The sequence below is a fragment of the Lygodium microphyllum genome, chromosome 6 (assembly GCF_053477565.2).
Source record: "Lygodium microphyllum isolate KBCC chromosome 6, Lygodium_microphyllum_v1.1.10, whole genome shotgun sequence".
In the NCBI taxonomy this organism is placed as follows: Eukaryota; Viridiplantae; Streptophyta; class Polypodiopsida; order Schizaeales; family Lygodiaceae; genus Lygodium; species Lygodium microphyllum.
The window spans coordinates 51608809-51680897 of NC_141140.1; positions in this window are offsets into that span (position 1 = coordinate 51608809).

A 72089-nucleotide genomic window follows, 5' to 3' on the forward strand; every position below is an offset into this window, starting at 1 on the left:
CCGGTGGGCAACTATATAGTAGATTCCTGAGGCACCCGTCCATCTTCGTTCCATGTACAAAGGCGATGGATTATAGATTTGCTCTAGGATGTTTATCATCTCAACCCTTTGTCGATAATCAAGGGAATCCTTTGGATTTGAGCTTGATTTTGACATGTTGAGCTTCAGCCCTTAATTGTGGAAACATGGCAGACTAGGACAGCATGTTTTGTTATGCCTAGGGCTTGTATTATGCTATGGGGATGCTATCATTGTGCCTGGACTTTATGTTGATGCTTTGGAGCACTTGTGGAATGCTTTGAGCCATTGATAGCTCATTTTTCACAGGATTTATGGCTATATATAGTTCTGGACAGCAAGCATTTACAAGGGAGTTTATGGCTAATGCCTACGGATATTGTTTGGAAGCTTTATGATGTACCCATGTATGTGGAGTATGCCACATATTGCCTTTGACTTGGATATTTATTTGAGCTTGGATTGAGCATTGTTTAGCTCAGTTTTGGACAATGATTTCAAGATGTTTACAGTAGGGATAATCATACTTCTCTGTGGATATTTAATGCCTATTGGATTTGGACTATGTCTTGGCTGTCTACATTGAAGTAGTGACTCTCAGGAATCGATATAGAGCTTGTATTTGCTCTTAGATAATTGATTGAGATTGAGATTGCTTTGCATAGATTTTGGATCTCCATCTTTGATGTAATTATGGCATGTACTTTACTTATGTTTGACCATCCTTAACATGCTTGGCCTATGCCACTAGTACATGACCGTTACATTGTTTGAAGTTGGATGCCACTTAGCCTTGCTTTGGCTTGACATTTGATTAACTAGAGCTTACTTTGGCTATTTATTGGATTTCCAGAGTTATAGTGTGGATATACTTGATGTCTATGGATGCTATGTACGGATGCTATATGGTCTATATGATCATGAGGTCTTATTGATGCTTGATCTTGGATCTTCTGGCACTGGTGCTCTCATATGCCCTTGTTGAGATTCTTTCCTTGATATTTATGGATTTTGTGCCAGTGGGAGCATCTTGATATGCTTGAGAGACATAGAATAGGTGGTTTTATGCTACTTGAGCATTCAAATACTTGAGACTGGGATCTTCACTTGGATGTTGCATGGTTGATATGCAATGGTCATCACAGATGTATTTGGGATGATTTGGGCTTTGCACTTATTGAGCATACACCTATTTGTGTTAGGCCTTGCTAGTGTTGTGTACACTCTGCCCTATTACACAGGGAGTGTGCCGGCTTAGTGACTGATTCATTTGACATGCTTGGGTGTTTGCTTGATGTCCATATGACTATCACATACTGATTTATGCCCGCTTGATATTGGTTATGCTTTGATAGTCATGGTTGACTTGGTGCATTCATTTTGCCTACAGTTTGCTCTCATTGGACCTGGCTGTAATTTGTTACAGCTAGTAGTTATGCATGGACTGACATGGAATTTTCATGCTAAATCATCCTGATTTTATATACTTTTGATGATACTTGGTGGGGAGCATCATTAGCTATCAACTGATGGTCATTTTGCCTTGATTTTGGTGGTACTTTGGATGTTTACAGTAGAAAACAATAAGCAATTTTAAACTGTCTGCACTGTTTTGGACTGCAGTATGGCATCTTCTTCCATTGATAGTGCTATCTTCAACATCATTAAGCTTGATGGTACGAATTATGCCTATTGGAAGAGCCAAGTTTGGTAGGTATTGGTGGAGAAATCTCAGATCAAGCCACTAAGGATGCATGGCCAACAACCTAAAACTATGACTGATGACAAATGGGATGATCTTGATGAGTTATGCAAGTCCACCCTCATCTTGTCTCTCACTGAACAAGTGCATTACAATGTGGTTGAGGAAGCATAGAGTGCTTGGCAGCTTTGGGATAAAATTAAGAACCTCTATGACAAGAAAAGTCCAGTAAGTTAGATGTATTGACTGAAGCAACTTATGGACATGCACATGAAGGAGAATATGATAATGTTTGCTCATTTGAGCCAGTTCCATGCTATTCTTAAGAACTTGACTTCGCAAGGCATTACCTTCAATGATGAGGTTATTCCATTGTCTTTTCTTGGGACTTTGAGTGAGTCATGGGATGTATTCTACACTACCTTATGTGCTCTTGCTACTATTCTGAACTTACCTAATGTAGAGAGTGCTCTTCTACATGAAGAGATCAACCATAAGAACTTGGATGCCTCTCGTGTGTCACGTGCTTTAACTGTTAGAGGCAGAGATGGTAATTGAAAGAATGACCTTGGGAATGGCCATGGAAAAGACTCACAGAAGTCTAGGTCTAAGTCGCATGGTAAGTTGCATAACAAGTCTCATGAGAGAAATGCTAGTGTGACATGTTATCATTGTGGCAAGAAGGGTTACATATGCCCATAGTGTCTTGAGTTGTGCAAAGAGAAGGGGAAGACCAAGTACTAGAAAAGTCCTCTAATCGCAACATGGTACCTATGAAATCCAATGTGAAAATATAGGAAATCAATGTCATGCAGACTGACGACTCCGATGAGGAGTACATACTTGCAGCTAGTCTTGTGATGCTATGCCATTGACTGAGGTTCACTCATGTATGAGCAGTGCTGGATTTTGGATTCTGGTGCTTCATTTTATGTTACACCATGCCGTGAATAGTTTCACTCCTACCGCACTGTCTTTGGTTCAGTTCACTTGGGTGATGACAGGTCGGTCACTTTCTATTGTTGGCATTGGGGATGTATGACTGCAATTATCTACTGGAAGTACTTTCCTATTACGGGATATACGTCATGTACCTGCGGTTACACATAGTCTTATGTTTGCAGTGCCTTATGTCTTATGATGCTAGATTTCATGTTTCATTTGGGAATTCTACTTGGAAGATCACATGTGGCAGACTTGTGCTTTTGCTAGAGGTGCCAAGGCTAGTAGCCTCTATCCTCTTACAGTTGATGGGTCCTCTGTTGACCATGTTTTTTTAGTAAGTTTCATCCCACATGTATCTCTTTGGTATGCTCGTTTGGGCCATATGTCCTTGAAGGGAATGAAAATGCTTTCTGGTTTTGTAGTACTTACCACCCCTTGACTATGCACATTTTGATTTACGTGAGCATTGTCTTTATGGCAGACAAACTAGGAATTGCATAAGAAGTTTGGTAAGACACATATGAGTGAGCCCGTGGAATTGGTATATTCAGATGTTTGTGGGCCTGTTGAATGCTAAATTGACTAGGTTTTTTTGTTGATTTTTGTTGTTTTTGAAGATTGAATGTTTGATTTTTTATGGATTTTGAGTTATGGCTAGTTGTTTTGGAAGTGTTTGAAAGTGGTTTGGATGATATTGATTATGTTTTGGAAGCTCATGATGATTCTTAGTAGAAATTTGAGGCTCTGAGATGTTTTGATAGGTTCTGGTTTTGTTTAGCTTTTGTTTTGTTCTATTTCTCTTTTGTATGAAGCATGGATTGATGATTGCTCTTCTTAGTTGTGTAAGCCAAAAGAACTCTAGTACAAGGAAATAGAAGAACCCTATATATGGGTCTCAAACCAAACTCAACTAACTAAGGTGGCATACTAACTGAGCCACGAACTAGAGTAGATAAGGATAGCTATCATGTAGCTATTATTCATGGGCGGTGTACCAACCGCATCTGCAACTGACAAGTCGGTGACATAAATGCACAACGCTCACCCTGGCATATCACGAGTGGAGCTCGATATCTCAACACTCCCCCTCGAGCTCAATCCCAATTCCTGCACACCAAGCAGGTCTCTGAACTTGCGTAGCTTCTCTGCGTCCAATGCCTTCGTAAATATGTCAGCTCTACCTGATCCTCTGTGCTGACATAAACTAGATCAATAAGACCTAGTAAAACCCTCTCTCGCACATAGTGATAATGCACCTCAATGTGCTTTGTTCTAGCATGATAGACTGGGTTATTTGCCAAGTGTATACTACTCATGTTGTCACAATAAATGACAACTGGCCCATCTGTAGACTGATGCATATCATAAAGTAGCTTATGCAACCAAGCTACCTCACATGCAGCCATTGCTGCACCCCTGTACTCAGCCTCTGTGCTCGACAAGGCAACTGTAGGCTGTTTCTTGCTGCTCCAAGTGACTGCAGCACTCCCAAAAGAGAACACATATCCACTGGTAGATCGTCTATCAGAAATACTACCAGCCCAATCAGCATCAGTGTATCCATGCAGCTATATTTGAACCCCAGTCTCATAAAATAGTCCATACTGCAATGTGGACTTCACATACCTGAGTATGCGTCTAGCCGCATCCAAATGTGGTTTCCTTGGAGCCTGCATAAATTGACTTACCAATCCAACAACATAGCTCAAATCTGGCCTGGTAATAGTCATATAAATCAAGCTTCCTACTATGCGTCTGTACATAGTAGGGTCTTCGAGAAGCTCACCTGCATCTGCGCTCAGCTTCACATTCTGCTCCAAAGGAACTGAAATAGGCTTACAGCCTGTCATCCCATATTTGGACAGCATGTCCAATCCATACTGCCTCTGCAAGAGCTGTATCCCACTTGGTGATCTAATCACCTCAATGCCCAAGAAATAACGCAGCTCTCCCAAATCCTTCATCTCAAACTTCTGCTTCAATAGCATTTTCACATGAAGGATATCTTCATCACTGTCACCTGTCATAATCAAATCATCAACATAAATGACAAGTAGCATAATACCTTTCTCTGTTTTTCTCACATAAAGTGAGAAATCTGCCTTGGAAATCTGAAAGCCAATAGTGACAAGATACTGTCCTATCTTGTCAGACCATGCTCTAGGTGCTTGCTTCAAGCCATACAAGGCTTTCTTCAACCTGCAAACAAACTCAGGATGAACAGCATGCACATAACCTGGTGGCTGCTCCATATAGACCTCTTCTTGCAAATCACCATGCAAGAAGGCATTCTTTACATCCATCTGATGTAAAGACCATCCCTTTGATGCACCCATAGCAATGACTGCTCTTACAGTTGCCATCCTTGCAACCGGACTGAATGTTTCTTCATAGTCAATGCCATATGTTTGTGCATACCCCTTGACTACTAATCTTGCCTTGTATCTGTTCACAGAACCATCTGCATTGTGCTTCACCTTACAAACCCACTTACAGCCAATTGCATTCTTACCTTAGGCAAAGGTACTAACTCCCATATAGCATTTGCTTCCAAGGGATCCATTTCTTCATCCATGGCTTTCTCCCATTTTTCTTTTCCCATGTCTTGCTCAAAAGAAGTGGGTTCTGGTTCCTGTATCACTTTGACCATATATGCATAGTGAATGGCTGTAAATCCATCATATTTCAGCCTATCCACAGGATACCTAGCTCTCATAGACCTGCGCAAAATAGGTTCACTCCCAGGTGCTCTCAAAACATCCCTGGTCTTCCTTACTCCAGGTGTAACAATAGAAGGAATACCCAACTCATCATCAATGCTCTGTTCTGAGCCACTAGATTCACCATCCACATAAGAGTGACTTGCATTCACATCAAACATGGGCTGATCAACCTTCTCTTTTCCTTTTCGTGATACCTGCATACCACTATCTGCATTGCTTTGAGAAGATTATCCTGATCTCAATCTGCCTGTCCATGGCGAAGAATGTGAACCACTGCTAGAGGACGCTCTAGGTCCATTAATATTTTGTGACTGCTGCTGTGAATTCTGTGCAGCATTACCATTTTGTGCATCTACATCATCAATCACATTTACTGGTTTATATCAGCTAATCATCTCATCAAAAACAACATCTCTGCTCACTGTAAACTTACGAGTAGAAGGGTTATAACATCTATACCCTTTTTGCTGCAGAGAGTAATCAATAAAGATGCACTTCTCAGCTTTTGGATCCAACTTGGATCTCAACTCATCTGGCACATGTACATAGGCAATGCAACCAAAAATTTTCAAATGAGAAATATCTGGTTTCCTACCAGTATACCTCTCCTCTGGAGTCATCCCATGTATTGCTGCAATGGGAGTCTTGTTCATTATATAGACTGCTGTAGCAACTACTTCAGCCCAGTAAAAATCTGGCAAGTCTTTTTCGTTGAGCATGGCACGAGATACCTCTCCAATATGCCTGTTTTTCCTTTCTGCAATACCATTTTGTTGTGGGGTATGACTGCATGAATATTGTTGCTTTATGCCATGCTCCTGCAGGAACCTTGCAAACTCATTTAAGAGGTACTCTCCCCCTCCATCTGACCTTAGGCATTTTATTTGCAGGCCTGTTTCTTTTTCAACCATAGCTTTAAGAGTTTTGAAATGCCCAAAAGCTTCACTTTTCTTTTTCATAAAATACACCCAAACTTTTCTGCTATAGTCATCAATAAAAGTGACAAAATAATGACAGCCTCCAAGAGATGCAGCTTTAGTAGTCCACACATCAGAGTGGATTAATTCCAATGGCTTCTCACTCTCTTGAACATGTCTAGGAAATGGTTTCCTTGCCTGTTTTCCAAACTGACAGGCTTTACATACCTTATGCATTTCTACAACCTTGAATTTTGGCAATCCTACAACAATATTTTGGGCCTGCATTGATTTAAGTCGCTGTACATTAACATGACCAATGCGTTTATGCCAGATATCAATATCTGCATCTACACCGGCCCCATATGCAAACATTGCTGCACTCAATTCAGGCATGTCTGCATCCAACGTAAACATTCTGCCCTTCTTCTTTCCTTTTGCTATCGAGCGACCTTTATTTTTCATATCCTCAACAAAGCATCCATGAGGATTAAATCTGACCTGCAAGCCCTGCTCAACCATTTGACCAACAGAAACCAGATTCTTGGTGATATTCGAGACATGAAATACATCGGACAGGTATTTCTTTTTCCCATCCTGCATAGACAAAGGAAATTTTCCAATCTGCACAATAGGATGTGCAGTATCATCGCCAGTCTCCACAAATCCTGTTTTTTTCATTTTCCTTGCATCCTCCATCCATTCTGCATGACCTGTCATGTGGTTTGATGCACCTGAGTCAACATACCACACATCGTTGCTTTCTTCTGCACTTGTCACAGAATTGTTCATGTGCTGCACCATGAATAAATGCTCATTTCTGTCATCACCCTGTCTACTAGAAGATGCATAATTCCCTTGTTGTAATTTTCCATTCATGATGTCATTTTGCTTTTTATAGCAGTCTTTAGCCATATGACCCATTTTACCACAGTAGTAGCATTCAACATTGTTGTTTGCATTTTGGCCTCTTTGCCATCCACCACGACCTCTTTGGCTCCCCCTGCCTCTAGAGTTACCACGTCCTCCTCCATAGGACTCGTTTTCTTGAGTTTGCTGCATATTCTGATTTCTACCACAGCCTCCAGATCGTCCTCCTCTACCTCTGCCTCTACCTCTTCCAGCATTTGAGTAGAAGACAGCTTCTTTTGAAGTTCCTCCTGAAGAAGATGCACCACCATTTCTCTGCTCCTCAGAAATTAGAAGAGCAATTAACTCCTCAAAATCAGGAAATCTTTCATGAACTGAAATGGATGTCTGAAACTGTGCATAATCCTTTCCTAGACCATTCAAAGTCACAGAAACTAAATCATCATCTTCCACTGGCAACCCAATGGAAGCAAGTGCATCTGCAATCTTCTTCACTTTCATGTGGTAGTCATTGATGCTCATACTTTCTCTTTGCACATTATGCAACTCTTGCTTGAGCTGCATTTTCCTGGCTTGCGTATTTCTGCTATACATTTTTGACAAAGTATCCCATGCCTCCTTTGGCGTACTTACATCCTGAATATGCACAATCATAGAGTCCGAAATACTGATAGACAGCCAGTACATAACTTTCCTGGCTCTCTCATGCCATGCTTTAAATGCCTGCATTTGCTGTTGATTGGGAACATCAGGAAGAACTGGTTCTTCTTCATTTCCTGCAACAAATTCCCAATATCCTTTTCCCATAAGGAAATTCGTCATTCTAAACTTCCATGCCTGGAAGTTGTTCTTGTCAAGCTTTTCAGTTACAATCTATGAAAGAGAATTAGATGCCATTACAGAACACTGCAAAAAATTCTTTCACTGCAAAAAACTCAGCTTCACCCTCACAAGGGCAAATCTGCAAAACTGGCGAAAGTGGTATTTGACCACACAGTCACTTCCTAGTGACGATTTTGCATAAACAGGAACCAAGGATGATTCCGAAACTCCCAATGTCTCTGCGCACAAGCATACGATGCAATTTCTACAGTAACTTTTCACCGACGTGTAGAACAGTGGTCGCACAACATAAAATAGGACTTTTTCCTGAGTGCGTGCAGAAAACTTCCGCCTCCAAAACAGGCCCCGAAATGGCCTTAAATAAAAAAAATAGGGTCGTCTTGCTTCACCGCGAAGGGCATCTCAACCTGAGACAATGCACTCTTGCAATTTTTGGCTGTGCTGCCTGCAAAGATCTGCTCCCAAAACAGAAAATGAAAGCAACACTGCTCCTCTTACCAGAACATCACGAGCTTGGCTTGCTTTCTTGAGCTCCTTACCACGAACAAGGCTCTGATACCATATCAAGATTGTGGGAGAGAAGGAAGGAGTCTCACTTGTAGCTTTCTTGCTTGCACAATGGGGGAATACACACAAGGATGGAGGCTGAAAACAGTTTTCCTCTTCTTAGTTGTGTAAGCCAAAAGAACTCTAGTACAAGGAAATAGAAGAACCCTATATATGGGTCTCAAACCAAACTCAACTAACTAAGGTGGCATACTAACTGAGCCACGAACTAGAGTAGATAAGGATAGCTATCATGTAGCTATTATTCATGGGCGGTGTACCAACCGCATTTGCAAAACTGACAAGTCGGTGACATAAATGCACAACGATCACCTTGGCATATCACGAATGGAGCTCGATATCTCAACAAGAAGTAGCTGTTGAAGACTCAAGAGAAGACTGGAGTGAAGTGACAGTGGTGAGCTATGAAGAGACATTGTAGTGGCTCTAGTGACCTTTCATATCAAACACACCTTTTGGAAGGGGCATCCACGATCAAAGAATGATTATTATGAGTGATTATTGAGCATTTTAGTGAGGTTATGATGTACTATTGATTGAGAGAGAAAGAGAGAATCAGAGATAGCCAATTCTATGCCAAACAATGTATTTTTCTATAAAAGACTGTGAGAGAAAACTATGAAGACAATGAAGATGAATACTATGTGATGTTTTTCCATTCAAAGTGGTGTTTCTTTTGTATTCTCTTTGTTGGTTGATGAATTCTATGAATAATATGAATAGAATTAACAATTTTGTTGAAGATAAAACCATGGGAGTTTGTTTCTATGATGCTGTGTGAAGATTTCTTGCTAGTGGTATTCTTTTCCTTGTCGTGGTTCTCTAAAGAATGAAACAAAAGATTATTGATGTTACAAGATATATTTTCTTGTAGTAGAAATCCATTTTCCTCGGTGTCTCTCTTGGGGCTCCATGTTTTTGGTGCGCATGAGGGAAACTTGCCATCAACAAGCATCAAAAGAGGCTGAAAATGAAGGAAATGGTGTTGCCAAGAAGAGAAGAATTCAATGGATGCTTGCAAAGTTCCTTCTTCCACTGAAGAGTTGGAGATTCTCATTACCAAAGCCACTTTCCACAAAAAGTAAATCCCACAATTGTAGAAACAATATTACCATAATGATGCAGGCTCTATGTGGTGGACTATTTCCTCTTTCAGTTGAAGCAACAGAGACGTGCATCTTGGTGGCAAATTGTTTGGGAACAAACTGAAGTGCAGAAATAGAGAGAATGACCATCTATGGAAGATTTGGAATTCATTGAGAAGTTTCCAGACATCATCAAGTGGGAGATTGTGAAGAAGCTTCAAGAGTCGTGGTCAATGGAGGTTTACGAAAACAATAAATAAAAGAGTTGGAATTTGTTTGTGGATGCTCAACAGCAGGACACGTGAGATGCATGGTGCACTAACAATCTCCTGTTTGTCCAATTAGCAACCCACTGGAGGTTGGTAGATAGAGTGTTATTCACAACATACACTATTGAAACCATTAGAAGCTGGTATATTATGATGATGGCACAACAATGATCCTCAAAAGAAAGAGTTCTGATACCTTCAAAACAAAATATCTCCCTCTCTCTCTGTAGTGGTTTGAAAGTTAAATTTAGAGATGTAGAGAAGAAGGAAGTAGAAGAAATGTTGGCCATAGAGTCCTGCAGAGACTAAAGCCCCCTTTGATTCTATTCTGTTGAGTACAGACCGATTGGTTTGGATCCAACCCCCTGATGAATGACACAATCAAGAAGCAAGCATTAGAATGAGTCCAAAGGTACATGAGAAGAGAGAAGACAAAAATCAAGGCTGAGAATGAGCTTGTAGAGTAGAAGCCTCCTTTGACGCCTTAAAAGCACTCTTTACAGAAGTCCCCATGGTGAATGAAGGTCCCCTTACTAGTCAGATTCATCCTGGAAATATTGATGACATGCCAGTAAATGTAGTTCCATTGCCAATTTTTAAGGGGGAGTACAATGAAGACCTTGATCTTCATATAGTAGAGTTTATGGTAGCATGTGTGGCTAACAATGCCAATACCCCTGAGAATTGGTTAGAAATATTCCCTGCCACTTTCAAGAGCACGGCCTTTCAGTGGTATGAGAGACAAGCATCATGAACTTTTGGCACATGGGACGCCTTGAAGTTGGCCTTCCTCACTAAATTCAAGGGTGAAGGTTTTGAAGAGAGGATGTAAGAGGAGTTCATGAACCTAAGTCAGTTCTCTAGAGAAAGAGTAGAAGCTTATGTCTCACGAATGGAATCCATTCTGAAGAGATGGGCCAATCATCATTTGGATGAAGGCATCCAAAAATGAGTGTTCCTTAGAGGCCTACAACAAGACGTTCGCAAGTTCGTGGAATTGAGAAGACGAGTCAATCCGCAAGCTGCAATGGAAGGTGCAAGACTATATGATGAAGTTGAAGCAAGGTTGTCAATGACCTCAAGAAGAGGATTCTTACCTCCTCTCATGCTAGGAATGGTATACCCACCAAATGCAGTCCTAGGGATAGTTCCCTACCCTTACCCCTAGATGCAAACAGTGCCGCAGTACAACGCACCTAATCCATAGTGGCCGCAAATGACAATGCCTCAAATGGTGGTTCAACCACAACAACACTGGTCTCAAACAGTTCCTCCAATGGTGACTCAACAACAATGGAATCCTACCCACTAGAATCAACAACCCCAAGTTTCAATAGGAGCTCTGAATCAAAAATAGAATGGAGGACGCTCTTGATCAACCCAACCAGTGTATGCAGTAATCATAGAAGCTTTCTAAAACCCTACTACAAGTACTCTAGGAAGTGAAAATCTGAAGGACTACCTATCAAATTCAGTTGGCAAGTATCAAGAAAGAGCTTATGGATGTGATTACAGAGCACAGATGTTGAAGGTGAATACCACCAATATATCCACTTATGCGGGGAGGTGGGAGAAATGTGATGCATTCTAATACATGGTGTGGAAAGTGCCATCAAGTGGGACATTTAGCCACTAAATGTACCTTAAAACCAACCATTCCTAGAGCCTTCTATTTGTAGTACTGTTTGAGGAAGAACCATACAGAGGATATCTGCTCTTTGAAAGAGATGCACAAACAAAGAAAGAAAGATGAAGACACAAGATTCAACTTGTTAGAATCCAAAATGACAACACAAGACAGTGGACCAAAGCCTAGGGAGTTTGGTCCTAATTTCGGTCCAAGGAGATTTCTCTCTCAAAGTTATAAAGGACGACAATCTGGTGTGGCCAGAGATCAGAAGTGGAGTGTTATAGATGTAGAGAAAAGAGTCATATCTCACCAAATTGTCCAAACCCTAGAATATCTATGGATTACAAGCCCTTATGCAGTCGATGCAAAGGAAAAGGCAACACTACAAAAGATTGTCCAAGTCCAACCTATTGAGATATCGAGCTCCACTCGTGATATGCTAGGGTGACCATTGTGCATTTATGTCACCGACTTGTCAGTTGCTTGCAGATGAGGTTGGTACACCGCCCATGAATAATAGCTAGATGATAGCTATCCTTATCTACTCTAGTTTATGGCTCAGTTAGTATGCCACCTTAGTTAGTTGAGTTTGGTTTGAGACCCATATATAGGGTTCTTCTATTTCTATGTACTTGAGTTCTTTTGGCTTACACAACTAAGAAGAGGAAAACTGTTTTCAGCCTCCATCTTTGTGTGTATTCCCCCATTATGCAAGCAAGAAAGCTCCAAGTGAGACTCCTTCCTTCTCTCCCACAATCTTGACATGGTATCAGAGCCTTGTTCGTGGTAAGGAGCTCAAGAAAGCAAACCAAGTTCGCGGTGTTCTGGTAAGAGGACCAGTGTTGCTTTCATTTTTTTGTTTTGGAAGCAAGTCTCTGCAGGTAGCACAGCCGGAAAGTGCAGGAGTGCATTGTCTCAGATTGAGACGCCCTTCGTGGTGTAGCAAAAGGGCAGTATATGCTGCGAGCAAGGGCTTTAGCCCTTGGTTGCTCTATTTTTTTGATTTGAGGCCATTTCAGGGCCTGTTTTGAAGGCGGAAGTTTTCTGCACGCACTCAGGAAAAGGCCCAGTTTTATGCTGTGCGACCACTGTTCTACAGGTCGGTGAAAAGTTACTGTAGAAATTGCATCGTATGCCTATACGTGGAGACATTGGGAGTTATAGAACATCCTTATTGCCTGTTGATGCAAAATCGTCACTAGGGAGTGACTGTGTGGTCAAATACCACTTTCGTCAGTTTTGCAGATTTGCCCTTGTGAGGCTCAAGCTGCGTTCTTTGCAGTCACAGAATGTTTTGCAGTGATCTGTAATGGCGTCTGATTCTCTTTCATAGATTGTCACTGAAAAGCTTGACAAGAACAACTTCCAAGCATGGAAGTTTAGAATGACGAATTTCCTTATGGGAAAAGGATATTGGGAATTCGTTGCAGGAAATGAAGAAGAACCAGTTCTTCCTGATGTTCCCAATCAACAGCAAATGCAGGCATTTAAAGCATGGCATGAGAGAGCCAGGAAAGTTATGTAGTGGCTGTCTATCAGCATTTCAGACTCTATGATTGTGCATATTCAAGATGCAAGTATGCCAAAGGAGGCATGGGATACTTTGTCAAAAATGTATAGCACAAATACACAAGCCAGGAAAATGCAGCTCAAGCAAGAGTTGCACAATGTGCAAAGAGAAAGTATGAGCATCAATGACTACCACATGAAGGTGAAGAAGATTGCAGATGCACTTGCTCCCATTGGGTCACCAGTGGAAGATGATGATTTATGTGAGGTGCCCGCCCATCGGCTTTCCAGGCACTCTTTTAGCGGTCTATCGAGAAACGAATCTAAGCGTCGCTTTGCCCGGCACTCCCAAGGAATGTTCCGAGTTTTGTCGCCTAGGGTTTCCCGAATCCGCCTCGCAACGGAACGTTCACGACCGAACCCACTAGGATCGACCTGAAATTTGGGTTCCTAGTTGTCAAGGTCTCCTATTAGCATTCTAGCCTCGGGTATTGGACATCCTACTTTACGCAGAGATACCCAACCCGAAGCAGATCTATGCCGCACTTGGTTCAAAGAGAATGGGAAACGAGAGGGATGCGTTGCTCAACCTCTCTGCCCATAGGGCATAGTCCCATTCCGGTCCCCTAAAACAGCATGAATCGGGTTCTAACCTATCAATACCTAAAGGTCGAATGACGATAAAAACTTATGAGAAGCCTCCCAGTTCTCTGGGACCACCCTGCCATAGGACAGACCCGTCGGGGATTCCGTCCACCCGCTTCCCTTAATAGCTTTAGTTTTCTAATTAGGTCCTACCACACTCATGTGTGACACTTAAAATCAGCTTCATTAATTAAGCCTTTTAGGGAACAAGATTCGTTCGCCTAAATTATAACACAGACACGAAAACAGAGCAAAGCAGTCTATTGACAAACAAGTTCAAACAAGTTCCTTAACTTATCTTCAAGTTAATCTTTGTCTCCCGTCCATACAAGAGAAATTATGTTTCGCTTCTGTCCAACAGAAGTATCTCTTCTGCCACGCAGAAGTAACTGGTCCAATTCACATGGCACCAAAAACTCAATCCTTTATCTAGAATAGGATCTCCCAATATACCCAGATGTTGGGGGCCACGGAGGTCTTCAACTCCATTCTTGACCTAGCAAGGGGTGTCCAGAGCTCCAACTAACGTGCAAGCTGTCTAGGAGCGAAACATCATTCCCGTGGTTGGCCTTTTCACCACTCGACCTTCGGCCCGTGAATCGAGCACTGCCCTTTCGGGTTAATACGCGGTGCGACCATGGAGGTGATCCACCCGTACAATATATCCTTCCTTAATTAAATCCTTTAAGAATCAAGCACAAACAAGGCAATCAGCCTAATATCATTTTCCAAGAAAACATTCCTTTAATCCATGGCGACTTGTCATCACAGACCCTTGCCATGCATTTACCATAAATCACAAGCACTTGGAATAATCATCCAAACAATAACTAACAACCAATTGAATATAAAAACATTTAGGATGTTGTTCAATCAATCAACAAAACCAATTGCATTCTTTTCAAACAATGCAAGAATAGATGATATAACATTTCCATCGTATATTTGCTCTCTCCCTTGGGATCTAAGAGCAATACCATGCAAACATGTTCTTAACACTTCCTTCCTTCAGCTAGGGCATATGTTAAGGGTTCAAACACTATTCATGATGTAAGTTCTATAGGTCACTTACCTTGATTGATAACCCAACCCTGAATTTGGATTGGCAAAAGTCATCCTTATCCAACGGATCTCAAGATATCTTAGTTTTAACCCTTATGATTAATTTCTTGTACTAGCTCTTAGTCAAGTCATGAGGCAAATAGAAATTTATCCTCATATATCAAACATGTTTTAGGCATAACATATAAATACTTGATAAGATAAGTGTGAGATGATCTCAAGTAATTAGACTCCAATAGGCCTCGCATTGACCTAGAATCTAGTTTTTCTTAATATTTGGCCTGTTAGGCTAAGTACTTTTGAGGTATCTAAACTTTAAACTAGTACTTCTCCATTCATGATTCTTAATGTCATATTCTTTTAGCAATTATGCTATCTATAACCCTTGACTATACTTTAATCTAGCACTTATATGCCCAATCTTTTAATGTCGTTCTTTTGACGACTATGCTATTCATAACGCTTGACTAATTCTTCCTTGTAATTGCTCTACTAGCAAATAAGTCATATGTGACTAGGTGCAATTATCTCCCCTTGATATATGCACTTCACAAACTCCATCTTCCGAGTAGGCGAGATGAAATTTATCCTTTCCCATGACCTATTCTCGTGCAATAGTATGGGGCCTAACGTATCTCATACGAGAAGCAAAGCAAGCATCTATGAATTTGAAAATACATTACTTATGACCGAAACCGCAGTTGGATTGACGGTGATGCCTTTGCCTGAAGCCTTGTTGTTGGTTGCAGGATTGTCATCCACACGTGACATCCTTTGCTTGGAGGCCATCGTCCGCAAATAGACTCAAGAGATTAAGAAGGTGGAATAGATTCAAGATGGGAGAGCGTAAGAGAAGATGGTTAAGTCGAGGATCGAGATAGAGGGAATTGAGCCAATTCTCTTCCTTGCAGCCTCCCGGGGTGACTCTTCTCTCTCTCTCTCTCAAGCTCTCTTTCAAGCTCTTCCTCACAATCTCTTGGAGGAGTATCCTCCTCTCTACCTCTCTCTCGCAGCCTCTCGGGGTCTCCTTATGCTTCTTATGCCTCTCCCATGCCTCATATTTATAGTGAATTAGAGAAGAGGGTTTGTGGTTGAGAAGTGGAGCTCTTTGTGGAGGGGGATCTTGGAAAGATCAGTGTTCTGATGCTCAGATCATAAATCTGATGGTTCCATTGGCTCCGAAAGGGGGGTAAAACTCCAAGACTCTTGGTTAGAAAGCTCTCAGTTCACTCTTTCTTCTTTTCTCTGTTCGAAGTGCTGTCTACTGCCTGTAAACTGCGATCGCGGCGCGCGCGATTTTGCCAGTCACTTTTCTTTATTTTTCTTTTTATAAAATCTTCAAACTAACTAAAATATCTCTTGTCTTTTCTTTTAAATGAAATCTAGTTTCTAAAAATCTCCATATCTTTTTTTAAAAGGATAATATCTAAAATATCTAAAATATACTAGCTTTGCCCAAAATCTAATGTTTTTGGACCTTTCAAACTATACACATGAACTTAGTGATTAATATAACTCATAAGTCTCGTTCACGTTGTAATTTACGTGAAGGGTAGCTACTTCTTTGCCAATTCGAGAAAAACATCAAATTTACGACTCTTGATTTTTCTAAATAAAATATTTTTAATTAAATAAAAATTATCAATAATTAATGTTAGTTAGTTTTTACCTTAGTTAGTCTTTACTTAGTAATCTTACTAACTTATTAATTGACTAGCTAACTTACGAACCAACTAACTAACTTTTACTATGCAGAGATATTACATCCTCCTCCCCTTAGAGAAATCAAGATGTCCTCATGTCGAGAGAAACAGGGGGTATCATCTTGGAATATGTGGGTTATGGAACACCACGCTTCTACTGCGCTACTTTGATCTCTCACAGACATACGGTCTTTTGGAAAAAAAAAAACAACCTATTGTATTTGATATATCCGAGTCTTGATGACAAGAGAAAATTTATTGTAGTTACATCTCATGGATATCTTCTAGGTTTTTCCTAAGCACTTAGTATATTCTAGATCACTGGAGCCTATACAACTTATTTCTTGTAAGCTCAAGTTTTCTTCGAGTTCCATTGGACAATTGATATAGTTATGTCCAATGTTGTGGCACTCGGAGCATCGGTGTTTAGGGTGCTTTGGACATTCCCTTTTGAAATGACCTAACTCCCTGCAATAGAAACAGCGTAGAGCTTTATCACTTGTGGTTACAAGATTCTTGGTTGTCCTTGGCAGGATTTTCTTCTTTAGACCAAAGTGTCCTAGGATTCTTTTTGCAGATTGGAGTGGCCCTTTATCTTGGAAACTACATTCCCAGATTGTCCTGCCCTTAGTTCGGGACTGAGCTCCATGGACAATTGGCTTTGCTTGTAATACTAAAGAATACTTCCAACCTTCGACATTCTGGTAAGACCCAATCTATATTAGTTGAGAAGAAATGACTTAAGAGAAATTCATTGCACATTATGACTATCATTCCTTGCCAGAGTATCTCTAATCATTTGCAAGTTCTAGGCTCAAAATAGACGCAACTCATATTACTCAAGTTAACTGTAGTTACAAGAGTAAAGTTTATTCCAATACAAGTTGTATTTCATGTCGACAAAATTTCTAGGATTTCTAATAATCCTAAAGTGGTGTAGTAGGTTCTAAGTATTCGTCTTCATCTGATTCCTCTATATATCCGAAGACTGCACTCGTGTAACTTCGTTTTCTTGGAGACTCCGTATCTTTTGGACTTAAGTCAGGGCAGTCTACTTGGACATGTCCTAGCTCATTGCAATGGAAACATGGACGGTAGGGACATCTCCTACAGATGTGCCCTATCTCTCCACATGTATGGCATCTCTTACCCAGATCTCGGGAGTCATCTTTACTAAAATTTTCTGATTTAAATTCTTGGACGATTGGATTCGCTCGGAGTAATGCGTCTTGCAAGTCTGTTCGACACATTGCTTCAAGACGATGGTTCAAAGGAGTGTTTAGGCCATGGCAAAACTTGGATACTTGCTGCGCAATATCCATAGGTGGTGCGTATTTTAGCAGGGTTACAAACTTTGAGTAGTAAGCTTCCAAATTTAATTCTAGCTGCTGTAGCTTAAAGAATTCATTCATCTTCAAAGTCTGGTAGGTTGGCGGAAGGTATCGTCTGCGTACAGCATCTTTCAGTTGAACCCAAGTAACAACGGCTTCAGAAACACCTTCATCTTTGCACCATTGCTTCCGCCATAATCGAGCCTGGCCAACTAACTTAAGTTTGGCTATCATTGCTTGATTGGTAGAGGCAGTTCCCGAAGCAAAGAAATAGTCATCCATCGACTCAATCCATATCTCTGCCTCAGCTGCAATGTCTATCCCCTCTCCATCAAACTCGGGTACCTTAATTTGCTTGAGAAGGAATTTCTTCTCTTGCATGTCAACATTCGTAGGTGCAGAAGGTGCCTAACAATCAAGCCATACTGCTTAGATTATTTTGTTTAGGATATGTCTACAAACCATACATTAATCAATCACGTATCATTACAAAATTTCGGCTCTGATACCAACTGTGAGGTGCCCGCCCATCGGCTTTCCAGGCACTCTTTTAGCGGTCTATCGAGAAACGAATCTAAGCGTCGCTTTGCCCGGCACTCCCAAGGAATGTTCCGAGTTTTGTCGCCTAGGGTTTCCCGAATCCGCCTCGCAACGGAACGTTCACGACCGAACCCACTAGGATCGACCTGAAATTTGGGTTCCTAGTTGTCAAGGTCTCCTGTTAGCATTCTAGCCTCGGGTATTGGACATCCTACTTTACGCAGAGATACCCAACCCAAAGCAGATCTATGCCGCACTTGGTTCAAAGAGAATGGGAAATGAGAGGGATGCGTTGCTCAACCTCTCTGCCCATAGGGCATAGTCCCATTCCGGTCCCCTAAAACAGCATGAATCGGGTTCTAACCTATCAATATCTAAAGGTCGAATGACGATAAAAACTTGTGAGAATCCTCCCAGTTCTCTGGGACCACCCTTCCATAGGACGGACCCGTCGGGGATTCCGTCCACCCGCTTCCCTTAATAGCTTTAGTTTTCTAATTAGGTCCTACCACACTCATGTGTGACACTTAAAATCAGCTTCATTAATTAAGCCTTTTAGGGAACAAGGTTCATTCGCGTAAATTATAGCACAGACACAAAAACAGAGCAAAGCAGTCTATTGACAAACAAGTTCAAACAAGTTCCTTAACTTATCTTCAAGTTAATCTTTGTCTCCCGTCCATACAAGAGAAATTATGTTTCGCTTCTGTCCAACAGAAGTATCTCTTCTGCCACGCAGAAGTAACTGGTCCAATTCACATGGCACCAAAAACTCAATCCTTTATCTAGAATAGGATCTCCCAACATACCCAGATGTTGGGGGCCACGGAGGTCTTCAACTCCATTCTTGACCTAGCAAGGGGTGTCCAGAGCTCCAACTAACCCGCAAGCTGTCTAGGAGCGAAACATCATTCCCGTGGTTGGCCTTTTCACCACTCGACCTTGGGCCCGTGAATCGAGCAGTGCCCTTTCGGGTTAATACGCGGTGTGACCATGGAGGCGATCCACCCGTACAATATATCCTTCCTTAATTAAATCCTTTAAGAATCAAGCACAAACAAGGCAATCAGCCTAATATCATTTTCCAAGAAAACATTCCTTTAATCCATGGCGACTTGTCATCACAGACCCTTGCCATGCATTTACCATAAATCACAAGCACTTGGAATAATCATCCAAACAATAACTAACAACCAATTGAATATAAAAACATTTAGGATGTTGTTCGATCAATCAACAAAACCAATTGCATTCTTTTCAAACAATGCAAGAATAGATGATATAACATTTCCATCGTATATTTGCTCTCTCCCTTGGGATCTAAGAGCAATACCATGCAAACATGTTCTTAACACTTCCTTCCTTCAGCTAGGGCATATGTTAAGGGTTCAAACACTATTCATGATGTAAGTTCTATAGGTCACTTACATTGATTGATAACCCAACCCTGAATTTGGATTGGCAAAAGTCATCCTTATCCAACGGATCTCAAGATATCTTAGTTTTAACCCTTATGATTAATTTCTTGTACTAGCTCTTAGTCAAGTCATGAGGCAAATAGAAATTTATCCTCATATATCAAACATGTTTTAGGCATAACATATAAATACTTGATAAGATAAGTGCGAGATGATCTCAAGTAATTAGACTCCAATAGGCCTCGCATTGACCTAGAATCTAGTTTTTCTTAATATTTGGCCTGTTAGGCTAAGTACTTTTGAGGTATCTAAACTTTAAACTAGTACTTCTCCATTCATGATTCTTAATGTCATATTCTTTTAGCAATTATGCTATCTATAACCCTTGACTATACTTTAATCTAGCACTTATATGCCCAATCTTTTAATGTCGTTCTTTTGACGACTATGCTATTCATAACGCTTGACTAATTCTTCCTTGTAATTGCTCTACTAGCAAATAAGTCATATGTGACTAGGTGCAATTATCTCCCCTTGATATATGCACTTCACAAACTCCATCTTCCGAGTAGGCGAGATGAAATTTATCCTTTCCCATGACCTATTCTCGTGCAATAGTATGGGGCCTAACGTATCTCATACGAGAAGCAAAGCAAGCATCTATGAATTTGAAAATACATTACTTACGACCGAAACCGCAGTTGGATTGACGGTGATGCCTTTGCCTGAAGCCTTGTTGTTGGTTGCAGGATTGTCATCCACACGCGACATCCTTTGCTTGGAGGCCATCGTCCGCAAATAGACTCAAGAGATTAAGAAGGTGGAATAGATTCAAGATGGGAGAGCGTAAGAGAAGATGGTTAAGTCGAGGATCGAGATAGAGGGAATTGAGCCAATTCTCTTCCTTGCAGCCTCCCGGGGTGACTCTTCTCTCTCTCTCTCTCAAGCTCTCTTTCAAGCTCTTCCTCACAATCTCTTGGAGGAGTATCCTCCTCTCTACCTCTCTCTCGCAGCCTCTCGGGGTCTCCTTATGCTTCCTATGCCTCTCCCATGCCTCATATTTATAGTGAATTAGAGAAGAGGGTTTGTGGTTGAGAAGTGGAGCTCTTTGTGGAGGGGGATCTTGGAAAGATCAATGATCTGATGCTCAGATCATAAATCTGATGGTTCCATTGGCTCCGAAAGGGGGGTAAAACCCCAAGACTCTTGGTTAGAAAGCTCTCAGTTCACTCTTTCTTCTTTTCTCTGTTCGAAGTGCTGTCTACTGCCTGTAAACTGCGATTGCGGCGCGCGCGATTTCGCCAGTCACTTTTCTTTATTTTTCTTTTTATAAAATCTTCAAACTAACTAAAATATCTCTTGTCTTTTCTTTTAAATGACATCTAGTTTCTAAAAATCTCCATATCTTTTTTTAAAAGGATAATATCTAAAATATCTAAAATATACTAGCTTTGCCCAAAATCTAATGTTTTTGGACCTTTCAAACTATACACATGAACTTAGTGATTAATATAACTCATAAGTCTCGTTCACGTTGTAATTTACGTGAAGGGTAGCTACGTTCTTTGCCAATTCGAGAAAAACATCGAATTTACGACTCTTGATTTTTCTAAATAAAATATTTTTAATTAAATAAAAATGATCAATAATTAATGTTAGTTAGTTTTTACCTTAGTTAGTCTTTAGTTAGTAATCTTACTAACTTATTAATTGACTAGCTAACTTACGAACCAACTAACTAACTTTTACTATGCAGAGATATTACAATTTAGTTTCTGTGACCTTGAATGGTCTAGGAAAGGATTATGCACAGTTCCAAACATCCATTTCCGTCCATGAAAGATTTCCTGATTTTGAGGAGTTAATTTCTCTTCTAATTTTTGAGGAGCAGAGAAATGGTGGTGCATCTTCTTTAAGAGGAACTTCAAAAGAAGCTATCTTCTACTCAAATGCTGGAAGAGGTAGAGGCACAGGTAGAGGAGGCCGATTTGGAGACCGTGATAGAAATCAGAATATGCAGCAAACTCAAGAAAACGAGTCCTATGGAGGAGGACGTGGTAACTCTAGAGGCAGGGGGAGCCAAAGAGGTCATGGTGGATGGCAAAGAGGCCAAAATGCAAACAACAATGTTGAATGCTACTACTGTGGTAAAATGGGTCATATGGCTAAAGACTGCTATAAAAAGCAGAATGACATCATGAATGGAAAATTGCAACAAGGGAATTATGCATCTTCTAGTAGACAGGATGATGACAGAAATGAGCATTTGTTTATGGTGCAACACATGACCAATTCTATGACAAGTACAGAAGAAAGAAACGATTTGTGGTATGTTGACTTAGGTGCATCAAACCACATGACAGGTCATGCAGAATGGATGCAGGATGCAAGGAAAATGAAAAAACCAGGATTTGTGGAGACTGGTGATGATATTGCACATCCTATTATGCAGATTGGAAAAATTCCTTTGTCTATGCAGGATGGAAAAAAGAAATACCTGTTGGATGTATTTCATGTCCCGAATATCACCAAGACCTTGATTTCTATTGGTCAAATGGTTGAGCAGGGCTTGCAAGTCAGATTTAATTCTCATGCATACTTTGTTGAGGATATGAAAAATAAAGGTCGCTTGATAGCAAAAGGAAAGAAGAAGGGCAGAATGTTTATGTTGGATGCAGACATGCTTGAATTGAGTGCAACAATGTTTGCACATGGAACCGGTGTAGTTGCAGATATTGATATCTGGCATAAACGCATTGGTCATGTTAATGTACATCGACTTAAATCAATGCAAGCCCAAAATATTGTTGCAGGATTGCCTAAATTCAAGGTTGCAGAAATGCATAAGGTATGTGAAGCCTGTCAATTTGGAAAACAGACAAGGAAACCATTTCCTAGACATGTTCAAGAGAGTAAGAAGCCATTGGAATTAATCCACTCTGATGTGTGGACTACTAAAGCTGCGTCTCTTGGAGGCTGTCATTATTTTGTCACTTTTATTGATGACTATAGCAGAAAAGTTTGGGTGTATTTTATGAAAAAGAAAAGTGAAGTTTTTGGGCATTTTAAAACTTTTAAAGCTATGATTGAAAAAGAAACATACCTGCAAATAAAATGCCTAAGGTCAGATGGAGGGGGAGAGTACCTCTCAAATGAGTTTGCAAGGTTCCTGCAGGAGCATGGCATAAATCAGCAATATTCATGCAGTCATACCCCACAACAAAATGGAATTGCAGAAAGAAAAAACCAGGCATATTGGAGAGGTATCTCGTGCCATGCTCAACGAAAAAGACTTGCGAGATTTTTACTGGGTTGAAGCAGTTGCTACAGCAGTCTACATAATGAACAAGACTCCCACTGCAGCAATACATGGGATGACTCCAGAGGAGAGGTATACTAGTAGGAAACCAGATATTTCTCATTTGAAGATTTTTGGTTGCATTGCCTATGTTCATGTGCTAGATGAGTTGAGATCCAAGTTGGATCCAAAAGCTGAGAAGTGCATCTTTATTGGTTACTCTCTGCCCAACAGAAAGGGTATAGATGCTATAACCCTTCTACTTGTAAGTTTACAGTGAGTAGAGTTGTTGTTTTTGATGAGATGAGTAGATGGTATAAACCAATAAATGTGATTGATGATGTAGATGCACAAAATGGTAATGCTACACAGAATTCACAGCATCAGTCACAAAATATTAGTGGACCTGGAGTGTCCTCTAGCAGTGGTTCACATTCTTTACCATGGACAGGCAAATTGAGATCAGGAGAACCTTCTCAAAGAAATGCAGATAGTGGTATGCAGGTATCACGAAAAGGAAAAGAGAAGGTAGATCAGCCCATGTTTGATGTGAATGTAGGTCACTCTTATGTGGATGGTGAATCCAGTGGCTCAGAACAGAGCATTGATGATGAGTTGGGTATTCCTTCTATTGTTACACTTGGAGTAAGGAAGACCAGGGATGATTTGAGAGCACCTGGGAGTGAACCTACTCTGCGTAGGTCTACCAGAGCTAGGTATCCTGTGGATAGGCTGAAATATGATGGATTTATAGCCATTCACTATGTCTATATGGTCAAAGTGATACAGGAACCAGAACCCACTTCTTTTGAGCAAGCCATGGGAAAATAAAAATGGGAGAAAGCCATGGATGAAGAAATGGATGCCTTGGAAGCAAATGCTACATGGGAATTGGTACCTTTGCTCAAAGATAAGAATACAATTGGTTGTAAGTGGGTTTATAAGGTGAAACACAATGCAGATGGTTCTATGAATAGATACAAGGCAAGATTAGTAGTCAAGGGGTATGCACAAACATATGGCATTGATTATGAAGAAACATTCAGTCCGCAAGAATGGCAACCGTAAGAGCAGTCATTGCTATGGCTACATCAAAGGGATGGTCTTTACATCAGATGGATGTAAAGAATGCCTTCTTGCATGGTGATTTGCAAGAAGAGGTCTATATGGAGCAGCTACCAAGTTATGTGCATGATGTTCATCCTAAGTTTGTTTGCAGGTTGAAGAAAGCCTTGTATGGCTTGAAGCAAGCACCTAGAGCATGGTCTGACAAGATAGGACAGTATCTTGTCACTATTGGATTTTAGATTTCCAAGGCAGATTTTTCACTTTATGTGAGAAAAATAGAGAAAGGTATTATGCTACTTGTCATTTATGTTGATGATTTGATTATGACATGTGACAGTGATGAAGATATCCTTCATGTGAAAATGCTATTGAAGCAGAAGTTTGAGATGAAGGATTTGGGAGAGCTGCGTTATTTCTTGGGCATTGAGGGGATTAGATCACCAAGTGAGATACGACTCTTGCAGAGGCAGTATGGATTGGACATGCTGTCCAAATATGGGATGACAGGTTGTAAGCCTATTTCAGTTCCTTTGGAGCAGAATGTGAAGCTGAGCGCACAGATGCATGTGAGCTTCTGGAAGACCCTACTATGTACAGACGCATAGTAGGAAGTTTGATTTATATGACTATTACCAGGCCATATTTGAGCTATGCTGTTGGATTGGTAAGTCAGTTTATGCAGGCTCCAAGGAAACCGCATTTGGATACAGCTAGACGCATACTCAGGTATGAAGTCCACATTGCAGTATGGACTACTTTATGAGACTGGGGTTCAAATACAGTTGCATAGATACATTGATGCTGATTGGGCTGGTAGTATTTCTGATAAACGATCTACTAGTGGATATGTGTTCTTTTTTGGGAGTGTTGCAGTCACTTGGAGCAGCAAGAAACAACCTACAGTTGCCTTGTCGAGCACAGAGACTGAGTACAGGGGTGCAGCAATGGCTGCATGTGAGGTACTTGGTTGCATAAGCTCTTTTATGATATGCATCAGCCTACAGATGGGCCAGTTGTCATTTATTGTGACAACATGAGTAGTATACACTTGGCAAATAACCCAATCTATCATGCTAGAACAAAGCACATTGAGGTGCATTATCACTATGTGTGGGAGAGGGTTTTACTAGGTCTTATTGATCTAGTTTATGTCAGCACAGAGGATCAGGTAGCTGACATATTTACGAAGGCATTGGGCGCAGAGAAGCTGCGCAAGTTCAGAGACCTGCTTGGTGTGCAGGAATTGGGATTGAGCTCGAGGGGGAGTGTTGAGATATCGAGCTCCACTCGTGATATGCCAGGGTGACCATTGTGCATTTATGTCACCGACTTGTCAGCAGATGCGATTGGTACACCACCCATGAATAATAGCTAGATGACAGCTATCCTTATCTACTGTAGTTCATAGCTCATTTAGTATGACACCTTAGTTAGTTGAGTTTGGTTTGAGACCCATATATAGGGTTCTTCTATTTCTATGTACTTGAGTTCTTTTGGCTTACACAACTAAGAAGAGGAAAACTGTTTTCAGCCTCCACCTGTGTGTGTATTCCCCCATTGTGCAAGCAAGAAAGCTACAAGTGAGACTCCTTCCTTCTCTCCCGCAATCTTGACACAACCCCTGTGAAATCTACTTCTGATACCCAAGAGAAGACCCAAGAACCCGCTTCCAATTTGGTGGAATTAGATGTGGTTGCCATAACGCATGCAAAGAAAGGAGAACCTGTAATTCCAAAAGAGAATGTTCCTTGTGCCAAGACTATGAAGTTCAATCTTCCTCGGAAAAAGCAGAAGAATGCAGTCCAGAATAATGAAGTATAGAGCACCATAGAGCCACAGAGAGCTACAGAGACAACTGTAGAGACGGGACTAGAGGTCCAGGAAATAGAGGATGCAGAAGGACCCCCTCATGAAGAAGTGCAAATGTTTCTGCTCCTAGAAGAAAAAGGGAAGATAAAAGTGAATGTGGACCCCCTTCCCAACCGATTGGAAAAGCATGTGGATCCTATCAAAGAGTATGATTTGGTCAAAGACCTAGACACTTTTAAACCAAATTTAACATTCTAACAGTTGCTAATGTTGCCTCCTAACTGTTGAAAGAAATTCAAAAGCATACTGACTAGAAGAGGAGGCTTAAGAATTGTTCCCTCCCTAGTGACCACATCCAACAGAGCCTCAAAACCCGTGAAGGAACTGGATGTGGCTAACGCCTTCTTGGATCCTGGAACCCCAGAGATTGGCATATGGATTGAAGGGTTATTTATTCAGATGCATTGATTGATGGAGGCTTGTTAGTAAACATAATGACAGATGTGACAATGAAGGATCTAGGCTTGCAAGGAATGCAACCTATGCAGTGGATTATCAGATTGATAGACCAAAGTAGAATCAAATCGTTGGGCATTCTCCCATATGTAAAAACAACCCTCGCATGAAGACACTATTGGTTGACATATGTCGTGGTCAAACCAAATTCCTACGTGACCTCATACCCTCTATTGTTGGGAAGAACTTGGCTTTTTGAAGTAAGAGCAAGGAGGGATTGGTTCAAAGGGACCCTAACCCTAGGCTGAGGACCCAATAAAGTAGTATTGAAGTAATAAACTCCTCCAATGAAGTAACAAATGGTACATTTGGAGACGAAGAGGCCGTCAAACAGATCCTCCCCAAGAAAATAGAGGCACGGTCCCTAACAGTGGGCACATTGTAAGCCAACTCCCAAAAGATGTAAAGTCCTTGTCAATAGGTGAATACTTCTTGCCTGAGCCAAGAACAACTTCTGAAATCACTACTGATAGTGAGATAGAAGCATGGATGCATTGCTCTCCCTGTTACATGGCCATAGCAGAGCTAGAGACAGAGGTAGAAGGCAAAATAGAAAACATGTTTTTCTCTTATAGAGCTCCTACAGAGGTAGAGTCAGAGCCTGAAGAGGACGATGATGAACAAGAAGAAGGATATTATGAAAGCGAGATAGAAGAATATATTCCATCCGAAGAAGGCATGGATGAAGAGGGAGTCCCAAAAGCCTCAGAAGCAAAAGACTTCATGCTGTTGGATAGAATGACAATGGTACCCTTTGGACTGGTAAATGGATCTTCTCATATGCAAAGCTTTTATAAGAAATAGATTAAGAAAAATAAGCTATCTTTTATCAATGGTTCTTGCCATCCTCATCTACCCTTGCCAAGAAAGGATGATGATGACACCCCTTGTCAACAAGCACCAGCTCCAAGGGCCCAATAGAATTTCGAGAGTCCCTGTTATGTGACGTTCCTAGATGCATCCTCTGAACTTGGAGTCCTCGAGGTTTGAGGTAATTAATACCCAAACAAAATTTGAGACAACCCTGATACCATTTCAGCATCCCAAGGAACAACCCGAGTCCTCACTAAAACAAGAAGTCGGGTCTAGAGGGACATCAGAAGAAGACACCACCCCCTGAAGGAGTCAGATATATACCCAGAAGCAGTCTATGGGACCCTCATCTGTGAAGTGGAAGGTGAAAGGCAATTAGCCATTCTGGATGCAGATGGTACTAAAACTTGAAGGTGGGTAGCAGCCTGCTAGAAGGGGAGTTGTCGATCTTGTACAACTTATTGAAAGAGAATTTAGATGTGTTTGCATGGTCCTATAAAGACCAAAAAGGAATTGATCCCACAGTATGTTAGCATCACATTGATTTGGAGCCTGATGCTAAGCCAGCACGACAACGATGAAAAAGGCGCATGAATCCAAATTACTCCACCTTGGTGAAAGCAAAGCTGCTGAAGCTTTTGGAAGCTGAGTTCATCTATCCAGTGGCTAATAGTGAATGGCTTTCACCCATCATGGTTGTACCCAAGAAGAATGGGAAGCTTTGCATATGTGTGGATTTTCAAAAATTTAATTCCAAAACCAAAAAGGATCACTTTTCTATACCTTTTACAAACCAACTATTGGACACAATTGCAAGACATGAGCTTTACTCTTTGTTAGATGGCTTCAATGGATACAACCAAGTGTAGATAGCAGAAGAATATCAATCCAAAAAAACCTTCACCATAGAATGGGGGACCTATACTATGGGGTGATGCCGTTTGGGATCTACAATGCCCCTACTACCTTCCAAAGAGTCATGATGGCCGCATTCCAAAATCATCTACATGACTTTATTGAGGTATATCTAGATGACTTCTGTGTTCACTTTGATATTTAAACATTGGGGGCATTTGGAGCAATGATTTGATTGATGCCGGGAGTATGGGATCTCCCTCAACCTGATAAATGCATATTTGGAGTCTCTTCTGGAGTTTTGTTGGGCCACATTGTCTTTGCACAAGGGATATCAACAAACCGTGCAAAGATTGAGAAGATCGCAGCCTTAACAACACCAACCAACCTCAAATAGTTAAGGGGATTTCTAGGCCATGTGGGCTACTACAGAAGGAAGGTTCATAGCCCATTTCGTAACAAAGGAAGTCCCCCCTGCATAAGATTCTAAGGAAAGATGCAGAGTTTATTTGGACAGAAGAATGTGACAAAGCCTTCAACACTCTGAAGCAGTGTCTGATTGAGGTACCCATCATGCAACCTCCTTATTGGACAAAGGAGTTCCATGTACACATTGATGCATCGGTTGAAGGCTTAGGTGCATTCCTATGCTAGAAGGGATCCTCAAAGGTGGATCAACCTATTTATTATGCAAGCAGAAAGGTCACTGACAGAGAGTGGAACTATACAGTGATAGAGCTGGAGTGTTTGGCAATGGTGTTTGCCCTAGAGAAGTTTCGCCACTACCTGTTGTCAACTCATTTTCAATTTTATTTGGATCATGAGGGCTTGTCCGTCCTAATGAACAAAGTAGATGTGAAGGGAAGAATGATGAGATGGCTCCTTCTTGTAACCTTCCCGCCCCTCAAATTGCATGACACGTCTTAGCAACCCATCGAGATATCTATCTAGAGGACGTCGCCCCGCACTCCCAAGGAATGACATGGGTTTTATCAACTAGGGTCTCTTGAGTCTGCCTCGCAACGGAACTTATCCGGCCGTTCCCACTAGGATTGACCTGAAGTCCTGGTTCCTAGTCAACATTGTCTAAGGTCATAGATCGACCTTTTCCTAACATTACTTGTTAACATTTCCTTTGAGAAAATCTCTTGGCTAACCGAGACCACCCTTCCGTAGGATAGACCCATCGGTCACATCCACCATGCTTCCCTCGAGGGTTGTTTTAGTTATCTAATTACCTACCACGTTATGCTTGACACATAAAAGCATCTTCCTTAATTAACCCATCAGTCACAGGTTCCTTTACGTAATTTAGGCTAGAGACACAAAGACAAGATAAAACAAGATCAACCACTTCCTTAACTTATCTTCAGATTAATGTGTGTCTCCTGCCCATACAGGAGAATTAAGTGCTCCTTTCTTCCTCCACAGAGAAATCCTTCCGTCTTCCAGCAATAAAACCCGAAGGTTTATCCTTCCAAGATTCTTCCTTATAACTAGTATCAAGACCTCGAGATCCCATCTCGAGTCACGTAGAACACTTGTGTATGGCCTGGAGGCATTGGGATTTATGGCCAGAGTCCCCCACTGGTACCCAAGCGTCCTCCTACGCCAAGTGATTTCCATGGAGAGACCTCTCGCAGCGGGTTTGGTCCACATTCTTGGTGCCGATTAATAACCCCCTTGGTTAGGGTTTGGCGGCTCGCGGGGGGTAGCTAGTGCCATCCTTCCTTAATTAATCCTTTTATGAATTCATCACAACTAAGGCAAAACGAGCCTATCATTTCCAATCAAGAAAATATCATTTTCTACATCAAGAAAATCACTTTGCCTATAAACCACTTGTCCTTAGTAAGATCTCCTCTTACCAAGACAACCAGCCAATTCACTTAGAAATATCCTTTTCAAAACAACCAAGCATAAGCCTTGATCAACATTCCATTTAGAGTCAGCTTACTAGCCTAGCTTAAACTAGGAGGATATCCACTTCCAATAATCTAAGACAAGATCATTAAAAACAACTCACAAGCACGTGTGTTTAATCACTCAACTTCTTTTGAATCTCTCTTCCCCTTGGGTTTTATCCTAGGGTTCCAAGTTGTGAATCCTTGATTCTTTGCACGTCTTTTAACATACTTGGTAATCTTTAAAACACATTAAATATATTGCAAGACATGCCATACATTCTTTCCATCCTCTCTTAATGCGATGCTATGCAGAATTTTGCCATCAAACTCATCTCCCGTGCACAAGGGTCGTTTAATAAACTGACACAATCTACAATCCTTAACTCCCTTCACATTTAGTCGATGACTTTTTTATCCTAACATGCATGCATTTGTGTGGCTTAAGTACATGAAAGCCTAAATTTCCATGCATTTGTGCATTTGCATGCTATGAACGGGAGCTATCATTTCATGTGTTTATTGTAATCACGGGTGCAAATCATGAATCCTAGATAACTATTCATGTACTAGATTGGGTGGAAGCCTATTATTTTATGTGAAATATTGTAAAAAAACTATAATTTCATGTGTGTAAACCTATGTCGAAATCCATTTCTCATTATTTCATGCATGCAAGCTTATCAATATCCTATCATGTAAGTCTACTCTCATGTTTCCTTAAATGAATGTAAGATCTTAAATTAATTTTTTAAAGCTGAGAACCTGGGCTTGATTCGCGTGTGCTGCGTTGGTCATTCTACTCACCCCTCCACATTAACGGTGGCTTGGGTGCCTACGCTTCCCATGACTATCTTCTAGGTAGCCATTCGCCTTGCAAAGATTGGGCAGTCCGGACCTTGACGTGTTTTGGGTTGACAAGTTCGGAAGAAAAGACTGCTGGATGGGCCCTTTGCTAAGAGGGTGGTTTGGGTGTGGTTCCTTGCAGCTACCCACCAACTCCCACTTCCTCTCCTCCTTTCCCTCTCCCTCTCTCTTCCCCTTCTTTTCTACTATTTCTTTCTCTCTTCTTCTTCTTTTCTCTTATTCTCCTACTCTCTCTCTCTCTCCTCTTCTTGTCCTCTTGCTACCTCTTCTTCTCCTTCTTCTTCCTCTACTTCTCTCTCTTCTTTTTCTCCTCTTCTTCTTCTCCTCTCTCTCCCTCTTCCTTCTTCTCCTTCTTCTCTTTTCTTATCCTTCGCTTCTTCTCTCCCTCATCCCTCTTCTTCCTTCTTCTCTCTTCTTCTCTCCCTCTTCTCTCTCTTCCCTCTTCTTCCTTATTCTCTTCTCCTTCTTTTCTTCTCTCCCTCTTCTTCCTTCTTCTCTTCTCCTTCTTCTCTTCTCCTTCTCTTCTTCTCTCCCTCTCCTCTCTCTCCCCTCTTCTTCCTTCTTCTCTTCTCCTTCTTTTCTTCTCCTTCTCTACTTCTCTTCCTCTACTCTCTCTCTTCTTTTTCTCCCTTCCTCTTCTTCTTCTCCTCTCTCTCTTCTTTCTCCTTCTCCTTCCCTCTCTTCTACCTCCTGCTGACCATACGGGGGCTACTGATCGAATCTAAAGGGGGGGTAGCTCGCCAACAGGGGGTGGCTTGACTGGCGAGCCCAGGGGGCCGCTGATGCAACAGATCAGGGGGGGCTACACAGGCGATGGAGGGGGGGACTTCTACAGCAACCGGGGGGCGGGGGAGCTTCCATTGGACGACGAGAAGGAGGGTGGCCCTTTAAAGGGAGGGCGTAGCTAAACGCCGCCACCTAGGCGGCATGCCCCTCCCCTTTCTCCACGTCACTCCCTCTCCCTCTCTCCCCGACGTACTGTCAGGGGGGGAAAGGGAAATTTAGAAAAAATAGAAAAAAGTGGGGGGGGAGGGGGGTAAATGTTACATCCTCTCCCCCTTAGAGGAATCGAGATGTCCTCATCTCGAGAGAAACTAGGAAAGACAACACAATTGGGGCTTATGGCCTGTGGGTTAGGGTCCATCACGCTTTGGCTACGCAACCCTGATTACTTAAATTCTCATAACAACTTGCCATAACTCATAGGGTTCAATAGGATTCATTCCAAGTATAGGACTTATTATCTCGAGAGGATCTTCCTAGGACATCTAGTCATCCTCAAAGGTTACAACAGGCTCCAAGCCTTCATCATCATGTGGTTCATAATATGAGCCAAAAGTATAGTTTAGACGGCTTCGTTTGGCCACACGTTCCTGATTCCCAGGGTCCAACTCAGGACAATCTGTTTGGATGTGTCCTATCTCTCCGCACTTGTGGTACCTCTTGTCTTGATCCGGTGAGTCATCTTCATCATAGTTGCCTGATTTAAGTTCTTGGATGATTGGATTTTCTCGGAGTAATGCGTCTTGCAAGTCCATTGGGTGCATTGATTCCAATCGAGTGTTTATGGGTGGATTCAACCCAACATAGAACTTTGACACCTATTGTGTCATATCCATTGGGGATGCATACTTTAGGAGTGAAATAAACTTCAAATAGTATGCTTCAAGGGATAATCTTAGCTGCTTCAAGTTGTAGAATTCATTCATCTTTTGTGTGTGGTAGGCAAGTGGCAGATACCTCCCTCACACAGCTTCCTTAAGCTTATTCCAAGTGATTATCCCCTCCGAGATCGCTTGGTCTCTGCACCACTATTTCCACCAAAGTCTCACTTGGCGTGTAAGCTTAAGTTTGGCGAGCATGGCTTGGTTAGTAGGTGCAGTTCCTACTGCTTCAAAGTAGTCCTCCATGGACTCAATCCAGATCTCGGCGTTAGCTTGAATAGTCCTTTCCTTGCCCTCAAACTCAGGTGGCTTAATTTTCTTGAGAATGAACTTCTTCTCTTCCATGTCAACATTCATAGGTCCAGAAGGTGCCTGGTAATCAGGCCATACCACTTAGGTTATTTATGTTATGTCTATGATCCAAACATTAATCAATCATACATCATTAAGAATTTTTTCTCCGATACCAACTGTAACTTGCCCGCCCCTCAAATTGCGTGACACATCTTAGTGTAAAATATTACATGGTGCAGCGAACAGAATCTGAGAAAGAGATGAGAGTACACAACAGATAAGAGGAGAATCAGTAAATTCTTTAACTCCAAACAACTGATACAAATATGGCTTTTTCCACCTGTGCGCTTCCACTGTGTGAAGCTTAGATGGCGATCTAGATAGAAGAGCAAAGGTACCAATTCCCATGTAGCATTTGCTTCCAAGGCATCCATTTCTTCATCCATGGCTTTCTCCCATTTTTCTTTTCCCATGGCTTGCTCAAAAGAAGTGGGTTCTGGTTCCTGTATCACTTTGACCATATATCCATAGTGAATGGTTATAAATCCATTATATTTTAGCCTATCCATAGGATACCTAGCTTTGGTAGACCTATGCAAAATAGGTTCACTCCCAGGTTCTCTCAAAACATCCCTGGTCTTCCTTACTCTAGGTGTAACAATAGAAGGAATACCCAATTCATCATCAATGCTCTGTTCTGAGCCACTGGATTCACCATCCACATAAGAGTGACCTGCATTCACATCAAACATGGGCTGATCAACCTTCTCTTTTCCTTTTCGTGATACCTGCATACCACTATCTGCATTTCTTTGAGAAGATTCTCCTGATCTCAATCTGCCTGTCCATGGCGAAGAATGTGAACCACTACTAGAGGACCCTCCAGGTCCACTAATATTTTGTGACTGCTGCTGTGAATTCTGTGCAACATTACCATTTTGTGCATCTACATCATCAATCGCATTTACTGGTTTATACCAGCTAATCATCTCATCAAAAACAACATCTCTGCTCACTGTAAACTTACGAGTAGAAGGGTTATAACATCTATACCCTTTTTGCTGCAGAGAGTAACCAATAAAGATGCACTTCTCAGCTTTTGGATCCAACTTGGATCTCAACTCATCTGGCACATGTACATAGGCAATGCAACCAAAAATTTTCAAATGAGAAATATCTAGTTTCCTACCAGTATACCTCTCCTCTGGAGTCATCCCATGTATTGCTGCAGTGGGAGTCCTGTTCATTATATAGACTGCTGTAACAACTGCTTCAGCCCAGTAAAAATCTGGCAAGTCTTTTTCGTTGAGCATGGCACGAGATACCTCTCCAATATGCCTGTTTTTCCTTTCTGCAATTCCATTTTGTTGTGGGGTATGACTACATGAATATTGCTGCTTTATGCCATGCTCCTGCAGGAACCTTGCAAACTCATTTGAGAGGTACTCTCCCCCTCCATCTAACCTTAGGCATTTTATTTGCAGGCATGTTTCTTTTTCAACCAAAGCTTTAAGAGTTTTGAAATACCCAAAAACTTCACTTTTCTTTTTCATAAAATACACCCAAACTTTTCTTCTATAGTCATCAATAAAAGTGACAAAATAATGACAGCCTCCAAGAGATCCAGCTTTAGTAGTCCACACATCAAAGTGGATTAATTGCAATGGCTTCTCACTCTCTTGAACATGTCTAGGAAATGGTTTCCTTGCCTGTTTTCCAAATTGACAGGATTCACATACCTTATGCATTTCTGCAACCTTGAATTTTGGCAATCCTGCAATAATATTTTGGGCCTGCATTGATTTAAGTTGTTGTACATTAACATGACCAATGCGTTTATGCCAGATATCAATATCTGCAACTACACCGGTCCCATGTGCAAACATTGCTGCACTCAATTCAGGCATGTCTGCATCCAACGTAAACATTTTGCCCTTCTTCTTTCCTTTTGCTATCAAGCGACCTTTATTTTTCATATCCTCAACAAAGCATCCATGAGGATTAAATCTGACCTGCAAGCCCTGCTCAACCATTTGACCAACAGAAACTAGATTCTTGGTGATATTCGGGACATGAAATACATCGGACATGTATTTCTTTTTCCCATCCTGCATAGACAAAGGAATTTTTCCAATCTGCACAATAGGATGTGTAGTATCATCACCAGTCTCCACAAATCCTGCTTTTTCCATTTTCCTTGCATCCTCCATCCATTCTGCATGACTTGTCATGTGGTTTGATGCACCTGAGTCAACATACCACACATCGTTGCTTTCTTCTGCACTTGTCACAGAATTGTTCATATGCTGCACCATAAACAAGTGCTCATTTCTGTCATCACCCTATCTACTAGAAGAGGCATAATTCCCTTGTTGCAATTTCCCATTCATGATATCATTCTGCTTTTTATAGCAGTCTTTAGCCATATGACCCATTTTACCACAGTAGTAGCATTCAACATTGTTGTTTGCATTTTGGCCTCTTTGCCATCCACCACGACCTCTTTGGCTCCCCTTGCCTCTAGAGTTACCACGTCCTCCTCCATAGGACTAGTTTTCTTGAGTTTGCTGCATATTCTAATTTCTACCACGGTCTCCAAATCGGCCTCCTCTACCTCTGCCTCTACCTCTTCCAGCATTTGAGTAGAAGACAGCTTCTTTTGAAGTTCCTCCTGAAGAAGATGCACCACCATTTCTCTGCTCCTCAGAAATTAGAAGAGCAATCAACTCCTCAAAATCAAAAAATCTTTCACGGACGGAAATGGATGTTCGGAACTGTGCATAATCCTTTCCTAGACCATTCAAGGTCACATAAACTAAATCATCATCTTCCACTGGCGACCCAATGGAAGCAAGTGCATCTGCAATCTTCTTCACCTTCATGTGGTAGTCATTGATGCTCATATTTTCTCTTTGCACATTATGCAACTCTTGCTTGAGCTGCATTTTCCTGGCTTGCGTATTTGTGCTATACATTTTTGACAAAGTATCCCATACCTCCTTTGGCATACTTGCATCCTGAATATGCACAATCATAGAGTCTGAAATACTGATAGACAGCCAGTACATAACTTTCCTGGCTCTCTCATGCCATGCTTTGAATGCCTGCATTTACTGTTGATTGGGAACATCAGGAAGAACTGGTTCTTCTTCATTTCCTGCAACAAATTCCCAATATCCTTTTCCCATAAGGAAATTCGTCATTCTAAACTTCCATGCTTGGAAGTTGTTCTTGTCAAGCTTTTCAGTTACAATCTGTGAAAGAGAATCAGACGCCATTACAGAATACTGCAGAGAACACAGCTTCAGCTTCACAAGGGCAAATCTGCAAAACTGACAAAAGTGGTATTTAACCACACAGTCACTTCCTAGTGACGATTTTGCATCAACAAGCAACAAGGATGATCCTGTAACTCCCAATGTCTCTGTGCATAGGCATACGATACAATTTCTACAGTAACTTTTCACCGACCTGTAGAACAGTGGTCGCACAGCATAAAACTGGGCATTTTTCTGAGTGCGTGCAGAAAACTTCCACCTCCAAAACAGGCCCCGAAATGGACTCAAATAAAAAAAACAGGGTCGCCGAAAGGCTAAAGCCCTCATCCGCAGCATATACTGCCCTCTTGCTTCACCGTGAAGGGCGTCTCAACCTGAGACAATGCACTCTTGCAATTTCCAGATGTGCTGCCTGCAGAGATCTGCTCCCAAAACAGAAAATGAAAGCAACACTGCTCCTCTTACCAGAACACCGCGAGCTTGACTTGCTTTCTTGAGCTCCTTACCACGAACAAGGCTCTGATACCATGTCAAGATTGTGGGAGAGAAGGAAGGAGTCTCACTTGTAGCTTTCTTGCTTGCACAATGGGGGAATACACACACAGGTGGAGGCTGAAAACAGTTTTCCTCTTCTTAGTTGTGTAAGCCAAAAAAACTCTCATACAAAGAAATAGAGGAACCCTATATATGGGTCTCAAACCAAAGACAACTAACTAAGGTGGCATACTAACTGAGCCACGAACTAGAGTAGATAAGGATAGCTGTCATCTAGCTATTATTCATGGGCGGTGTACCAACCGCATCTGCAATTGACAAGTCGGTGACATAAATGCACAACGGTCACCCTGGCATATTACGAGTGGAGCTCGATATCTCAACAGTGCAATATATTGTTGGCTTTCTTATCCTAAGCTACATGCATAGACATACACTAGTGATGTAGTAAAAGAGGCTATAAGAGATAAGAGATTTGACCATGTGGACAAATCTAACCAAAACTAACATGACAAGATCATAACACAACACATATAAGAGTTTAATTGAAATAAGATCTAAAATAGACTTAAGTAAATTTTGCATAGATAGCTCAAACTTTTCATTATGATAAGTATTCTTACACACTAGATTACAATTAAATAGTTATCCTTACAAAGGATGATAAATTTTAATGAGCTCTTTAATACCGATTTGGTAAAATATTTACTTAAATAAAAATTTTAAACCAAACATGCTTGGTACCTTTTATAAAAAATTAAAAAACCAAAGACATAGTTTCTTTAATTAATATCATCAAAGAAAGAAAATATTGCAAATGCTAATGGAAGTAACTTCTCAAGAAAAAAATCAAAATTACATCAATGTGTCTTCCTTGATGAAAGGAGAAGGAACGGAGTTTAAACACCTGAAGTAGCCCTTAATTTCTCTTTCATAATTAGACTTGCTATATCTTGGCTTGATTCTTCTATGCCCTCGGGTGGTACTTCAAGAACTTGAACTTCAGTAGGAGGAACCTCTTGGGAGTTTGAATTTTGTTTGGCACTCTCATGGACCCTCCACAATTGTGCTTCAACCTCTCTTTGCTCTTGAGTATTGCAAATCACTGCAATAGTCTTCATATGATTTATCAATGCCATCTTAGATGCAAGTCCACTTGCATATACATCAAATACAACCTCATGAGCATCATTGAATGCTTTGATTGTAGTTTCCATAACTTTCATTTTCTTTCTCAAAACAGCCTTTGCAATCCTTTGTTCTTCTTCAAGATCTTCATCATTGCACTCCTTGTCCAAGCCTTCAAAGTCCAAAATGGAAGGCTTGTTGACATTGCTTATATATCTCTCAAAATTGATGAAGCTTTTCTCCATGGTCACTAATGTCAAAACCACAAAAGAATCTATAGATCCAAAAGCAAACGTTCTATCCATTGGTAGGAAGTCAACACTACCAACTAGCATGCAATACTTGCAAGAAATGCTTTCAAGAGAATTTTCCAAAGCTGCCATTTGCTTTCGATCAAGAAATGATAACAACATGAATTGTTTAGGTTCACATGTCATTTGTAGTAGAGTGGATACAACCTTTCCAAACTTTATAAAGTCCCATTTCATTCCCTCAACCCCATGTGCTGCATCTAGAACAACAACCCCAATGGTAATTGGATCTCTGTAAACATTATGTATAAGATCAAAGGTTTCTAGATTGCATCCGACAACATATACACGCCAAGGGGAAGTAGTGGAGGATTGAAGAGGATTTTGCTTTTTTCCAATTAGGAAGTTCACAATATCTTTTGCTCCATTTGGTAGGGACCCTGCATCAGCTCCACGTGTGAGCTTCTTTGATACCCAATCATTGCAAATGCCTAAAATCTTTGTGTAGACTTCATCATTGATATCATAATCATTAACAAGCTCTTTCCAAGTCTTCATCAGAGCGCTACTTTTTGGAACTGAAGCATTGAAAAGAGTGACTAATTCCTCCTTTAGGACCCTATCTTGCTTGATTTGCTTAGCCCTTGTTTCCATGTCAATCATATCTTCCTTATCCCATTTGTTTCTAAGAAAAAGGATATGACCTTCATTGATCTCCTCTTGTAGTGTAAGGATGTCTCCATCCTTTAAACCCATAAGGCAACGAAATGCAGTAGGAGAAGGTTGCCTTCCCTTTTTTCTCAAACTCTCCTCTTGGGATATAAGTTCACCTCTAGAGTATCTCTTCATGATTTTGATCCAACTATCAAATATTTCTTGGGAGCTAACAATCATATGGCAATCTCTAGATGCACAATTTTCTCCAATGTATGCCACAAATCTCTGCAAAAAAAAGATCAAAATAGTGAGCATAGAACAAAAGAAAGAGCATCACACTAATCTTCACAAAAAAATAAGGTAAGCTTATATATGATTACCTGCCATGGTACTCTTTGAGAGCTTGTCTTAGAAAGCCCTTGTTGGGGTTTTGGTGGAGAACTAAATGCTAGCCACTGATCTCTTAATTGTTGAAGTTGCTAAACATAAGGTGCATTCTTCATAACATTATGTGATTCCATATTTGTCATTCGTGAAAGCTCAATGCACATTTCCGCAGGACAATCAACTAATATTCTAGCATTTCTTGTGGTGTATAAATGCTTGGTTGCTAGACAACGTGTAGTATTACTCTGAATATATATCTTTGCTGCATGAATTGAGTGAAGCCCTGATATAATCCAATAACTATAAGTATCCAACTTATTAGCATCCACCTCATCACGATGCATGGGTCTCTTCTCATTGTTGTCTTGTACAAAAGGCATAAGATATGTTGTTGTTGCTGGGTTCATGGGAGTCTTTATGAAAGACGTGGTTAGCTTCTCTACATAATCCCAACATAGTGACCTATAAGCATACAAAGGAGGTGCCTCATAACACCTATCAATGAGAATAGGAAATTGTGTTGTTGGCCCAAATGGAAAGAATTTTTCAAACATGTGAAATCCTGAGTCTTCCTTCTTTCCCTTCTTCTTAACTATTTCCTTAGTAGTATTAGCAGCTATACTAACAACAAGAGCTTGTGACAAGGAACTTTGTTGAGGTGATTTTGACTTTGAGCTTGTGGGATTCCATGAATTATTTTCTTCTTGAGGAGAAGGTGAAGATCTCAAGTCTATTTGTTTATCTTGGAGCTTCATTCTTTTGTTGGGGCGATCACATTTTCTTGATACGGAAAGTAGCTCACTATTTTGAACAGCTTGGAATGCTAATATAATGTCTTCTGTGCCCTTTACCTCCTCAAATAAGGTCCATCCCATTGTTTTCAAAGAGTATTCTTCATCCTCTTTAATACTGGCAAAGTGAAATGACAAAGGATCAAGTTTGTATACTATATTTTTCCCCTTGATCTTAACAAGATAACATGGTATTCCCTCTTTCCCAGCACATCCATCTGTTATCTTCTCTGTGACACCATCTTGTTGAAAAAATGCAATATCACTCTTCAAAGTGAATAAGAGAACATTGTCAGCTCTTTTTCCTTGACTATCATAAACATCCACATACCATGGATACACAAAACCACCACTAACTCTATCAATGGTTTGGGTCTCCTTTTTGGATGTGCTATCTTTCTTTGCCATTGAATAGTTCTATAAAGAGAAAAAGTTATTAGACAAAAGTGGATTTAAAAATATTCAAAATTCACAAAACCCAAATAAATGTATAAGATTTCTAAGTTGAAAATTGAAAACACAACAACACAAGATTTTACGAAATACAAGACAAATATACTCTAAAGGGACTCTTCCATAAAATGAAATATTGAAATTTGAGATTAAGTGTGGTATGAGATCCAACCATAAATATGTGTGCTTATGTATCAAATCTCATGGATTATCCTGGCCCTAAGTTAGCATTAATTATGTTTCTCTTGCAAGAATCATATAGTAAAAACTTTGCCATGGACTTTGATGAGAAGATCAAATTCTATTAATGGTGAGACTTGACCATGGGCTTAACCAAATGGTCAAGTGATAATGAAATGTTGAGTGTGAGTGTGGTATGAGATATAGTGAAAAATCATTGTGGTTATGTAGAAAATGTCATGGATGATTTTGTCCCTAAGTTAATATTGGATTTCTTCTCCATGTAAGTTTCCTATGCAAGGATCATACTCTAGGAACTTTGCTAAGATTTTTGGCCATGTGGTCAAATCCTATTTAATCAAAGAATGAGATTTAGTCCAATATGAGATCCACCTATATATCAATGTGGTTATGTAGCAATCTCACAATTCCATTTGGCCCAAAGTTAATATTTTAATTACTGCACATGTAAGTTTCCCTTGAAATGAGCAATATTGTAGAAACATTGTCATTGGTTTTAGCCATGTGGTCAAATCCTATTTAGTCATAAGACTTATCTATCAGATTAGAAACTTTGCCATGGTTTTTTACCATAGGGTTCTTAAAGGCTAGTTAAAAGGAGGATGCAGTTTATTGTGATATGAGATTCACATATAAACAAATATAGCTATGTAGCAAATCCCATAGATATCAATATAAGATAAAGTGAAAAACACTTGAAAGGTGGAGATTTGACCTCATGGCAAAACCTACAAGATAAGATGATTTCTATAAACTAGTTTTAACCATATGGCCAAATCTAGTTTCATAACCATATGAAGAAAGTGATTCATTTGTTGTAACATGCTGTGAATTTGGATTTGACTATATAGCCAAATATTTTTTTATAATGGAATGAAAACGTAGTCTCATGGTTTGCAAGATTTATGAGATTAGATTTGATCATATGGCTGAACAAAACAAGAATGGGGGATTCTTGGATGCTAGCATTGATAACAAAATGAAAGATTTGACCATATGGCCAATTTTTATTTTGTAGTGGAATGGAAAAAGTGGCTAATTTGGGGCAAAATGATATGATATTTATAGGAAGTAATGAAAAATTGAAATGAAAGAAATGGTTAATGGAAACAAAGTGGTTTGTTTGTTGCACAACAAGTTTTGACCACATGGCGAGACTTCCTATAAATATAGTAGGTAATCAAGGAGTTCCAAGTAGAACATGGTCTTCATTTTTTGGAGTTAATATAGAAGATGTTTTTCTTAGAACATTTTTCCATACAATCAAATCTAGCATACCCAAAATTTGTGTGATTGAACCCACCATAGATTTAGTCTTAATTTTTTAGGATCAAATTCCAAAAAAGTGGTTCGTTTGTTGCAAGACAAGATTTTACCACATGGCCAAATTATAGAAAGTAAGGAATTCTAAGTAGAAACTAGCCTTTCCTTTTGGAAGTAAACAAGGGTTGATAATATAAGAAAGCATTTGACCAAATGGCAAAATGTCATTCTTGTAGTAAAATGAACAAAGTGCTTGATTGGTTGCAAGATATTGTGATACTACAGGAGTCCTTATTTTGGCCAAGAGATAGCTTAAGGAGAAGATTTGGCCACATGGCAAAATCTCATAGTATATTGAAAAAAAGAACATAAATTACTTCTTATATTATAAGAAAAGATTAGACCTCATGGCCAAATCTTAGATTGTATTGAATAAAATAACAAAAAGTACTTCTTATATTGCAAGAAATTTTTTGACCATATGGTCTAATCTATAAATTGATGAAAGATCATGATATGTGTTGTTAGAAAATCAAATTACATCCTATGGCAAAATCATATTGAGTATTTGTAAGTATTGTATAGCCATATTCTTATTGCAAAATTATAAAAAGTGTAACCATAAAATCTGATGGTAATGCTTTTACTATGAAAATACAATATAATGGAAAGTTCTATATAGTAAAGTATAATACAATGTATAAGAACTTGATAAAATGCTCTAATATTACAGAATGATACAACAAATATAAGGCTAGGTTTAGCCTTGAGGCAAAATCTTGAGGTATATAGCATCACAGAATAGAAAGAAAGGCTAGTATTTTGAAAGCACTCATCATTGATAAAAGCATTGCACAAACCGTTTATTCCATATTCACATCTAAGAGACTTTTTTCAACATTACACAAATCATATACTTTATATTCACAACAAAAAGAGTATTTTCAATAGTGCAAGAAGTTATGTTTTCAATATTGATGTAGAGTGAAGCTATCACTTGCAAGGTAGTGGTTGGACAACCAAAAACACAAGCACTCCAGGAGATCAATCAAGCAATCGAGAAGAAGAAGAAGACATTGAATTCTCAAGAGTGAGTGCCTAATCTCATTGCTACAGAAATACATATTGCATTTAGTTTTCATACATGATTCTTATTTAGAAAATGCTTTTGGTGTTTGATCTTAATATTATTCAATACTAATAATACAAAAGAGTAGTAGTGTGATTTATAGTAATTGTATGGATTGAAATGGTGATAATCAATGTAGTTTAACTCAAAATCAGAAATGAAGTAGGGAAAAGTTGAAAACCTGTTGTAATTAGTAGGTCAGTAATGTGTGCCAACGTAACAGAAATCACCCGTGAAGTAGGAGTAGGCACGGTGTGGACTAGCGATCATTAACTAGCTTGTTGAATTGCTGAAGCCTTGGAGCAAGATTTTTGATTTGAAGACGTACGTACTTTTGGTCATAATACCCTGATTCAAACCAGAAATTGTACTGCACAATCTGTTTCAGTTTGAGAAAATGAAACAGTGAAGAGTAGTCAAAGAAATGTCCTGATTCAAACAAGAAATTGAACTGCACAATCTGTTTCAGTTTGAGAAAATGAAACAGTGGAGAGTAGTCAAAGAAATACCTTGATTCAAACCAGAAATTGCACTGCACAATCTGTTTCAGTTTGAGAAAATGAAACAATGGAGAGTAGTCAAAGAAGAGGAGGGGGATAGAACTGCCAAAGATTAGGGCTGCAACACCTGTAGTAAGAGAGGGGCGACAGGAGCAGAGATAAAAACACAGAGGATCAGAAATGCGAAACCTGCAACTGTAAAAACGCAACAGAGAAAATGCTCAGGTTAGAGAGTTACGTGGAAGAGAGAGGGAGGGGAAGAGAAACTCATTTTGAAAAATGTCATGATTAGTTGTAAAGACCGACTCATGAAACGAATCATTTAATGTATCTTGCTATTATAATAACCATAACTTGTTACGGAATACGAGTAGATTTAGATCTTATTTTTGTGTCTATTTTTTAATTTTATTAAAGATTTCAAGCCCCCGGACCCGCTGGGGGCGTTGCCCCTAGACCCCCACAGGGGGGCGCTACCCCCTGGACCCCCCGTTGGGGACATTGCCCCCAAACCCCCACACCAGGGGCACTACCCTCGGACCCCCGCTAGGGGCGTTGCCCCCAAACCCCCATCAGGGACATTTCCCCCAAACCCCCACACCAGGGGTACTACCCTCGGACCCTCGCTAGGGCTGTTGCCCCCAAACCCCCATCAAGGACACTACCCCCAACCCCCTACTAGGGGTATTGCCCGCATCTCCCCACCAAGGGCCCTACCGCTTAAATCCCCCATTGGGAGCTTTGCCCCCAAATCCCTACAACGAGTGCTATCTTGAAACCCCAACTAGGGGCATTGCTCCCAAACCTCCACTAAGGAAGACATTGCCCTCAAACTCTTACTAGGGGCATTTCTCCTAGACCAGCTCTTTCCCCCTTGCCCCTCCTTAAGAACCCACCATTATGATATTGCCCCTATTTCCACAACTAGAGATTTTTCCTACATACTCTCTATCCTACCCTACTAGAGATTCTACTCTCGAACTATCACTAAGGTGGGTTCAAAATCCTCAATGATATTACACATTACATATTAGATACATTTAATATACATAAACTTACAAAATATGATTTAATATATTTAAATTATATTTATTAATTATTAATAAATTATATATATATATATATATATATATATATATATATATATATATATATATTGATAATATATTCCATAATATGCACATAGTACGATATACTAATATAACATGATTTAGACTAATAGTATAACTTTTAAAAAAATGTAATATGATACATTTTACTATTATCAACAAGTAGGTAGTATAAGATTTATAAATATTTAACCATGATAAAAATTATCTTTCCTTCTCAAATAGCTTCTAATTGATGCTAAAATTTTCTCAATATTTATAACTTTGTGTCATAGTGAATGAAATCTCCTATTCTTTAGAGGTCATTGTGGTTTCAACATTTAAGCACAAGGTCAAAGTTTCTCAAAAATATCTTTATCCTTATTGTCATGTGGAATACATGAAATAAATGTTTTGATCATTTGATCAAATATTTTCCAATGGAGATCACAGAAATTATTTATTCTTGTTGACATACAATAAAGGCTTTGAACATTTGGCTAAATCTTGTTCTATGGACATCACAAAAAATTATTATTCTTGCTATCATCTAGGTTAAATACATGTTTTGACCATATGGCTAAATCTTTTCTTGTGGATATCACAAAGAATTTTAATCCTAAGTCTTGTGTAAAATAGTTGCAATAGAGGTTTTGACCATCTGGCTAAATCCTTTTCCATAAAGATCACAATGAACTTTTATCCTTGTTATATGTATTTGGCTTGAGTTTTGACCATTTGGCTAAATATTTTTCTATGGAGACCACAATGAGCTTTTATCCTTTTTGTCATGTGAAATACATACAACAAAGGTTTCAATCATTTGACTATGTTTTCCCCTATGGGGATCACAAATAATTTTTATATTTCCTATGGTATGGAATACATACAATAGATTTTTGACCACGTGGCTAAATCTTTTCGTATACACATTATAAATAATTTTAATCATTGTTCTCGTGTTGACTAGATATAGTACAAGTTTTGAACATCTGCTATATCTTTTCCCAATGAGAACACACAATGAAGCTTTTGCTTACTCAAAGAGTAGCTACTAAAATAAAGTAAAATCAAGGCAACTAAAAATAATAGAAGAAACTTTTCTTATTTACTTTAGGGCGGCACAGTTCATGAGAAAGTTTGTTTTTGGCCATATGGTCAAATCTATCCCCTTCTTTCTGTACGATGTTTCCATTAATACTTTCTATTATGGAAGTTGGACTCATTCTATCTAATGTTTAAGTACTTTTTTTGTTTCAATGAAATTTGATACTTCATTGTATTTAGCAATTTCATCACTATTTTCTTCTTTCTGAGAAGTGACAACATACAAATGATAAAATCTCCATTTTCTCACTTGTACAGGTATCATGAATAACGAATTTTATTTTGGAGAAACTGTGAATTTGCTAGTTGATCATGAGATTGTTGCACTTGGTAGAGTGCATGCAATACATCCAAATGAGACATGCCATGGAGAAACACTTGAAGATGGATATATTTCAGTGGCTATTGATAAATGTTTAAATGTAGCAGCGTATTTGCCATTCCCAACAATTGATGCAATGAAGGTTCATGAAGCTATAGGTGGTTTTGCAAAATGGGGAAAGAAAGATGTGGTGGTTGTTTCAAACTCAATAACAATTCATGACAGAGGAGATAATTACGAATCAGACCATGTCCTACCTTCTGAGGATATTGATGTGCTTAGCATTCGTGAAAGTTGGAGAGAACGTAGAGTGATGCTATGGACAGAAGGCAACACTGTGTGTGTTGGGACAGGGGTTATATTATTGGCTTTTCCATATGATGTGATAAGCTTTGAATTGCTAGGAGAAGAGGATGTTGGTGTGGTGGTAGATAAAGCCCTTGATCAAACCACAGGAACATACATAGATGACAACCTCCACTGTGTCACTTTGGAAAGATGGCCTATTAAACAAGTCACCTTTGATGATGGAACATCACTGCTACAACAACAGTCATATATGCAATTTGTCTCTACAAATTCTTGTGCCAAAAACATGGAAGATACCAATGAAGATTATGTTTTTGCAAAAAAATCAATTTTTGTTCAGAAGAGATCATATTGTATGGTCAATAGAAAGTCTCGAATTATTGCCCCTAAAGGTGCAAACTTGAGGACTTCTATGGACTCCATTTCATAGGTTTCCATGATTGATTGTTGCCAAGAAAAGTGTTGTCAGTTTGTTGATAGAGAAGCAATGCAACAATTACGTAAATACTTTTGGGGATTGCAATTTGAAGACCGCACAAACTATGTTTATGACAAGTTTGAATCATTATGCAGGATTGATTACTTGGGAACAAGGAAGTACAGCTTTATCTTCAATGGACAAGTGGTATGTGGAAGGGCATGGTATGAGATTCATGGAATCCCAAAGACAACTTTTTACAGGTACAAAACACAATTTGAGCATGGCGTGAGGAGGGCAATGCATGGAAACAAGGGGGTAATAAGAGCAGCTTGGGATCACACAGAGATGGGAAGAGCCATCCTTAGAGACTTTGTTAAGAAGAATGCAGAGCAAATGCCACACAAGAGTAGAACAATGCAAGATGGATCAAGGGAGACACAATTGGTCATCCCAGCTGTTTATAAACAGGTAGATATATGGGCAGAAGTAGATACAGCATTGAGTGGTATTGGATGTAAGCAAATGTCCTTGTCCACCTTCAATCGTATTTGGAACACAGAGTTCAAGCATGTAACCTTAGCAAAGACAAGTGAGTTCTCCAAATGTAGTATTTGCTCAGAGATCAAAGAGCAACTTGCAGCAACAAAGTGTCTTCAAGAGCGAAATGTGCTTCTAAAGAAGCGTCAATGTCACATGCTACAACAACAAAGTTGTCGGAACATATACTACAGTTGGAGCTTGGCCTCAGCATTAGATCCAGATAAAAACTTGTGCATCATACATGATAAAATGGACCAGCAAAAGACAGCTATCCCAAGGTTTTATAAGGCTTCGATCAAAAGAGACTGAAAGATCTACTCAACTACCAGTTTCTTTAACAGGCATGATTACACATGGACATGGAGAAGGTAGATATGGACATTTCTCACTCGATCTATGGCCTCATGATCCTAACTTCACAATTGCCTCATTGTCATTGTGCTTTAGGAACTTGGAGCGACTACATAGGCATGAAAATGGTGATCTACAAGTAGATGGAATGCCAAGTTCAACCTCTGTGCTACTAAATGCCCTCAACTCGAAAAAAGCACTAGACCACCATCAAGGTGTTACACAAAATAAATCATGCATGGAAGATAATACACCACAGGATGACCGTCATCATTTCAAACGATTGCCAGAGAACTTACTTCTACAACTTGATAATTGTGGGTCAGAAAACAAAAATCGCTATCTCTTTGCATATCTATCATTGCTTGTTGCACGAGGAGCATTCAAGATGATCCAGCTTGGGTTTCTCATGGTGGGTCATAAGCATGAAGACATCAATGCAATGTTCAGCAAATTTTTAGAGAAGCTAAGGATGAGCATGACCTTCACTTTTCCTCATCTTATGCAACATTTTCAATCATGCCAGATGACTAGTCCTACACCTTTCTTATTGACACATGTGCCTGACTTTAAGAGATACATTGAGGGATACTTGTGTGATTCGAAAGATACACTTGTTGGTCACTCAAAACCTCTTCAATTTCGGTTTTATATGCAAGGAGATACACCTGTCATGCAATACAAGATGCATCCAAAGTCGTCAGACTGGTTACCAAGAGAAGGTGGCATTGAATTATGGAAGAGAGACCTTGCAGGAAAGCCTACTCTTCCAAAGGTGTTCCAATGTTGCTGCCCATGTTTGAGTACGTTAAGGATCATCAAGAAGTAGTAAGTGGAGTTAAAGATTATTTGAAGTATTGGGAAAGATGGTCAAATGTACAAGGACCTGAAGCAGAGTTCACAAAGTTTATAACACCAGTGATTGATTATTGGAAACATATGATCTACGCTCTTCAAACTCCAAATGTCCAAGCAGAGTTCACAAAGATTGGAAGAGTTGAATGATCACTATTGTGGTCCTCTGAGCAAACGACCCAAACATGCATTTGAACCAATGCTTGATGTTAAGAAATATGACTTTGTGCTTGTTAGACCTTCAGATCCAATATATCCAATATGGCTTGGTGTTGCACAAACTGAGGTCGATACAAATAGACATTCCAAAAATTTCAACAAGGTACGTATACAATATTGGGCACCAGTTTGTAGTCATCAAAATGCTACAGATGCAGAGGTGTATTTTAATTGTTGGGATAAATATTGGATGTGCAACAAAAAAGATCCTGAACGATGGGAAACAATAGATAGCATTGTCTTCTCTTGGATGAAGAAAGGTACAAAATCTCCCAAAAAAATCAAAATTCCCCCAAAGGTTGTATTGAAGGCTAAAGAAAGTCTACATGAATCCATCGATTGAAGATTTTCCTTGAATCTTTCAAGGATATTAAAACTAAGGTGTTTATTAACACCACCTTTTTGAGTTTTTTTCAATCTCTTGGAAACAACCATAAGCAGTAATATGTTTGACCGCACCAAGTTTCAAATTAATGAAATTCCCAAAATTCATGAAATCCATTTTGATTTGGTTTTCCCATATTGATGGGAAATTCCCAAAATCCCGAATATGGAATTACTTGGTGCCAATAACCTTCCACTTTGCTAGTCAATCCACTAGCTCCCAAGTGTCATTCTTCATTATGCTCTCATACTCCGCCTGCATAGCAGCCTTCCATGATGGATCTGCAAGTGCTTCTTCTAAGTCAGTTGGCTCCTTTACTTCTCTCATAATCTCAACCATCAAGGCCATATTGACTATGTGAACAGAAACCCTCCTTTGCTCCTCTATTCTCTGAGACCTCCTTGGTCCGTCTGCCTTCTCCTCAACAGATGCAGGCATAGGATTATTGTGGTCATAGAGCTGCTTCACCCAGCGCGGCAATGGCCTTTCCGGTGGGTGATGTCAGGTTGGTGAACTTTTTTCTCATCATCTGAAGATGATGCTTCCTCCTCCTTAAGGATAGGGATAGCTCTCGGGACAGGTTCATAGTGGACTACTTCTTCGCTTGATGATAAAGTGGAAGAGCTTGCCTTCTTCTCCTCCACTGTATGCAGCTCCTCCTTGAATACCACATCACGACTCGCGATGATCTTCTTTGCCTCTTGGTCATATAACTTGTAAGCCTTCTGCTCATCACTATAACCCAAGAAGATACATTTTCTGCTTTTTGGTTGTAACTTGTTTCTCTTCTCATCTGGAACATGTGCATAACATTCACATCCAAAAATTTTGAAATGTGAGACAGATGGTTTCTTACCAGTGTAAGCCTCATGGAGTGTTTTTCCCTTGAGAGCCTTTGTGTAGCTCCGATTTAGAATGTAGACTGTAGTATTAACAGCTTCAGCCCAAAAATGGTTAGACAACCCCTTGCCCTTTAGCATGCATCTTGCCATCTCCACAATGGTGCGATTCCTACATTCCACAACACCGTTCTACTGAGGTGTGTGAGGCATCGTCAATTGATGCTTAATCCCTTTGCTCTTGCAAAAGCCTTCAAACTCCTTTGAGTTGAACTCACCACCACCATCTGTTCTAAATTTCTTCACACTTTTCCTTGTTTCATTCTCAACAAGTTTTAGCTATTCTTTAAACTTACCAAAAGCTTGAGCCTTATCACGAAGGAAGTACACCCACATCTTCCTACTGTAGTCGTCGACAATCAACATAAAATAAGAAGATCCCCCCAAGGCATGTGTAGGCATCTTACCACACAAGTCAGCATGCACCAACTCTAGAGGAGCCTGTGCTCTATTCTTGCTTTCTTGTGGAAATGCCTTTCTCTGTTGCTTGCCCATCATACAAGCTTCACATGGTTCCTTCAATTCAGTTATTGTAGGTAGGTGAGCAACCATACCTTGCTTTTGCATCTCCTTCAACACTGCAAATCCGATGTGTCCAAACCTTTCATGCCAAAGCTTACTTGTGCCCACTCCAGCAGTGGCTGTAAGAGCACTTAGCTCATACAGGTTGTTCCTTATTTCTCCTTTGCCAACAATTGTGCCAGCACTATCAAGAATTTCTGCACCTGTCTTCTTGAACCTCACTTCATGACCAAGATTAGTTATGGCAGCAACTGATAAGAGATTTCTCCTGATTTCAGGAACATACAACACATTTGAAAGCTTTTTGACTTCACCATTTGTAGCAACAAAAGAAATAGTACCTGTGCCCGCAGCAGGGCATTTAGCATCATTTCCAACCGTCACAGTGATGGATTCTTGTAGAGGCTACATAGAACTGTATAGACCTTTCTTGTTGGTCATGTGACGGGAGGCCCCACTTTCCAACACCCATGAGTCAGTGGTAGATTCTTCTTGCGCCGAGGAGCACACTTCCTCAATGGTCGCCATGAATAATTCCAACTCTGCTTCAGCCGTATTGGCTGTCTCTTTCCCTTTACTTTTAAGGGTACCATTCTTTTCATCTGCCTTCTTGACACGACAATCTGCAATTGCATGCCCTGTCTTCTTGTAGTAGAAGCACTCTCCTTGAAACTTCTTCTTGCCACCCTTCTTCTTTTTGTCACCATCATTTTTGGTGGAGGAACCACCTTTGCCTTTTGCATTGGCAGAGAATGCAGCATCTCCATTGTTGCTTCCTTCTCGGGCTTTCAAGCTCAACTCCTCCTCCATTAATAATACACAAAACTCCTCAAAAGTCAAAGCTTGAGGTCTCACCTGAGTATTAAGGGCAGTTACTAGTCCATCAAACTTTTGTGGACAAATCCGAAGACACCTCTGAGCTAGCTCTTCGCTAGTCTTTTGTATCCCAGGGCCAGCCATCTGGTCACGCAGATTCTTAATCCGAGTGATGAATGCTTCAACCATCTCTCCTTCAGCAAACTTCTCCGCTGCTAGTTGATTCTCCAAGTTTTGAATCCTTGTCTGGTTTCGTGTTTCATACCGACTCTTAGTACATTCCATGCCTCTGATGCTTTGGTTGTATGCTGAATCAAAGTCAGAACACTGTCAGAACAGCTTGTAACTAAGGCACACAATGCATCTGCATTCCCTCGTTTCCAAGCTCGTAGAAGATCTGCATTCGGAGGAATCATCACACTAGGATTTGATGGGTCGGGGGTAGGTTGTGGTTCTGCGTCAGTCCCCAGCACAGTCTCCAGAAGCTCATAAGAATCAAGGATAGTTGTAATTTTGAACTTCCACAAGGTGTAGTTTGTACCATCTAACTTGCCTTCGCTGAAGGTTGGTGGACGAATCCTCAGTGTTTAAATAGCCAGTACAGCAGCACCACCTCCTGCACCGCTTCCTAATGCGCCAGAACCGCTTCCGGAAGTCGACATAGTTTCTCCTTGCTGTTGAAGCCTTTGCCTCTTGCACACTCTTCGATCTCTAGAGCCCCCTGGGCTCTGATACCATGTAAAATATTACACGGCGCAGCGAACAGAATCTGAGAAAGAGATAGAGAGTACACAACAGATAAGAGGAGAATCAATAAATTCTTTAACTCCAAACAACTGATACAAAGATGGCTCTGTCCACCCGTGCGCTTCCACTGTGTGAAGCTTAGATGGCGATCTAGACAAAAGATAGGTGAAGAGCTTAACGCTAGCTGGAACAACAACTCTGACTGGGTGAAAGATGAGTGAGAGATGGCTGCGAAGGGGTTTAGCTTTTATAGCCTGCGAAGGTCGTTAGGTCGGCCTGCTGACCGCCGACCTACCATATGAGCCTCCACTAGTCGGCCAGGGAATATTCCAGGGCCCCCGGACCCCACAATAGGGGCCCCTTTTAACTCCCTTACCCCGCAACTTGATGCAATGCGCCTCGAGTTGCTACCAGCTTAACCACTCCATCTAACCCAAAGATTAGACCCACAACGGTCACCTTTTTGCCATCCGGTCGCATAGACCTCATCTGATATACAAGTCAGGACTCAACCAATGTCAGGGCTCACATTTGGCTTCTCCTCATAATGGGGGCCTTACAACTTTGAGCACCATGGATCATTGGTAGCACCTAATGAGGGAGGGGCATTGATAATATCTAACACTTAGCAACCCATCTAGAGATCAATCTGGAGGATGCCACCCAGCACTCCCAAGGAAAGACATGGGTTTTGTCAACTAGAGTCTCTCGAGTCTGCCTCGCAATGGAACTTATCTGGCTTTCCCCACTAGGATCGACTTGAAGTCCGGGTTCCTAGTCAACATTGTCTAAGGTCATAGATCGACCTTTTCCTAATATTACTTGTTAAATTTTTCTTTGAGGAAAGCTCTCGGCTAACTGAGACCACCCTTTCGTAGGATAGACCCATTGGTCACATCTACCACGCTTCCCTCGAGGGTTGTTTTAGTTATCTAATTACCTACCACGTTATGCTTAACACATAAAAGCAGCTTCCTTAATTAACCCATTAGTCACAGGTTCCTTTACGTAATTTAGGCCATAGACACAAAGACAAGATAAAACAAGATCAAACACTTCCTTAACTTATCTTCGGATTAATGTGTGTCTCCTGCCCATACAGGAGAATTAAGTGCTCCTTTCTGCCTCCGTAGAAAAATCCTTCCGTCTTCTGGCAATAAAACCCGAAGGTTTATCCTTCCAAGATTCCACCTTGTAACTAGTATCCAGACCTTGAGATTCCATCTGTCATGTAGAACACTTGTGTAGGGTCCGGAGGCATTGGGATTTATGGCCAGAGCCTCCATTGGCACCCAAGCGTCCTCCTACACCAAGTGATTTCCACGGAGAGACCTCTCGCGGTAGGTTCGGTCCACATTCCCGGCGTGGATTCATAACCCCCTTGGTTAGGGTTTGGCAGCTTGCAGGGGGTAGCTAGCGCCATCCTTCCTCAATTAATCCTTTTATGAATTCATCATAACTAAGGCAAAACGAGCCTATCATTTCCAATCAAGAAAATATCATTTTCTACATCAAGCAATCACTTTGCTTATAAACCACTTGTCCTTAGTAAGATCTCCTCTTACCAAGGCAACCAGCCAATTTACTTAGAAATATCATTTTCAAAACAACCAAGCATAAGCCTTGATCAGCATTCCATTTAGAGTCAGCTTACTAGCCTAGCTTAAACTAGGAGGATATCCACTACCAATAATCTAAGACAAGATCATTAAAAACAACTCACAAGCACATGTGTTTAATCACTCAACTTCTTTTGAATCTCTCTTCCCCTTGGGTTTTATCCTAGGGTTTCAAGTTATGAATCCTCGATTCTTTGCACGTCTTTTAACATACTTGTTAATCTTTAAAGCACATTAAATATATTGCAAGACGTGTCATACATTCTTTCCATCCTCTCTTAGTGCGATGCTATGCAGAATTTTGCCATCAAACTCATCTCCCGTGCACAAGGGTCATTTAATAAACTGACACAATCTATGATCCTTAACTCCCTTCACATTTAGTCAATGACTTTTTTATCCTAATATGCACGCATTTGTGTGGCTTAAGTACGTGAAAGCCTAAATTTCCATGCATTTGTGCATTTGCATGCTAAGAACGGGAGCTATCATTTCAAGTGTTTATTGTAATCACGGGCATGAACCATGAATCCTAGATAACTATTCATGTACTAGATTGGGTGGAAGCCTATTATTTTATGTGAAATATTGTAAAAAACCTATACTTTCATGTGTGTAAACCTATGTCGAAATCCATTTCTCATTATTTCATGCATGCAAGCTTATCAATATCCTATCATGTAAGTCTACTCTCATGTTTCCTTAAATGAATGTAAGATCTTAAATTAATTTTTTAAAGCTTAGAACCTGGGCTTGATTCGCGTGTGCTGCATTGGTCATTCCGCTCACCCCTCCAGCATTAACGGTGGCTTGGGAGCCTACGCTTCTCGTGACTATCGTCTTGGTAGCCATTCGCCTCGCAAAGATTGGGCAGTCCGGACCTTGACGGGTTTTGGGTTGACAAGTTCGGAAGAAAAGACTGTTGGATGGGCCCTTCGCTAAGAGGGTAGTTTGGGTGTGGTTCCTTGCAACTACCCACCAACTCCCACTCCCTCTCCTTCTTTCCCTCTCCCTCTCTCTTCCCCTTCTTTTCTACTATTTATTTCTCTCTTCTTCTTCTTTTCTCTTATTCTCCTACTCTCTTTCTCTCTCCTTCTCTTCTTCTCCTCTTGCTACCTCTTCTTCTCCTTCTTCTTTCTCTACTTCTCTCTCTTCTTTTTCTCCCTTCCTCTTCTTCTTCTCCTCTCTCTCCCTCTTCCTTCTTCTCATTCTTCTCTTTTCTTCTCCTTCTCTTCTTCTCTCCCTATTCTCCCTCTTCCTTCTTCTCTTTTCTTCTCCTTCTCTTCTTCTCTCCCTCTTCTCTCTCTTCCCTCTTCTTCCTTCTTCTCTTCTCCTTCTTTTCTTCTCTCCCTCTTCTCTCTCTTCCCTCTTCTTCCTTCTTCTCTTCTCCTTCTTTTCTTCTCTCCCTCTTCTCTCTCTTCCCTCTTCTTCATTCTTCTCTTCTCCTTCTTTTCTTTTCCTTCTCTTCTTCTCTCCCTCTCCTCTCTCTCCCCTCTTCTTCCTTCTTCTCTTCTCCTTCTTTTCTTCTCCTTCTCTACTTCTCTCCCTCTTCTCTCTCTTTTTTTTCTCCCTTCCTCTTCTTCTTCTCCTCTCTCTCTTCTTTCTCCTTCTCCTTCCCTCTCTTCTACCTCCTGCTGAGCATATGGGGGCTACTGATCGAATCTAAAGGGGGGGTTGTAGTTCGCCAGCAGGGGGTGGCTTGACTGGCAAGCCTAGGGGGCCACTGATGCAACAGGTCTGGGGGGGACCTGCACAAGCGATGGAAGGGGGGGAGCTTCTGTTGGACGACGAGAAGGAGGGTGGTCCTTTAAAGGGGGGACGCAGCTGAACGCCGCCACTCGGGTGGCATGCCCCTCCCCTTTCTCCACGTCACTCCCTCTCCCTCTCTCCCCAACGTACTGTCAGGGGGAAAAGGGAAAAAAATTTAAAAAATTTTAGAAAAAAGGGGGGGGGGGGGGGAATTGTTGAGAATCTAGCAATCACATCCACTTGTATGCCTCTTTGTATGGAGCAGTGGGCAAGGGAAAGCAAGCAGTCTAGGATGAGGTCCTGAATCCCATAAGCACAGTGGTGCAGAATGCTACTATCCAGTTCTATATAACATTGTACTTGACTATCACTTTCATGTGAGATGAATACAATATCATGATGCTTTCCTCTTTCAGTTAGTGTCATTGTCATTGTCTGTCTAATACACAAGAATGTGTTTATGAGTTCAAGTCTCAATCTTGAAACCTAATTCACTTATGTAACAGTCTTGCCTTCTTTGTCTATGCCATCATGAGGTTTATATCTACCTTCCAACCTCCATAGCTTTTTCCATTCTCTAGATCCCGCATCTTCAATAGAAATGTTACACTTCTATTCCAGGAGTTTGACTTTGAGGTAATCACCAAACCCGGTCGCTTCCATGTTCTGGATGATTCTCTGTCGTGTATCCTACAGAATGCAGACAAGGAGCAGGATGATCCAAACCTCCCTGATGCTTCCTTGTTTCTAGTCAAAACTATCACCCCTTGGTATGTAGACATCACCAACCAACCCAATAGTATCCTCTTGGCATCTCTAGTAGGGAAAGGAAGAAGCTTATGTTAGAATCAGCCCCTACACCCTATTAAGTGGCGCACTATATAAGAAAGGCAAAGATGAAGTGCTCAAAAGATGTGTTGTAGGAGACGACATTGAGATCTTTATGAAGGCTTGCCATGACGAGCCATGTGGAAGCCACTTTGGAGGAGAAGCAACAGCCAAAAAGGCTCTGTTAGCAGGATACTAGTGGCCGACCCTCCATAAGGATGCCTATGACTACTATAAGCGATGTGATGCATGCCAATGGATGGGGAAACCCACTAAGACTAGTGCCATGCCACTGCAACCTATCCTTCCCTTGAAGCCATTCAAAAAGTGGGGCATCAACTTCGTAGGTCCAATCGATCCCCCCACCAGACGGAAGCAAAACAAATACATCCTGATATGTACTGGTATGTATGGATTATGTCACCAAGTGGTGTGAAGCTAAAGCTCTAAAGCGGGATGATGAAAATAGCATGGCCTTGTTCTTGTATGATAATATCATCACCCATTTTGGCAGTCCCCTAGAGCTGGTAAGTGACAGAGGCACTCATTTCATTAATAAAAGGGCAAGGAAGAACTCACATAGCTGTATAAGATTCGCCATTGCAAGTCCACCCTTACTACTCCAGAGCCAACGGCCAAGTTGAAGTCACCAATTGCATCCTCTACTCGATCCTGACAAGGATGATTGTTGCACATCACCGTGATTGGGATAATCAACTTACAGAGGCCCTTTGGGCATACTGAACCTCCCATAAGGCACCTACAAGACAGACACGCTTCCCACTGGTGTATGGTACAAAAGTCATTTTTCCTGTTGAACTGGAGTTGCCCTCCCTGCGAGTGGCTATCAAGGAGCACTTGGGAGATGCTAAATCCTTGCAATGCCATCTCCTGCACTTACTTGCAGGATGGATCTATAGTGCATGGAAGCCACGCAAGCCCGACGAAAGGCCTATCATGACAGCTTCATCAAGCACAAGGAGTTCAAGGAGGTGACTTAGTCCTCACTCATGATTCTTGATTTGGCAAGTTTTTAGGAAAGCTTCAACAACATTGGATGGATCCTTATAAGGTACTTGGGTCACCAATCCGAATGGCTCAGTCCAAGTCCCAGTCCAAGTCTAGATAGTCGATGCTTCGAATGATCCCTTCCTTATTAATGGCTATCGGCTCAAGAAGTATTACCCTCCCTAGGGATCCTAATAATCCCCATCACAATAGCTTCATTATTCTTTGCACAATGGTTGAGATGGCTTTACCTAATGCTCCTCATAACCCTCTTGCTAATTTTGATGATATGGTTTCATCCTGATAGCCCCTCGCAGCCACCTTGCCCCTCCCCTTGGCCTCCTTTCCGTCTAATGCAACAGAGGTGGCAAGAATGGTTATGATATATGGCATCCCTGCCATTCGACACTTCAAGTATAATTTTTTTTAAATAGAAAAAATTAAAAAATAAAAAATATAAAAAATATCTATCATGGGAGAAAAGGACTTTGGTCATGTCATGTGGACCTGTTCTTTGGGAAAAGGTCGAAACACCCTTGGGAGTAGGGTAAAAGAAAAGAAAAAATAAAATAAAATTGTTATGGGAGAAAAGGAAGCAATTCCCTATCATAACAGGCCTCGTTTCAAGACCAGGTCGCGCACACCCTTGGACGGAAAGCTGGTTGTGGAAAAGGTGGTAACACCTCGCAATCCAGGATCACCAAGTCTCCAGCCAAACTCTTGCATACGAATTTTTCAAGCCACCTCCCTTGGTGCGCTAAATTTTGTAACCTCTTCAATGTTTCTGATTCCTAGAATACATGAAGTTTTCAACATGCAATTCAAGCATACATGAGGGCATCCCGATCCTTACACCCATTATTGTTATCCTCACTGCACAAACACATCATCATGTTCTGTACACTACACGATAAGGCTCCCTAGCCTTCTTGCTTGCACCTATGCCAGACAGGGTTGGACACACTTATGCACCATCAACTATGCACTCTAGCATACTCCTTCTATCCCATTTTCCTTGTCAAATTCTAAATTGGGTGTATGTTATGGGGTTCTCTGCGAGATTCATCAAGATTCATCGAGTGATTGTTCTTTCCTCCCCATTTGAGTCACTGTGCACTAAGTGCAATATCCTTCATCATCACTTGAATTCCTACACCTTCATCAGCAAAGTTGCCTCCTTGGGTGCTACTGTGTGGTCCCTACTGCGATGGACATATGCTGTGAAGACATCTCGATACCTCTTGCAATCGAGTGCTATAATATTTCCATACAATTAAACGATAGTTGGTTAGTTTAAAAGTTAGTTAGTCAGTTAATAAGTTAGTAAGTTTACTAACTAAAGACTAACTAAAGTAAAAACTAACTAATATTAATAATTACACATTTTTATTAATTTAAAAATATATGTTTAAAAAATCGACTAACCCAATCTTTTCTCGGATTGACAAGGACCGTAGCCACCCTTCATGGAAGTTACAACGTGAACGAGAGTTATGAGTCATATTAATCACTAGTGTTAATGTGTACAGTATGGATGGTCCAAAAATGTTAGATGTTTGAAAAAATATATATTTTAGATATTATCCTAAAAAGACATGGAGATTTCTAAAACTGGATGCCATATTTTAAAAAAAACAAGTGATGTTTTAGCTAGTTTTTGAGTTTTTTTTAATAAAGATTGGCAAAATCACGTGCGCCACGATCGCAGTTTGTAGGCAGTAGACAACACTTCGAACAGGGAGAAAAAGAAGAGTGATTTGAAAGATTTCTAACCAAATTTCTTAGTGTTTTACCCCCCCATTGGAAGCCAATGGAACCATCAGATTTATGATTTGAGCATCAGATCACTGATTTTTCCAAGATCCTCTCCACAAAGAGCTCTTCTTCTCAACCACAACCCATCTTCTCTTGTTTAGCTATAAATATGAGGCATGGGGAGCAGTTAGAGACACAGAAGGAAGCACAAGGAGACCTCGAGAGGCTGCGAGAGAGAGGTAGAAAGATACCCCTCCAAGAGATTGTGAGAAGGAGCTTGGGAGAGAGAGAGAGAGAGAGAGAGAGAGAGAGAGAAAGAGAGAGGAGTTACCCCAAGAGGCTGCAAGGGAGAGAGTTAGCTCAATTTCCCCTATCCCAGTCTTCAACTAAGCCATCTTCTCTTATGCTCTCCAATCTCAAAATCCATTCCTTCCTTATCTCTCGAATCTACTTACGGACGATGGTCCCCAAGCAAAGAATGTCAGATGCAGATGGCAATCCTACAACTAGCAACGAAGCTTCGGGCAAAGGCATCACTATCAATCCGACTATGCGGTACCACTCGTAAGTAAAGTATTGCCAAATTGATAGATGCTTGCTTTGATTCTTGCATGAGATACGTTAGGATCCGTACTTTGCCGTGCTAGAATAGGTCATTGAAAAGGATAAATCGCATCTCAAATATTCAAAGATGAAGTTTGCAAAGTGCTTGTATCAAGGGAAGTTAATTGCACCTAGTCGTTATATGCGACAAATCCGCGCATAGCATAAGCAACATATGGGACTCTAACATATTAAGCATCAAGGAGTCTTCGATTAATCTTTACCTAGGACAATATTATTTAAGGTTCGCAGATGCACATAGACAGTACATACATGGGAGTGATTATGTGAACTTTACATCAATAACATGCTACTCCTTGCCTTAGGAGTAAGGAAGATAAAGTCAAGATAAAATGCTCCATAGTAGGGAAAGGCTTAAAGATAAATGTCACTCAGAGAAGAGGCATAAATGCTCTTGCTAGATTGATTAACTCGCATTGAAATGATAGGACTTACGTCGTGTACAGTATTTGAACCCTTAGCATATGCCTTAACCGAAAGAAGGGAATGTTAAGTAAATTTTTCTATTTGGTCCCAAGGGGGAGAGCAAATGTGCAATGGAAATGTTATCGTGTATATTATTTCAATGCTTGGAAAAGAATACCATTGTTTTGTTGGTTAATAAAACAACACGGTAAATACTTTTACAATCAACTAATTGTTGGATTGTGGTTTGGATGATTATTCCAAGTGCTTGTGGTTGATGGTAAATTCATGGCAGGGGTCTGTAATGACAAGTTTCCATGGGAATAAAGGAATGTTTTCTTGGAAGATGATATTAGGGCTGATTGCCTTGATTATGCTTCATTATTAATTGGATTAATTAAGGAAGGATATTTTGTGCGGGTGGATCATCTCCAAGGTCACACCGTGTTTCAACCTGAGAGGGCACTGCTTGATTCACAAGCCGAAGGTTGAGTGGTAAAAAGGCCAACCACGGAAGTTGTGTCTCATTCCTAGGCCACTTGGGGTCAAGTGGAGCTCTACACACCCCTTGCCTAGTCTAGAATGGAGTTGAAAACTGTCGTGAGCCCAACGTTTGTGGCATTGGAAGATCCTATTCTAGATAATGGATGGAAATTATGGTGCATGTGATTTGGACTTGGTACTTCTGCTAAGCAAAAGGGAATTTATAATTTCTCCTATATGGATAGGAGAAATTATATATAATTTCTCCTGTATGGACAGGAGACAAAGATCAACTTGAAGATAAATTAAGAAACTTGTTTTAACATGTTTGTCAAAGGATTACTTGCTCTATATTCATGTTATTGTTGTAAATTATGAAAAAAAACCATGTTCCCTAAAAGGTTTAATTAAGAAAGTTGATTTTAAGTGTTGCACATAAATGGGATAGGACCTAATTAGATAAATAAAGAATGCCTATTGAGGGAAGTGGGTGGGCGGAACCCCCGATGAGTCCGTCCTATGGCAAGGTGGTCCCAAAGAACTAGGAGGCTTCTCACAAGGTTTTATCGATGTTAGACCTTTAGGTATTGTTAGGCTAGAACCCCAATTCATGTCATTTTAGGGGACCAGAATGAGACAATACCCTATGGGTAGAGAGATCGGAACAACGCATCCCTCTCGTTCCGTTGCGAGGCAGACTTGGAAAACCCTAGGTGACAAACCTCGTAACATTCCATGGGAGTACCAGGCAGCGATGCTTAGATTCATTTCTCGATGGACCGCTACTAAAACGTGCTTGGATAGTCGATAGCCGAGCAGGTTACAGTTGGTATCAGAGCAAAACTTCATAATCATATGTGATTGCTTAATGTATGGTTCGTTGACATATCTTAAATAGAATAACCGAAGTGGTATGACTTGATTGTTAGGCACCTTTTGCACCCATGAATGCTGACATGCAAGAGAAGAAATTCATTTTCAAGCAAATTAAGGCACCCGAGTTTGATGGAAAAGGAATAGACCTCATAACCGAGGCGGTGATATGGATTGAGTTGATGAATGATTATTTCTCTGCCATAGGAATTGCTTCTACTAATCAAACAATGATAACAAAACTTAAGTTAGTTGGCCAGGCTCAGATGTGGTGGAAGCAATGGTGCAAAGATCAAGGTATTTCTAAAGCCGTTGTCAGTTGGGTTCAACTGAAAGATGTTGTACACGGATTATATCTTCCGCCAACCTACCAGACTTTGAGGATGAATGAATTCTTTAAGATCAAGTAGTTGGAATTAACCTTGGAAGCCTGCTACTCAAAGCTTATAACCCTATTAAAATACACACCACCTATGGATATGGCACATCAAGTATCCAAGTTTTGCCATGGCTTGAACACTCCTTTAAACCATCGTCTTGAGGCAATGCATCCAATAGACTTGCAAGATGCATTACTTTGAGCAAAGCCAATCGTTTAAGAACTTAAACTAGGCAACAAAGATGATTCCTGAGATCAAGATAACAGATCCCACACATGCAAAGAGATAGGGCACACGTGTAGGAGATGTCCCTACCATCTGTCCTTCCACTGCAATGAGCTAGGACACGTCCAAGCAGATTGCCCCCAGAAGATATTGAGCCTCCAAGGAAACGAAGCTACACAAGTGTAGTCTTCAAATATATAGAGGAATCATATGAAGACGAAGACTTAGAACCCACTACACCTCTTCAGGATGACTAGAAATCTAGAAATTTTATCGACATGAAATACAACTTGTATTGGGATAAACTTTACTCTTGTAACTATCCGAGTAATATAAGTTGCATCAATTTTGAGCCCAGAACTTGAAAATGAATTAGAGATACTCTAGCAAGGAATGATAGTTATAACTTGCAATGAATTTTCTTTAAGGTTCTTCTCGACTAATATAGATTGGTCTTGCCAAAATGTCAAAATTTGGGAGTATTATTTAATATTACAAGCAAAGCCAATTGACCATGGAGCTCAGTCCAGATTTAAAAAGAGGACAACTCATAAACAAATTTTCTGTGATAAAGGACCACTTCAATCTACTGAAAGGATCCTAGGACAATTTGGTCTAAAGAAGGGAATCCTGACAAAGCCAACCAAGAATCTTGTGGCCCCAAGTGATAAAGCTCTGTGTTGTTTCTATTGCAACAACGAGTTAGGTCGTTTCAAAAGGGAATATTCAAAGCACCCTAAACACGGATGCTCCAAGTGCCACAACATTGGACATATCCACGTCAATTGATTCAACAGGACTTGAAGAGTACTTGAACTTACAAAGAATGAAATTGTACAGGCTCCAGTGATCCAGAATATACCAAATACTTAGGAAAAACCTAGAAGATATTCATGAGATGTAACTACAATAAACTTTTCTCTTGTAATCCAGACTCAGATATATCAAATACAATAAGTTGTTTTAAAAGACTGCATGCTTATGAGTGGTCAGAGTGTCGCAACGAATGCGTAATGGGTCTTATCCCATAGGTTCTAGAATGAAACCCCTTGTTTCTCTAGAGATGAGGACATCTCGATTTCTCTAAGGGGAGGAGGATGTAATATTTTCACACAATTAAAAGTTAGTTGGTTAGTATAAAAGTTAGTTAGTCAATTGATAAGTTAGTAAGATTACTAATTAAATATTAACTAAAGTAAAAACTAACTAATATTAATAATTAATTATTTTTATTTAATTGAAAATATATGTTTTTAAAAAATCGAGAGTCGTAATCCGATATTTTTCTTGGATTGACAAAGACCATAGCCACCCTTCACGGAAGTTACAACATTAATAACGAGAGTTATGAGCCATATTAATCACTAGTGTTAATGTGTATATATGGATGGTCCAAAAATATTAAATTTTTGAACAAAAAATTAGCATATTTTAGATATTATCCTTTAAAAATATGGATATTTCTAGAACTGGATGTCATATTTTAAAAAAAGGCAAGTGATGTTTTAGCCAGTTTTGGAGATTTTTTTTTTTTTTAAGATTGGCAAAATCGTGCCGCCACGATCACAGTTTGTAGGCAGTAGACAACACTTCAAACAAGGAGAAAAAGGAGTGATCTAAAAGATTTCTAACCAAGTGTTAATGTCTTGGGGTATTACCTCCCGAATCTACTTGCAGATGATGGCCCCCAAGCAAATAATGTCATGTGTGAATGGCAATCCTACAACTAGCAACGAAGCTTCAGGCGAAGCATCACTGTCAATCCAACTGCGGTACTGGTCATAAGTAATGTATTGCCAAATTGATAGATGCTTTCTTTGATCCTCACATGAGATACATTAGGCTCCATACTTTACCATGCTAGAATAGGTCATGGAAAATGATAAATCACATCTCAAATATTCAAAGATGAAGTTTGCAAAGTGCTTGTATCGAGGGAAGTTAATTGCACATAGTCGCTATGCGACAAATCCATGCATAGCATAAGCAACAAATGGGACTCTAAAATATTAAGCATTGAGGAGTCTTCGATTAATCTTTACCTAGGACAGTACTGTTTAAGGTTTGCAGATGCACTGTCATGTAGAAAATTTCCCCCCCTATTTTGTCTTTGTAAATACCTTTATGAATCATGACATACATGTGTAAAGAAACCCTAATTAGGGTTAGCTAGGGTTTACCTATAAAATGGCAGCTAGCCAAATGTAGGATTATCACTTGATCATTGGAAGGCATCTTGTTCTGGGGAACTTTCTTTCTTATATTCCATTTTTTAGCTATGGCAGCTTGCCATGTTAATGAAGTTTAGTGTCTTTCCATTTTTAGTTTGTCTTGTTAATTTCCTATTTCTTTATCCATGGTTGGACATGGAGCTAGGTAAGTTTAGGCTAGTTATGTTAAATTCGTTACATTTATGATACCAATGTAACTAATTAGATAACTAAAGAATGTCTTTTGAGGGAAGTGGGTGGGTGGAACCCCCGACGAGTCCCGTCCTATGGCAGGGTGGTCCCAGAGAGCTGGGAGGCTTCTCACAAGGTTTTACTGATGTTTGACCTTTAGGTATTTTTAGGTTAGAATCCTGATTCATGCCGTTTTAGGGGATCGGAATGGGACTATGCCCTATGGGAAGTGCATCCCTCTCATTTCCCATTCTCTTTGAACCAAGTGTGATATGGGTCAACTTCGGCTTGGGTATCTCTGCATAATGTAGGATGTCTAGGACCCGATGCTAGAATGCTTTCAGGAGACCTTGACTACCAGGAACCCAAATTTTAGGTCGATCTTAGTGGGTGTTCCATTGTGAGGCAGAATCGGGAAACCCTAGGTGACAACTCGCGTAACATTCCATGGGAGTGCCGAGCAAGGATGCTTAGATTCGTTTCTTGATGGACGGCTAAAATGTGCTTGGACAGCCAATAGGCAGGCACGTTACAACTACGACACATGACGGGACGTCAACATTCAACCGCAATGCTCAACAAACTAGGCCAAGTTATTCTAACCCTACACCTTATGTTTGCAAGTGATAGTCATGTTTTAAGTGTGGAGACGTTAACGTATAATCCAATGACATGTCTTGTATTCATGCAGAGTCATTTCACCCTACCTAGTAAGGTTTTAAGTGTGGGGACGTGTCCATGCATGTCTACCGAGAATACATCTTGCATATGTCATTCACAAAATCTGTGTATATCCCATGTCTTCACTTTACCTTAGTGGGTCCCTTGCCCACCCACCAACCCTCATTTCCCTTACCTACGAGACTGTTTCTATTGTTATTTTTCTTTACACGACATTTTGGTTGTTTTTCCATGTGAACACACAATAAGTTTACAAACACCCAAATCCAACCTTATCCCCACACCTATCCCTTTAAATTATACCTTTTTCCTTTTTACTGCCCCCTATTTCGAGCAATGGATTGAAGGTTATTAATTTTTGAAGCAATTCCCATACATTTGACGTTTTTCCATGTGAATGTTCCTTTATTATTTCGAAACACTGATCTAATGTGAAAGCCCTGTCCTCTACCTTTCACTTGCCATTTTTCTTTTTTACCGCCAATCATTTTCGACATACGGTTTGTCCGTTATTAATTTTTGTGGGTTTTCGTGTCTTTTTCGTGAGTATTTTTATCATTTTTCCATGCGAACTTGCCCTCTTCTCCTCGGAATTCAATTTTTAGTGGATGGCCTTGATTGGCCCCCTTACTGCCCATTTCTCCTTTTTCCATCTCCCTTTTTCGACCTACGAATTTTTCGTTATTAGTTTTTATAGGTGTTTTCAAGCTTTGTTTTATTGTTTTTTCCATGTGACTGCCTCCTAACCCCATCGGAACTGAATTCTAATGTGCCAACCCTGACGATCATCTGTGTCCTAACATTTCTCCTTTTGACTGCCCTCCATACCAATGGGCTGATCATTAACTATCAATTTTCGAATCCCGTTTCGGGTACGATTGTTGAGTTTTTTTCATGTGAATGTATCTTATCTTGATTAGAATTGTGTTCTATGTGATAGGATTGCTAGGCACGTTCTTTGGCACATTTCCCATTCTGCTTGCACTTCATTCCGGCGAATGAATTCTCGAATACTAATTTCTATATGCATTTTTAGGCTCGATTTTTACCTTTTCCCATGTGAAAGCCCCGCCTTCTCCCCGGACCCCTTGTTGCATTTTTCCACTATCTTTCCCCTACCTTCCAACAAATTTTCCATTTTTACGGAATTTCATTCCGATGCATGGTTTGGGTTTTATTAATTTTTTTCCGTGTTTTTGTTGAGATATCGAGCTCCACTCGTGATATGCCAGGGTGACCGTTGTGCATTTATGTCACTGACTTGTCAGTTGCAGATGTGGTTGGTACACCGCCCATGAATAATAGCTACATGATAGCTATCCTTATCTACTCTAGTTCGTGGCTCAGTTAGTATGCCACCTTAGTTAGTTGAGTTTGGTTTGAGACCCATATATAGGGTTCTTCTATTTCCTTGTACTAGAGTTCTTTTGGCTTACACAACTAAGAAGAGGAAAACTGTTTTCAGCCTCCACCTGTGTGTGTATTCCCCCATTGTGCAAGCAAGAAAGCTACAAGTGAGACTCCTTCCTTCTCTCCCACAATCTTGACATGGTATCAGAGCCTTGTTCGTGGTAAGGAGCTCAAGAAAGCAAGCCAAGCTCACGATGTTCTGGTAAGAGGAGCGGTGTTGCTTTCATTTTCTATTTTGGGAGCAGATCTCTGTAGGTAGCACAGCCGGAAATTGCAAGAGTGTATTGTCTCAGGTTGAGACGCCCTTCGCGGTGAAGCAAGAGGGCAGTATATGCTGCGGGAGAGGGCTTTAGCCCATGGCGACCCTGTTTTTTTGATTTGAGGCCATTTCGGGGCCTGTTTTGGAGGCGGAAGTTTTCTGCACGCACTCAGGAAAAGGCCCAGTTTTATGCTATGCGACCACTGTTCTACAGGTCGGTGAAAAGTTACTGTAGAAATTGCATCGTATGCCTGTGCGCAGAGACATTGGGAGTTACAGAATCATCCTTGTTGCTTGTTGATGCAAAATCATCACTAGGAAGTGACTGTGTGGTTAAATACCACTTTCGTCAGTTTTGCAGATTTGCCCTTGTGAGGCTGAAGCTGTGTTCTCTGCAGTGATAGAATTTTTTGCAGTATTCTGTAATGGCGTCTGATTCTCTATCACAGATTGTAACTGAAAAGCTTGACAAGAACAACTTCCAAGCATGGAAGTTTAGAATGACGAATTTCCTTATGCGAAAAGGATATTGGGAATTTGTTGCAGGAAATGAAGAAGAACCAGTTCTTCCTGATGCTCCCAATCAATAGCAAATGCAGGCATTCAAAGGATGACATGAGAGAGCCAGGAAAGTTATGTACTGGCTGTCTATCAGTATTTCAAACTCTATGATTGTGCATATTCAGGATGCAAGTACGCCAAAGGAGGCATGGGATACTTTGTCAAAAATGTATAGCACAAATACGCAAGCCAGGAAAATGCAGCTCAAGCAAGAGTTGCATAATGTGCAAAGAGAAAATATGAGCATCAATGACTACCACATGAAGGTGAAGAAGATTGCAGATGCACTTGCTTCCATTGGGTCGCCAGTGGAAGATGATGATTTAGTTTCTGTGACCTTGAATGGTCTAGGAAAGGATTATGCACAGTTCCGAACATCCATTTCCGTCCGTGAAATATTTCCTGATTTTGAGGAGTTGATTGCTCTTCTAATTTTTGAGGAGCAGAGAAATGGTGGTGCATCTTCTTCAGGAGGAACTTCAAAAGAAGCTGTCTTCTACTCAAATGCTGAAAGAGGTAGAGGCAGAGGTAGAGGAGGCCGATTTGGAGGCCGCGGTAGAAATCAGAATATGCAGCAAACTCAAGAAAACCAGTCCTATGGAGGAGGACGTGGTAACTCTAGAGGTAGGGGGAGCCAAAGAGGTCGTGGTGGATGGCAAAGAGGCCAAAATGCAAACAGCAATGTTGAATGCTACTACTGTGGTAAAATGGGTCATATGGCTAAAGACTGCTATAAAAAACAGAATGATATCATGAATGGGAAATTGCAACAAGCGAATTATGCATATTCTAGTAGACAGGGTGATGACAGAAATGAGCACTTGTTTATGGTGCAGCACATGAACAATTCTATGACAAGTGCAGAAGAAAGCAACGATGTGTGGTATGTTGACTCAGGTGCATCAAACCACATGACAGGTCATGCAAAATGGATGGAGGATACAAGGAAAATGAAAAAACCAGGATTTGTGGAGACTGGTGATGATACTGCACATCCTATTGTGCAGATTGGAAAAATTCCTTTGTCTATGCAGGATGGGAAAAAGAAATACCTGTCCGATGTATTTCATGTCCCGAATATCACCAAGATACTGGTTTCTATTGGTCAAATGGTTGAGCAGGGCTTGTAGGTCAGATTTAATCGTCATGGATGCTTTGTTAAGGATATGAAAAATAAAGGTCGCTTGATAGCAAAAGGAAAGAAGAAGAGCAGAATGTTTACGTTGGATGCAAACATGCCTAAATTGAGTGCAGCAATGTTTGCACATGGGACCGGTGTAGTTGCAGATATTGATATCTAGCATAAACGCATTGGTCATGTTAATGTACAGCGACTTAAATCAATGCAGGCCCAAAATATTGTTGCAAGATTGCCTAAATTCAAGGTTGAAGAAATGCATAAGGTATGTGAAGCCTGTCAATTTGGAAAACAGGCAAGGAAACCATTTCCTAGACATGTTCAAGAGAGTGAGAAGCCATTGGAATTTATCCACTATGATGTGTGGACTACTAAAGCTGCATCTCTTGGAGGCTGTCATTATTTTGTCACTTTTATTGATGACTATAGCAGAAAAGTTTGGGTGTATTTTATGAAAAAGAAAAGTGAAGTTTTTGGGCATTTCCAAACTCTCAAAGCTATGGTTGAAAAAGAAATAGGCCTACAAATAAAATGCCTAAGGTCAGATGGAGGGGGAGAGTACCTCTTAAATGAGTTTGCAAGGTTCTTGCAGGAGCATGGCATAAAGCAGCAATATTCATGCAGTCATACCCCACAACAAAATGGAATTGCAGAAAGGAAAAATAGGCATATTGGAGAGGTATCTCGTGCCATGCTCAACGAAAAAGACTTGCCAGATTTTTACTAGGCTGAAGCAGTTGCTACAGCAATCTATATAATGAACAAGACTCCCACTGCAGCAATACATGGGATGACTCCAGAGGAGAGGTATACTGGTAGAAAACTAGATATTTCTCATTTGAAAATTATGGGTTGCATTGCCTATGTACATGTGCCAGATGAGTTGAGATCCAAGTTGGATCCAAAAGCTGAGAAGTGCATCTTTATTGGTTACTCTCTGTAGCAAAAAGGGTATAGATGCTATAACCCTTCTACTCGTAAGTTTACAGTGAGCAGAGATGTTGTTTTTGATGAGATGAGTAGCTAGTATAAACCAGTAAATGTGATTGATGATGTAGATGCACAAAATGGTAATGCTGCACAAAATTCACAGCAGCAGTCACAAAATATTAGTAGACCTGGAGCGTCCTCTAGTAGTGGTTCACATTCTTCGCCATGGACAGGCAGATTGAGATCAGGAGAATCTTCTCAAAGCAATGCAGATAGTGGTATGCAGGTATCACGAAAAGGAAAAGAGAAGGTTGATCAGCCCATGTTTGATGTGAATGCAGGTCACTCTTATGTGGATGGTGAATCCAGTGGCTTAGAACAGAGCATTGATGATGAGTTGGGTATTTCTTCTATTGTTACACCTGGAGTAAGGAAGACCAGGGATGTTTTGAGAGCACGTGGAGTGAACCTATTTTGCGCAGGTCTACCAGAGCTAGGTATCCTATGGATAGGCTGAAATATGATGGATTTACAGCCATTCACTATGCATATATGGTCAAAGTGATAAGGAACCAGAACACACTTCTTTTGAGCAAGCCATGGGAAAAGAAAAATGGGAGAAAGCCATGGATGAAGAAATGGATGCCTTGGAAGCAAATGCTACATGGGAATCGGTACATTTGCCTAAAGGTAAGAATGCAATTGGCTGTAAGTGGGTTTATAAGGTGAAGCACAATGCAGATGGTTCTGTGAATAGATATAAGGCAAGATTAGTAGTCAAGGGGTATGCATAAACATATGGCATTGACTATGAAGAAACATTCAGTCCAGTTGCAAGGATGGCAACCGTAAGAGCAGTCATTGCTATGGCTGCATCAAAGGGATGGTCTTTACATCAGATGGATGTAAAGAATGCCTTCTTGTATGGTGATTTGCAAGAAGAGGTCTATATGGAGCGGCCACCAGGTTATGTGCATGCTATTCATCCTAAGTTTGTTTGCAGGTTGAAGAAAGCCTTGTATGGCTTGAAGCAAGCACCTAGAGCATGGTCTGACAAGATAGGACAGTATCTTGTCACTATTGGCTTTCTGATTTCCAAGGCAGATTTCTCACTTTATGTGAGAAAAACAGAGAAATGTATTATGCTACTTGTCATTTATGTTGATGATTTGATTATGACAGGTGACAGTGATGAAGATATCCTTCATGTGAAAATGCTATTGAAGTAGAAGTTTGAGATGAAGGATTTGGGAGAGCTGCGTTATTTCTTGGGCATTGAGGTGATTAGATCACCAAGTGGGATACAGCTCTTGCAGAGGCAGTATGGATTGGACATGCTGTCCAAATATGGGATGACATGCTGTAAGCCTATTTCAGTTCATTTGGAGTAGAATGTGAAGCTGAGCGTAGATGCAGGTGAGCTTCTGGAAGACCCTACTATGTACAGACGCATAGTAGGAAGCTTGATTTATATGATTATTACCAGGCCAGATTTGAGCTATGCTGTTGGATTGGTAAGTCAGTTTATGCAGGCTCCAAGGAAACCACATTTGGATGCGACTAGATGCATACTCAGGTATGTGAAGTCCACATTGCAATATGGACTATTTTATGAGACTGGGGTTGAGATACAGTTGCATGGATACACTGATGCTGATTGGGCTGGTAGCATTTCTGATAAACGATCTACCAGTGGATATGTGTTCTCTTTTGGGAGTGCTGCAGTCACTTGGAGTAGCAAGAAACAGCCTACAATTGTATTGTCCAGCACAGAGGCTGAGTACAGGGGTGCAGCAATGGCTGCATGTGAGGTAGCTTGGTTGCATAAGGTACTTTATGATATGCATCAGCCTACAGATGGGCCAGTTGTCATTTATTGTGACAACATGAGTAGTATACACTTGGCAAATAACCCAGTCTATCATGCTAGAACAAAGCACATTGAGGTGCATTATCACTATGTGCGGGAGAGGGTTTTACTAGGTCTTATTGATCTAGTTCATGTCAGCACAGAGGATCAGGTAGCTGACATATTTACGAAGGCATTGGGCGTAGAGAAGCTGCGCAAGTTCAGATACCTGCTTGGTGTGCAGGAATTGGGATTGAGCTTGAGGGGGAGTGTTGAGATATCAAGCTCCACTCGTGATATGCCAGGGTGACCGTTGTGCATTTATGTCACCGACTTGTCAGTTGCAGATGCGGTTGGTACACCGCCCATGAATAATAGCTACATGATAGCTATCCTTATCTACTCTAGTTCATGGCTTAGTTAGTATGCCACCTTAGTTAGTTGAGTTTGGTTTGAGACCCATATATAGGGTTCTTCTATTTCCTTGTACTAGAGTTCTTTTGGCTTACACAACTAAGAAGAGGAAAACTGTTTTCAGCCTCCACCTGTGTGTATTCCCCCATTGTGCAAGCAAGAAAGCTACAAGTGAGACTCCTTCCTTCTCTCCCACATTCTTGACAGTTTTTACCTATGTACACAACTCCCATGTTGCACGTGAATATCTGTGTTTTTCAATTTCCACATCTTTTGATGCATCCATCGCACTGTTCGCCCTCGTGATTGTGTCCCGACCATCTACGGGTCCCGCCATTGCTTTTGTTTTTTACCCTGCCCACGCCTGTGTGCGGGACGAGGGGGTGCTACCTTTGATTTTTCTTTTTTTAACACAAAAATCAAATACTAATTATTTATTATTATTTTTTAAAAATTAAAAAATTAATAATACCCTCCCCCTTCTCGATGGTTCCCTCCTCTCTCCTCTCTCTTCCTT